Source organism: Crocuta crocuta, unplaced genomic scaffold (genome assembly GCF_008692635.1).
Source record: "Crocuta crocuta isolate KB4526 unplaced genomic scaffold, BGI_CrCroc_1.0 scaffold162, whole genome shotgun sequence".
NCBI classification, from domain to species: domain Eukaryota; kingdom Metazoa; phylum Chordata; class Mammalia; order Carnivora; family Hyaenidae; genus Crocuta; species Crocuta crocuta.
In genome coordinates this window covers 5,824,243-5,896,152 of record NW_027529433.1, presented here as the reverse complement: position 1 = coordinate 5,896,152, position 71,910 = coordinate 5,824,243, and the positions used below count along the sequence as shown (strand labels likewise).

The following is a 71,910-nucleotide window of genomic DNA, read 5'->3' as shown; positions in this document are numbered from 1 at the left end:
CTGAGTCTGTTTCTCAGGCAGAGAAAGAGTAGAGGCAGGAACCAGCATGGGTTTACTTCTATTTCGTGCCTGGAAGAGATGTAAAGTTTCCAGCATATTATCTCAATTGGTCCTCTCAACAACTCAACAACAGTGAAGTAGGTGGGATTATCACCCCTTTACAGATTTTCTCCTGGCACAGGAAGGTGAACAAATTGCCCTGAGTTGCACAGCTAGAAGGTGGCATCATTTTAGTCAGCTGAGGCTGCTATAACAAATACCATAGACTAGGGGGCTGAAACAACACACATTTATTTCTCAGCTTTCTGGAGTTTGGGAAGGCCACGATCAAGGTGACAACAGATTTGGTTCCTGGCGCAGGCCTAGTTCCTTGTTTACAGACCGCTATCTTCTAACTGTCTCCTCACAGGCCCAGGGGAGAGGAAGCACACTCTGGTCTCTCTTCCTCTTATAAGGACACTAATCTTTCCTACAGATGCCACCCTCATGACCTCATGTAGACCTCATGTAAACCTCATCACCACCCAAAGGTCCCACCCGTAAGTACCGTCACATTGGAGATTGGGGCTTCAACATGTTAATTTGGGGGGATAAAAACCTTTAATTCATAGCAGGTGTCCTCACTTCCAGCCCCCTCAGGTGGTTGAACCATGGCATGGATGAAGAAGTGCTGTAGAAAGGACTGGATGGGTAGGGAGTCTGAGAACACTGGTTTTGCGATGGAGAGGCCACGAGTTGTAGGAGCCTCGTGCCCAAGGACGAGGTGCAGTCTTGAGGACAAAGAAAGTTTCTTTTCTTTTTTTTTTTTTTTTTTTTTTGGTACACCTAAGTCACTGTGTAAATTTGACACCAGAACATACACACACTCACATTCACACATACACACACGAACAGAGATATCAAGAAATCAAATTAGAGGCTACTGAGAGCCTAGATGGGGAAATTATGAGTTATGTTCTCTTTTTTCATTCAGTTGTAGTATTTATATAATTTATACCAAAAGTCCTCCCAATATATCTTTTCACAAGATGTCGGTTGTTTTTCAAAGGTCACTTGTATTGTGTTTGCACATCACACAGTGAGTTGTAAAGTCAGGCATTTAATGTTAACTCTTTTTGTTGTTCTTCTCAAATCGATAGAAGATTTGTTGTTCTTGCTTATTTGTTCTTTGTCCAGAACTGACTCATTCTTTTGATATCCTGTAGGTACAACCTAAGTAATATAATTCAGTTAAGTTGGAAAATAAGTGTTTTTCTGACAATTTCCCCTAGCCTTTCAACAACATGAGATTTATTGCCTTTATAGTGACCAGACAGAACTGAAGGTTTTTTTATTGAAACTCTCATTAGAAAAATAAAGTCCCACTGAGGCTTCCCACTCTCCCCATTCCATAGATGGGTGCTTCATCATTACCGTTTCCAAAGAAAAGCCATTTATTTATTCATCAAAGTTTTAAAATAAAAAGGAAATGAAGCTAGATTTCTTTTTGTTGGAGGTAGGATTTGGGAAGAAAGACTTTAAAAGCCAGGAAAACAAAAGCCTTTAATGAGTCTTTGTAATATTTAAGACTTATATAAAGCAACTCAGGACCAGTGGGAGCCGAAGCTAATTAGAAATCAAAATTATATTCACTTCATCAATATTAAATCTGAGAGAAAACAAAGAGCTTTTGTAATTAAATTTAATTTAGTGTAGTAATCTTCGTTCCTGCCATTTGCCACCATGGGAGTTTTCTTTAAGAGAATGCTTAAAGATGTATTTTGTAAAGAGTCAATAGCTTGCTAAATTTTGTGTACAACTGAGTTGATTCAAAGGAGAGAGAATAGAGAGCATCAGAACAGAGAGGCGAGGTGAGATCCACGCTGTGGCTCAAGACCTGTGTCGTTGGTGGCATGACTCAGGGAAGCCAGGCAAGAAGCCGGACATCGGCTGGGTCCTTAGGGTCAGGCTTCCACTCTCCTCTTCTCAGCTGTGTTGCTGGGCAGACTTTAGTCTCCCTCAAGGGACCACAGGAGAAGAGAATGTGCTCCTAGTGGGGTGTTTCCCTGACAGGAGTAGTGAAGCAGGGAGAATCCTACCTACAGAGTGTCGGTCAGCCTCTTCCAGAAGTAGTGGAACAAGCTTGGGGGGTGGGGATCTTTCCCCGGACAACCCGAAGGCACCTCAGGGCACTGAATAGCTGCGGAGCTGATCCTATCTGGACAGCATGAGCCTTGGTATGTAACGACGCACCCTCTCGCACACCCCAGGCAATATCGCTGCGGACAGCAAGGAGCAGCTCCCTGTCAGGGAGGCGGTACTGCCACCTCCTGAACTTTTGCTGCACGCCAGACCCTGTGTTACACACTTCTCAAACAGCTCATTTGATATTCACAACCTTGGAGAAGAGGAATTGTTATCCCCATTTTTAAATAATACAGCTTGTCAATTCTCATTTCTTCATGGCCACATCTTTCTTTTTACTGTGGTAAAATATACATGAAATGAAATCTACCACTTTTAACCACTTTTAAGGATAGAATTCAGCAGTACTACAAACATTCCCATTGTTTTACGACCATCACCCCCATCCATTTCCTGAACTTTTTCATCATCCCAAGCAGAAACTCTATACCCATTAAACGAAAAACTTCCTTCCCTCTCCTCAGCCCCTGTTAACCACTATTCTACTTTCTGTCTCTATGAATTTGCCTATTCTAGGTACCTCATATAAGCAAAATCCTACAATGCTTGTCATTTTTATGTCTGGCTTATTTTCCTTAGCATAGTGTTTTCAAGGTTCATCTATGTTGTAGTATCCCTGTTTTGTTTTGCTATGTAATGTTATTTACTTATGTTGCCCACCCCACTAAATCATCATCTTTGCATTTTTATTTATTTATTTTTTAGTTTTTTTAAAAAAATGTCTGTTATTTTGAGAGAGAGAAAGAAGAACAGCAAGACTGAGGGAGGGGCAGAGAGAGAGACACACAGAACCCAAAGCAGCCTCCAGGCTCTGAGCTGTCAGCACACAGCCTGACACGGGGCTCAAACTCACAAACCTTGAGATCATGACCTGGGCCAAACTCAGATGCTTAATGGACTAAGCCACCCAGGTGCCTAATCTTTGTATTTTTAACAAGATCCTGAGTTGATTCTCATGTAAAACTAAACTTTGAGTATTACTTCATGTTTCTTTCATTTTTTTAATGTTTACTCATTTTTGAGAGAGAGAGAGAGAGAGAAAGAGAGAGACAGAGACAGAGCAGAGATAGAGAGGGAGACACAGAATCCGAAGCACACTCTGGGCTCTGAGCTGTCAGCACAGAGCCCAAAGCGGGGCTCAAACCCACAAACCGCAAGATCATGGCCTGAGCCAAACGCCCAACCGACTGAGCCACCCAGCCACCCCTACTTTATATTTCTTTATTGAAAGTTCAACTGAGAAATGACTGTAGCAGAAAAAACAAATGCCCAGTAACAAACTCAAGAGTAGGTGATCTCACTAAATGGAAGAAATGAATAAACAAGATTGCAGGCATTCTCAGAGCCTGTATATTCAGGTGGGCTCTCCTGGATGATTTCCAGTGTGTCCATCCTAATGAAGAGCCAAAAATTAAGTCCTCCGTTAAGAGAAACCTCGGGCTGCACGTAGCCCCAGTCCCAGTTCCAGGAAAAGCCTCAGACTGTTCAAGGCTAAAGCCATCCTCGGACCGCCCTCAGATCAGCTAATCAAAAAACATTCCTATGGTCTGAGTCAAGGCTGGGAACTGCAGATACAAACTAGCCAATTTCTCACCGCTCGCCTGAACCCCACGTGGGCCCTTTGAACCCACCTCATAACTGGTCATTTTCAAAGGATTCTCAAAAGCCATGATTGGGTCGCACCAAAAGTAATGAACACCTCACAGATACTGAATGGTCAAAGCTGTTACCATGGGTGCTGGACAATTGTAATTGGCGCTTATGTGATGATGCTACATGTACTGTAACACCCTCATCCCTTACTCCTTAAAAACCCTGTTCGCTATTGTTCTTTGCTTCATCTTGCTGCCATGACACTCGTAGGCAGATGCGCCCCTGCTCGAGCTTGTAATAAAGACCCTTTTGTATCTGCATCAGTGTCAGCTCCTTGGACGTCTCTGGGAACTCGCAAATCGGGCACAACACTGTAACACCTCTGCAGCCTCATGACTTATCCTCTTATCCTTTTTTTTTTTTTTTAAATATTTTATTTATTTGTAGGAGAGAGAGAGAGCGTGAGCAGGGGAGGGTCAGAGAGAGAGGGAGTCACAGACTGAAACAGGCTCCAGGCTCTGAGCTGGCAGTCAGCACAGGGCCCGATGCGGGGCTCGAACCCACGAACCGCGAGATCATGACCTAAGCGAAAGTCGGACGCCTAACCGACTAAGCCACCCAGGCGCCCCCCTCTTATCCTTTTTTTAAGTGAAAAGTAAAATCTTCCATAGTTATGCTGTTTTCGTTCTCATTTTTACAGATCTTGCCAACTTGCATTGCGTATGAAAAACAAACTAGCTTATTGTTCAGTGCTGTGAAAATGTAGCATCTGATGTGTGGCATAAAAAAGAAACATACCAATGGTGAGTTGAGATACTGGCAAACCCATGCACAATGTAGCCTGAAGACATGCCACATTTCGTATGGGACTGAACATTCACCTTCAGGAAGACTTTCACCTTGAAATTTGATGATATGTGGAACAGATGTTTTAATTTACCTATGATAATTTGCATAATCAATTTAGCATGTGGCTTATCAAACCTGCCAAAGAGCAGGTGACAATATGGAATTAATATGATCACTAATTTGACACATCATTGAGATTAATTTGACCTTTCCTGCTCTCAAAATACCCAGGGGTCTTCATAGACAGGCATGTTGTGCTATGAGATGCCATATGTAGTGATCTAGAATCCATCATTTCGTCTCACAAATAAAGCAACCCCTTTGTCAGTCTGCCTCATGTTTTTACTCTTTTCCTTTCAGGCTCTATTCTCAATTGAAAAGAATGCAAGGAGTGAATACTAGGGGAGGCATCCAACTCTGAGTGCTCATGACTTTATGAAAAGTAATTGATATATTTCTCCTCCAATACTATAAGTAGTATTAACTTCTCCATGCTCTGTTGGTTTATTCTTGATCCCAGACACAAAGAGCTGTCACCTTTAAGAGTGAGGATCTGTGTGAAACTTTAGCATTAAATCTAGAGAACCAAAATAAAGGATTTTAAATTAGGCATTCATTTAGTTACAGTAGTAAGTTATTAGAAACAGTAGAAATGTTCACCCATAGGGGCACCTGGGTGGCTCAGTTGGCTAAGCGTCTGTCTTCTGGTTTCAGCTCAAGTCATGATCTCATGGTTGTGAGATGGAGCCCTGTGACCCATGTTAGGCTCTACACTCAGTATGGAGCCTGCTTAAGATTCTCCTCTCCTCTCCTCTCCTCTCCTCTCCTCTCCCTCTCTCTCTCTCTCCCCCCTTTCTCCTCTCTCCCACTTGTACTCTCTCTCTCTCAAAAACACAAAAACTCAGGGGCATCTAGGTGGCTCAGTCAGTGAAGCGTCGGACTCTTGATTTTGGCTCAGGTCATGATCTCACAGTTTCCAGGATCAAGCCCTGCGTCAGGTGCTGTGCTAACGGGGCGGAGCCTGCTTGGGATTCTCTCTCTTCCTCGGCCACTCTTCCACATGTGCTTTTGCTCACTGTCTCTCTCTTTCAAAATAAATAAATAAAAACTTAGGGAAAAAAAATGTTCACAAATAGATGATTGCTTAAATAAAATGTCATGACAGTAGAAACCTATACCATTTAAGGGATGTGGGGAAAGCATATTAATAACATAAAAAACCTGGTTATAATATATGACATGAAGAAATCATACTGCAAAATAGTTTATGTACTCTAATCTCATTTTTGTAAGGAAAATTATGTATATATCTCTCTGGAAGTCCAAATATTAAAATGTTAACCATGGTTCTATCTACATGGTACGATTAAGGGTGATTTATGGCTCTTCCTTTTTTATTTGCCTATATTAATGTTTTTATTACGAATATGTTAAAGAAAAATGCATATTTTGGTCATTGTGAAGGATGGCAGATTGAACTCAGCATCCAATTTCACTCTCTCCCAAAACTCCATTAACTTTCCTGTAAATGGGTTCACACACACACATTGTGAGAATGGGAGGAGGAAGAGAGAGATAGGCTGAGCGTGGAGATGGGGAAGAAGAGGGGGAAGGAAAAAGGGAGCAAAAGGGAAGGGAGGGGATGGAGAACCAACTGTAAAGAAGACAAGAGCACCGACACTTTGGAAGCCAGAAAACAGATATGAGAAGAGTAACTGGTTTGAGACTGGAGAAAGCAGAGTCTCAGGGCAAGCAGTGGAGGGCACTAGAGACCAGCCTGCTGAAAGGGGTTGCTGGTGGGGGTGGGGGTGGGGAGGAGGCAAAGACACCAAAATAAAAAGCACTGCTGAAAGCCTTGGATAAGCTGCTAGATCTGAAGATACAGTTTCTCATAATTTCTCAGCCCTTGAGACTATTATCTATTCCCCCTCCCACAGAAGTCTGGAGGTTCATTCTCTGCCGAGGGTCTCAGTACTATGGACACCAGGCAGTTGAAGGCCTAGCACCATACCAGAAACAGAACAAATGAGTGCTCTTTGGCACACTGACTCCTGAAATACAGAGCCCGCCCAGATCTTTCCACTTGGCTCCAACACACCATCACCCACAATCTAATCTGGCCCAGTCTCAACTCCATAACACTGCAAGCGTGCATCATGTACACTTTTCGTTTGGCTAGTCCCTCCTCTCAACATAACTTTTTTGAATTCATTCATGTTGACACACAGGTCAATAGTTCTTTCTTTTTATTGCTGGTTACTTTTCCTTTACATAAATACACTACAGTTCGTTTGCCTTTACATTTGTTTTAATGTTATTGTCAGTTTTTTAAGGTTAATGTTTCATTTTTAATTTAGAAATTACTGGATTTTTGGGGCACCTGGGTGGCNTCCCCTGTTCACGCTGTCTCTCTCTCCTAGAAATAAATAAAAAATAAAAAAAATTTAAAAAAATTAAAAAAAAAAAGAAATTACTGGATTTTTATGTCATCCTTGTATTTACCCAACTGTGGGATTTGAATAATACCTGGAAAATGTAGCATAATCCAGGTCTCCTTTTTTCATTTTTCTTACATTGGTGCGGCTACTGTTTTTCACATGGCTGGGTATATGGCGCAGTGATGGGGCAGGTGCACGCTGCGCTGGCTCTACTCTAGGCCACAATAGTTAATAGCCTGGCTAGAGCCCAGAGGCACTGGATCTAAGACTTTTGCATTAGTTTCTTTGCATATGAGCTTAGATATCTTCACAGTGCATTTCATGAATGGTGAATTTTAGATTACTGATTTATTATGAGAGGATACAACTCAGAAAGAACCAAGTGGAAGGGATACAGAGAGCAAGCTGTGAGGAAAGGAAAGGGCATGGAATTTCCATGACTGCTCCAGCGACTCCACTTTCCTCAAATCTCCACCTGTCATCAGGGTTTTTTGGGTTTCTTTTGTTTTTGTTGGTGGTGGTGGTGGTTTTTTGTTTGTTTTTGTTTTTAGTTTTAATTCAGCTCTTTAGTGCATATGAAGTGGTATTTCATTGTGGTTTTGTTTTTCTTTTCCTGTTGGCTGGTGATGCTGAGCACCTTCACACACACTTACTGGCAATTTATATATCTTTCTTTGTGAGGTAACTTTTCAAGGCATTTATTTGCCCATTTTATTTTACTTTATTTAATTTATATTTTGCCCATTTTGTTTTTATTTTTTTATGTTTATTATTGAGACAGAAACAGAACATGAGCAGGGGAGGAGCAGAGAGAGTGGGAGACACAGAATCTGAAGAAGGCTCCAGGCGCCGAGCTGTCAGCACAGAGCCAGACGCAGAGCTCGAACCCACAAACTGTGAGATCATGACCTGAGCAGAAGCCGTACACTCAACAGACTGAGCCACCCAGGTGCCCCTATTTTGCCCATTTTAAAAATAGAATTGTTTTCTTTATATTACTGGTTTGTCAGATATATGAATTTATAGTATTCTCTCCCATTCTGAATTCAAAAAAGTTATGTTGAGAGGGGAAACAAGCCGAACGAAAAGTGTACATGATGCATGCTTACAGCATTACAGAGTTGAGGCTGGGCCAGATTAGTTTGTGGTGAGAGAAATAAGAACAGTATTTGCCTCTGGGGTTGGAGGGTTGATTGGACACAAGGAAACTTTTTGGGAGGTAGGAAATGCCTTTTCATTTTCTTAATGGTATCTTGTGAAGAGGAGAAGTATTTAATTTTAATGAAGTTTAATTTATCAGTTTTTTTTTTTTTTTTTTTTTATGGTCTGTGCTTTCTGTAACCCAAGAAATATTTGCCTATCCCGGGATTGCAACAATATTCTCTTAAGTTTTCTTCTTTATGTTTTAGAGTTTTAGCTTTTATGTCTATGTCTGTGATCCATCTCAAATTGATTTTTGTAGATGGTATAAGATAGGGATCACATTGTACGTGCGTGTGTGTGTGTGTGTGTTTTCCATAGAAATATCCAGTTGTGGCAGCACCTCATGCCTTTAAGCTGACTCAATGTACCTCCATCCCTTTGCCCATCACACAGAAAAGTCTTCTAAACCTAAACCTGCAATCTTGGGATTTCCATCTGTGTCTCTTACATCCTGTTGCTTCCCTAAATCATAGCCAATACCTTTAAGTGCAAATGATTGTATCCTCCAGACCATTACCAATAATTTGCTTCTTTAGAATCATATATTTCAAATTTAGAGAGAAAAAAAGGTTTTGTAGGGAAAAACGTTTTCAGCTTTTCTTTGACTCTGCCCTTCCAGTGTTAAAGATGCAGACAAAATCAGATGTTGAGTTTGGTGCTGCAATACATAGTGAAATAATATGAAATAAAATCGGCATTTAAATCATTTGGTGTTTTCAAAGTTAGCATATATCTGACTCTTTTAGAATATCAAGTGTACCTAAAATCAGAGGAATAGGAATTCCAAAAGAAGAAAATAGGAAAGAGACCAAAAAATTGCAGAGAAGTCGTGGAAAAAGCAGAAGTGATCAACAGATGCAAAAATGACGAATGACCTCAGTGAGGAAAGTTTCTGCTGCATGGTGGAGGCGGAAAACAGAGCAATGAGGCTGAGCAAAAAACAAGGCATAACTAGGTATGAATAGAATTAAGAGCCAATTTTTCAAAAGATAAAAGGCCTGAGAAACTTTGGAGATAAAACTTCTATGGTCTTAACCCGGCAAACATCAAATGTACTATGATTCTAGAAAGCCCATATATGGATGCCCACTTTTTAAAATACAGTATTTTATTATTATGTACTATTTTTTTAAGAATACTTTTGGACAGGGGCACCTGGGTAGCTCATTTGGTTGAGTGTCTGATTTGGCTCAGGTGATGATCTCGGGGCACATGGGTTTGAGCTCCATGTTGGACTCTGCGCTGGTAGCTCAGAGCCTGGAGCCTGCTTCAGATTCTGTGTCTCCCTCTCTCTCTGCCCCTCCCCTGCTTGTGCTGTCTCTCTCGCTCTCTCTCTCTCTCTCAAAAATAAATGACAACACTAAAAAAGGATACTTTTGGATTTAAAGAAAAATTGAGCAGATACTATAGACTTCCTATATACTTTGCATACAATATCTCCTATTATTAACATCATACATTTATATGGTATACTTGCTACATTTAATGAACTGATATTGATACATTATTCTTAATTAAAGTCTATGCTCACATTTCTTTAGTTTTTACCTAACGTCTTTTTCCATTTCGAGATCCCATCCGAGATACCACATTACATTTAGTTGTCATCTCTCCTTAAAGCCCTACTGGCTGTGACAGTTTCTCAGACTTTCTTTGTTTTTGATGACCTTGTCAGTTATGAGGAGTACAGATTAGGTATATTGTGTGATGCACCTCTATTGTAATTTGTCTGATGTTTTACTCATGATTAGATTGGGCTATGGGTTTATGAAAGGAAGCTCACAGAGGTAAAGTGCCTTTTTTTTGTAATTATTTTTTTTAATTTAAATTCATACTGTGTGGTCTTGGTAGAGCCCAGTGATTCATCTCTTACATATGACACCTGGTGCTCACCCCAAGTGCCCTCCTTAATGCCCATCACCCAGTTAGCCCATCCCCCCACTAGCCTCTTCTCCAGCAACCCTGTTTGTTCCCTGTATTTAAGAGTCTCTTATGGGGGTGCCTGGGTGGCTCAGTTGGTTAAGCGTCTGCCTTTGGCTCATGTCATGATCTCATGGTTCATGGGTTTGAGCCCCGCCTCAGGCTCTGTGCTGACAGCTAGCTCAGAGCCTGGAGCCTATTTCAGATTCTGTGTCTCCCTCTTTCTCTGACCCTCCCCTGCTCATGGTGTCTCTCTTTCTCAGAAATAAATTAAAAAAAAAAAAAAAAAGAGTCTCTTATGGTTTGCCTCCCTCACAATTTTAATCTTATTTTTCCTTCCCTTCCCCTATGTTTTCCTGTTCTGTTTCTCAAATTCCACATATGAGTGAAATTATATGCAATCTGTCTTACTCAGGCTTATTTTGCTTAGCATAATACACTCTAATTCCCTCTACGTTGTTGCAGATGGCAAGATTTCATTCTTTTTCATATATCCCATTGTATATATACACCGCATCTTCTTTATCCATTCATCACTTGATGAATGTTTGGGCTATTTCCATGGTTTGGTTACTTTTGATAGTGCTGCTATAAACATTGGGGTACGGGAGCGCCTGGGTGGCTTAGTCGGTTAAGCGTCTGGCTTTCGCTTAGGTCATGATCTCATGGTTTGTGGGTTCGAGCCCCGCGTCGGGCTCTGTGCTGACTGCCAGCTCAGAGCCTGGAGCCTCTTTCGGTCTGTGACTCCCTCTCTCTCTGACCCTCCCCTGCTCACGCTGTCTCTCTCTCTCTCCTAGAAATAAAAACAAAACAAAACAAAACAAAACAAAAAAACATTGGGGTACGTGTGTCCCTTCAAATCAGCATTTTTGTGTCTTTTGAATAAATACCTAGTAGCACAATTGCTTGGCCATAGGGTAGTTCTATTTTTAATTTTTTTGAGAACCTCCATACTGTTTTCCAGAGTGGCTGCACCAGTTTGCATTCCCACCAGCAGTGCAAAGGCGTTTTTCTTTCTCCACATCCTCACCAACATCTCTTGTTGCCTGAGTTGTTTATTTTAGCCACTCTGACAGGATCTAGAGACCTACTAACCTCAGAGGCTAGACATCTTCCCCTGGTCCCTTCTCTCCTCTCTCACCCTCCTGTGGCCTAGGAGACTGGGTGACAGCTCCTCTCTGCTCTTAGTCCTAAAATACTGCACCCTCCCTTGTTGGTGCCCTGTATTCTGCCCACACCTTTGTTTAGTCCTTTTATTGAACTCTCCCAAAATTACCCTTTTGAGAGTGACATCTATTTCTTGCTATAATCGTCACAATCACACCTCCCTCCTCATCTTAGAGATGAAGTATAACTCTTCCAAACTCCCAGTCAGTGCTCTGGGACTTGGGACACTTAATCTAGAGCCCTTTGTTTCTACTCTATTGCCAACACACATGGAAATAAGAATGAAACCCTTACAGTTTTTTTCTTTTTTAATTTGAGAGGGAGAAAGAGAAAGTGGGAGAGCAGGCAGAGGGAGAGTGAGAGAATCTTAAGCAGATTCCACGCTCAGTGAGGAACCCTGTGCAGGACTCAATCCCATGACCCTGGGATCATGACCTGAGCTGAAATCAAGAGTTGGATGCTCAACTGACTAGCCACTCAGGTGGCCCTTAACCCCTATAGTTCTTGAGTGAGTACTCCTTTGGAGTGTTGCCCCCACAGTGCTGTGCTGGGCCAGAATGGAGCCTGAGGCAAAAGAAGTATCCCTAACATTAAGGGCATATTTATCTAAGCCCTTGTTATTTTGTTCATCATGGGGTGGGGAATGTTTGCATTAACTTTCATTTTATTATGTATTGTATTATAACCTTATTTATCATGATGGGTGAGCCTTTGTGTCCCACTTGAATCCCAGCCCGGTCCCTTGAGCTTCCCCCTACCTGTCTCACTACCACATCACACAGCTGGCTATGGTCCTGGAGGGTCAGCTCTGGGAATTGGTTCAGCACACCTCTCTTCCCTTTCCTCCTGCTTTACCATTTGACTCTCATTACCTGGCTGTGGCCACATCTTTGGATGTGGTCAGCCAATATTGTAGTGGCGACAATTCTTTAATTTGTTTTTAGGAGTTCCAGATGTGGGTATGCTGATGTCAGAGAGGGATAAGCCACAGGGCCAAGCTTCCAGGAGTTTACACTTAGAGTTGAAGACAGGTATATTAAAAGTTATAATAAAATATGATAAAGGCTACTCAGAGTATGTATAAAATACTATGAGTGTAGAGCAGCTAAATCTGTTGCTCACAATTTGTGGAGGGAGGGAGGGAAGGAAGAAAAGGAAGGGAGCAAGAAAGGAAAAGAAGGAAGGAGGAAGGAAAGGAGGGAGGGAGGAAGGAAGGAAGGAAGGAAGGATAGATAAAAGAAAGGGTTGACAGAGAGAAGCAAGCTGGCCACTGGCAGGAGTCTCACACAAGTGCACTAAGAACCACCCCAGAGAGCTCACCACTGCCTAGCTTGCAGTTACCATACCGATTTCCTTATTTAGAACCTCTCATGTCACTCCATATAATTGGCAGAATTTTCTCCTTTAGATTTATTTTAAGGCACTAAGAAATGAGACTCTTTACACTTCATTTCTCTTCCGTCAGAGAAGCGCCTGATGTTATGTGCTGATGCACGTCACCACTACCTAATGACAAACACACCAACTGATCTGGACACGGCTGTACTTTTCCCTTTGATGCAGGCAGTGAGGGATTATTAAATTGCATTTCATGATGATCTATTGGCTAGATGTTAGTCATGGCATATTTTGGAGTAAGCCCGAGGGAAGTTGAGATAACGATGTCAGTCCAAAGTCAAGGAAGACAGCGCACAGACATGAACAATCCCCAGTCTCCTTTGCACTTATCGATCTGCCAGTATCTTGCTTCAGGCTGTGACATCTCACTTTTTGCTGGTAGGCTAGTAATTCTTAAAACCAAAAATGTAATTTTTGGGTCAGTTTCCAGGGCTGTTGTCTTCAAAACAGGATCAATTACCTGGCTGGATATAGAGAGATCTTTTTTGTCTAGACTTTGTTTCTGACTCATGGTGATAATCTGGGAAGATCATTTAATCTCTCTTATTTTCTCCTATCATCACTGTTTGGAAGCTTTCCTTTGCATGGGACGTAGAGTGTTTAATTCCTAAAATAATCCTCTGCATAGATCATCATTTTACAGGTGAGAAAACCTATGATCATAGAGGGCATTAAACCAGGGCTTTTGTTTTGTGTTTTCAGTCTCTTGAAGATACCTATTATTCTGTGAATCTAGCATCCCTCCTGGAAACCTCTTCTTCCTTCTCTGTCCATATGTCCATACCTTCTCTGTCCATATCTCCCTTCTCTGTCATGAGAACAGTCATGTTACAACAAGATCCCATCCCCTGAACTCTGAACTTTTTCCCACAAAGTTATGTGGACTGGGGGTTATGAGAACATTGATTCGGGGGCGGGGGGGACGGTTATGGTTTTTAAGTTGTGCTGAAACTATAGTGGCTCGCCTGGATAATCTCTAAGTATGCCAATGGAATTTTGTAGTCACCCACATGATCTATGATGTGACTGTGACAGACAAGTGTAAATTTATGGACGCTGCAACATCTTATATACAAATATAAGTACATAATATACTGAGGTATCAGGAGAAGCAAGGGACTACATCATCCCAAATATGTCTATTCTAGGGTCAATCCCAATGCTTCTTAAGTACTCCCTGCTTGTAGTAGTAAACTTTTTGTTTTGTTAATCACTTCAACAGAGAACACTTGCAACCCCGCCAAAGTCCTAATCTTTCCTGACTGCTGGTCATCTGAAGGAGAGCAAAAGAAGATCATGAATCTGTGTTGAAAATCAGTGACATATGAGGCTTTCATTCAAAGGCTGGTTTATATTAGTTCCCAAGTCCAGTTGCCTAGTTTCTTTCTTCCTGATCTCAAACACATCTGAAAAATAAGTCTTATCTATTAAAAGGATTGCATTAAAAATAGCCATATTTAATCAAAGAGGAAATCATCCTGAAAGCAACTGAAAATTAGTTTTTTGTTGTTATTGGCTAACAATAAATTTTATTCAGTTTATTTTCTGTATTTTATAGTTCTGATTCTGCTTTTGTTTGTTGGATTTATTATTTTTTGCTTTAGAGTCCTTTTGTTGGTAGAACCATATGGTATTTGTCTTTCTCAGTCTGACTTATTTTACCTAGCATAATACCCTCTAGTTTCCATTCATGTGGTCTCATATTGGAAACCATTTCATCCTTTTATATGGCTATGCAATATTCCACTCTGTATATATACCACATTTCTTTATTTATCTGTTGATAGACAGTTAGGTTGCTTCCATGTCTTGGCTATTATAAATAATACTTCAATAAACAAGGGTGAATATCTTTTTTGAGTTAATATTTTCACTTTCTTTGGGCAAATACCCAATAGTGGAATTATTAGATCATATGGTATTTCTATTTTTTGTTTGTTTGTTTGTTTGTTTTTTGAAGAACTTCAATACTGTTTTCCACAGTGGCTATACCAATTTACATTTCCACTAACAGTGAATGAGAGTTCCTTTTTTTCCACATCCTTACCAACACTTGTTTCTTGTGATCTTGATTTCATCAATTCCAACATCTGGGAGGTAATGTTTCATTGTGGTTTTGATTTGCATTTCCCTGATGACAAGTGATGTTGAGCATCTTTTCATGTATCTATTGATCATCTATATGTCTTTGGGAAAATATCTACTCATCTCCTCTGCCCATTTTATTTTATTTTACTTTATTAAGATTCTAGTTTTAAGTAATCTTTACACCCAGTGTGGTGCTCCAACTTACAACCCCAAGATCAAGAGTAGCATGCTCCACCAACTGAGCCAGGCAGGCGTCCTCTGCCCAGTTTTAAATCAGATTGTTTGTTTGTTTGCTTGTCTTGGAATGTTTGAGGGGTTTTTTGGTGTTGATTTGTATGAGTTCTTTATATTTTTTGGATATTAATCCCTTATCAGATAGATCATTTGTAAATATTTTCTCCTGTGGTTACTCTTAATTTAAAAAAACAAAAACAAGAAACAATTTCTATTGACTTAGTAGATATTTGCCAACTTCGAGAAAATAACACGTTTGGTAGGAATAAAGTTCATCCATATGTGATAATTTGTGGGATGCTATGTAAAATGGAATCTTATCTATCTGTGGTTATATTTGTCCTCATTTATCCGAGCTCTTCCAGTGTGTACTTCCTGAGGGGGGAACATCATGAATGCATGTAAGGAACATCAGTGTTCTCTCTCTCTCTCTCTCTCTCTCTCTCTCTCTGTGTGTGTATACATGAAGATTGGAAAAGAATGTCTCCACAGTGATGCTACAAAAGCCAGACCCTCAAAGTGGGATAAACAAGAATCTCCAAGCTGAGTGCCGGGCTGAATCCTGGGGGCAGGCCAAGGCTATGGCGAGGTTGATGGTAAAGGAAAACTGGCCCATGGCATGTGGCATGGTGTGCCTGAGCTTCCTCAGGCACAAATAGGGAGGGAGCCAGGCCTGAAGATGGCCTGGTGTGTTTCAGACCAAGCAAGCCAGTGTTAAACCATTTATTTTTGTATTGTTTTATTCCTCTCTTTATGCCCCCTCTGAAATTCAGACATCTAAACAGTCCCAGGAAGGAGAGAAGAACATGGTGGCCAGTGTTCATGACCTTTGGGTACCCTTCCCCTTCACACTGTGTGGTTTGAGGATTGTTTCCAAAAATGGAGTATGGTAGGAAGGCTCCCACTTAAACAAGTAAGATGAAAACATCAAGTTCTAACACCACTAAGTAAATTGCTGCTTAATTTTGAGTATTTATAAACAAAATATAACCATTTCCTTGGCTGAAAATTTGTATTAATGTCTCATTATTTGCACTAATTTTAGTAACAGAGAACGCTAAGAGTAGTACCATGTTTTCCATCGGGCAGAGGTAAAACAACACAATGTTTTTAGAATTTGTAGTTTCCTTGCTTAGCACATAAATTGGAAAGCCAGAAGTTAAGAATCCCCATATTTCTCACAATTTTTGACATGAAGGAGAAGAAACTATATCTAATCAGCGAAGATACTTCTTTCTGGATCTCGAAGTCATTTGTTTAGCCCTGTGCAAGCCCTTTACTTGCTCCTAAGTAGTTATAATAAAGCTTCTGCGCCGTTCTTTCTACCAGAATATTAAAATAATGCAAGCATTTGAACGTGTGAAATGGAATGACTTCAATTCTCACTGGTTCAGATGGATGCCAAGGTCATGGTTGCAGTTAGCTGGCCCAGGATGTGTCCTACGGTGTATACATTTGGCTAAATGACAAAGCTCGGCTAAAATCCAGAAGTTCACAGATGCCAGACTTAGCTTTCTATTAGGGAAATGCTTACAAGAAACTGGACCAGGATAAAGCAAAGACCAAAGGACAGAAAAAAAGTTTGAGTTGCATTGTTGCCACATTCTGCAAAATCAGACTTTGGCTTCTGTTTACCTCTCTCTGCAGCTAAAAATGTTTCAAGTTTCTTCCTGAGAGACATGAGCAATTGCATGAATACTATTTTCTCTGACAATTTCTAGCAAGATTCCATCAAGGTTCTGTGACAAGCCTGCATGATAAGATTATATGTGTTTGGCTATTTTATGCATGTGTGTAACCTTGTCACTTGGCTTTGCAACACCGAAAATCCCCTAAATATCCACAGGAAAAGACAATTCAGCATTTGGCAGGTCAAGTAAAATGCCCTCCCTTATTTTCTATCCTTACCTTGTTCTTTCTCCTACAGTTTAGTTCAATAAGTTTTAAGTGCCTAAAATCATTCTTGGTGAATAACACCAGACCACTCTGAAAATTTGTGGCTGAGAGCTGGACCCTCGTCATCAGCACGCACTTTCTCACTGAGACAGGGTAACCCATGGTTACTGAGCTCAGATCAGTTAAGGGGCAGAGAGCCTCCCCTCTTCACTGCTCTATAAAAGAGACCCAGCAAAGGGACCCTACCAGCTTCTAGCTCTCAGCCTGGGAGAAGGCGTGGGAGGCAAAGCCTGAGACCTCCAGAGCCCAGCCTACTAGCTGCAGAGGCAAGGCCAGCATGTCTCCTTCCTTCAAACTTCAGTGTCACTTCGTCCTCATCTTCTTGATGGCTCTAAGAGGGGAGAGCCGGTACCTAGAGGTGAGCGATCTCCGGACTGACCCGTCACATCTTCCGTGTGTGAGTGTCCAGCCTTGGTGGGTGGATCTGCTGCCTCAAGCTCTTAACCTGTGTTGGGGTTAGCTCTTTCTTCCCTATCTTTTGTCCCTTCTGTCTCCTGGTTTCCCCTAGACTGGTGTTCCTCCTGGCCACTACATCTTTCCCTTGGCCCCTGGGGAACCCTGGTCTCCTGCAAAGGGTCTGAGACGTCTACTCCGGACGCGGGAGACCTGGATCCGGTCACTTTATTCTTTTTGCTGCGGGGCAGGGAGAGTGCCCCTCTGCGGATCCCCTTTCCCCGCAGTCTTGAACTCATCCTGGACTAACTGGTTTTCGTCTCCAGCTGCGGGAAGCCGTGGACCACGATCCTCTCCTGCTCCTGGGCGCGAACCTGAAGCGGGAGCTGGCGGGGGAGCCGCTGTACCGCCGCGCGCTGCGTGAGTCGGGGTGCCGGCGCGCGTCCGCGGGCAGCGGGGAGGGGACGAGGCCGGGCTCTGCGCCTTCGCCGGGAAGGGGCTGGGAAGGGGCTGGCCTGGCCGGCCGGGGGCNGGGCCTCCTGGCCGCAGCCCCGGCCCCCTGGCCCCACTGCCCCTCCCCCAGGGTGCCTGGACATGCTGAGCCTCCCGGGCCAATTCACCTTCACCGCCGACCGGCCGCAGCTGCACTGCGCCGCCTTCCTCATCGGCGAGCCCGAAGAGTTCGTCACCATCCACCTCGACCTGGTCTCCATCGACTGCCAGGGCGGCGACTTCCTGAAGGTGAGGCTTCCTCGCGGCACACGCTCCCGCCGGGGGGCGCCGTGCCCCGCGCGGGTGTGCGGAGCGTGGAGCCGGCTGGTGGCCGAGCAGGAGAGGCGCCGACCGCGCCCGGAGCCTCCGCCGCTGCGGTGTGAGTTCCCCTCCGCGCGCTCCACTCCCGGCCCCCGGGCACCTGCAGAGACTTGGCTCAACTTGCGGCGAGAAGCGCTGTGTTCAGATGGAAACTGATCCAGACGAACTGGCGCTGCCGTCTCGGGGCCACGAGGAGGGCCGGCCCCTGTCTCTGGGGAGCTGTCGCCGCTCGCAGGGGCGGTCTTCACTTCTCCGGGGGACCCGGTTTGGAAGCGCTAGGGCACCGGCCGCTGGGCGGGATGCTGAGAGCCGGTCTAGTCTGAGGCAGGTGGGAGGCGAGGACCAGTCCCGCAGCCCTAGCTCATGCCTCCTCCTAGTCCGTCTCCCGAAGTCTACCCGGTCCGCCTGGGACGGTTGATGGAGTTACACAGCCCCGTTAAAAGGATCATGATTAAAACCTCCCAAGTGGAATGATTTTGGAATCTGTCAAACTCCTTTTAGTAGGGGACCAGTCCGGCGAAGCAATTTGTAGCTGGTGCACTAGGCTCGACCCGTTACGTTCCAGACCTGTGGTGATTTTGACAGTAACGTCAACAGACTCTGACCTTTTGTCCAACAAATAAACATTAACAGGTGAAGTGGCATAGCAGCCATTGCTGTCTGAGTGTTGGAGCAGTTCTTGATATTTTAATAGAAAAGTTACAAAGTGAGGAAAATGGGCACCTATAACCATGGGCAAGTAGGTGAATTTGCAGCTCCAGTCTCTTTCTTTTGTCAGTTTTGAGATACTTTGTTTATATGTCAATGGGAGAAGGAAGAGACAAACTGAAACCCGAATGATGCTTATGTGGAATTCTTCTGATGATGGGATGTGTGGAAAATATGATCAAGATAAAAATGTATATTGTCCGTAGTTTCATGCACCATGGAGGCTGACATTATAAAATAGAGTATAATAAAGTTTACTTTGGATACTTTAAGGTTTATGAAGAAAAAACCCAGTCATTAAATAATAATACTACTTGTAAACAACCTTCATGGTCAAAAAATATATAGCTGAAAAGCAAGTGGGTGGGGAAGTGCAGGTTGTCACTTGATCATGGATGGACAGAGGACAGAAGGGGCATTGCTAGGTAACATTTCAATACACCCATGACTTCAGGAGTTGGTGGAAATGATCATCTCTATCTGTGTTTTTTTGTTGGAAGGTATTTGACGGTTGGATTCTCAAGGGGGAGAAGTTCCCCAGTTCCCAGGATCATCCTCTCCCCATAGCTGAGCGGTACATAGATTTCTGTGATGGTGGTCTTAGCCGAAGGAGCATCAGATCCTCCCAGAATGTGGCCATGATCTTCTTCCGAGTTCATGAACCAGGAAACGGATTCACAGTAACCATAAAGACAGATCCCAACCTCTTTCGTAAGTGGCCTCCCTCTCTTCTCAGTCGGAAGGAAGGACTTGAAGCGAGTGCTTTTCATAGGTAGTGTGATTGCACCAGACTTAAGAAGTTTGAAGTGAGGAATGATGTGAATGGAAATGTTTTGTCATTAGAAATGACCTAAAGGATATTTCCTATTTGTTGCTCTGAAAATCAATTCACAGTTTTTAATTATTTCCCAGGCTAGGTAGGATATTAAGTTTTGGTGGGTAGAATTTTACTTTTTCTTTAGTCTTATTCTTATCTTCTGAGGCATGACAATGGATTTAGTGACAAACTAATCCCTCCATGTCATTCCATTAATCTTGGATAAGCTTGAGGGATCAGATCTGAAATTGCAGTCTTAAAGATATTTAGGCAAAGGCTGAAAGACTGTGTATCTGGGATGTGGTAGACACATTTCATGTCCTGAGCAAAGAGTTGGACCAGAGGACCCCTCAACATTGTCCTCTACTTGTGAGTCCCCCGCCGAATTTATTCCATTTCTGATGGATACAAACATAGATGCTGTATAAAGCTGAACAGCCCAGGCCTAAAACATGCTATTCTAATCAAAAGAAGTTCATTCATCTGCTTACTATTTTTCCCCATTAAGAGAAATAGATAGATATATTTACAGAGTTAAATGAAGAAAAATATTTTTTTAATCAGGAAAAGAAAACATCACTCATTTTTGGTTGCATACAATAGTATTAATGTTGACACTTCATATGGTGGAAGAACGGGGCCTAATCTGCCAAAGAATAATGCATTATATTCTAGTTTTTTTTTTTTTTTAAAAGAATGTTTGAAAGACTCTCTCCTCTCCACAAAGGCCATTTTTGAGAGCTAGAATAATCCTAGAAAGCAACATGAAATGTTTCTCCTGTGTTTTGTGTGGTTAGAAATCAGAAATCTTTGGGGTGCCTGGGTGGCTTGGTCAGTTAAGCCTCCAAATCTTGATTTCAGCTCAGGTCATGATCTCATGGCTTGTGGATTCAAACCCTGCATTGGGCTCTGCGCTGACAGTGTGGAGCCTGCTTTGGATTCTTTCTCAGCCTTTCTTTCTACCATTCCCTCCCCATCTACCCCCAAAGAAAATAAATAAGTACACTTAAAAATATAAATCAGAAATCTTCAGTTCTTTCTGAAATTAAGTGTAAACACAGGAAGAAGGGAGAGGCAGTTCTGACCTTTTCTGATCAATCAGAAACTTTTGTTCCATAATCAGCAAAAGTCTGATGCTTCTAGTTTCATAATTAGGGGAATAAATTTATTATAAGTCTAGATTTGAAATACAAAATAAATATTTCAGAAAGTCTTTTGATTAAGTTAAACATTAATATTTTACCTTTTAGTCAATTTACCATTTAATACCCAGCAAATATTTATTCAGATATAAACCTGCTTTCTATTTTTCTCAGTCCATTTTGATAACTATTTTATTATTTATTTACTTCATTATTTAAAGAATATCATTGTGGTTCCAAGTTCAATGAATGAAGGTTTCAGACAGGCAAGTTTTGAGTTCTAGCCTCAACTTTGAGCTTTTATTCTTCTAGACTTCCAGGTGGAACTTGGATCCTAGTTAATGAAGTGTTTCTAGAACTTCTACTAGCTAGTGTTGTTTGCTTGATTATTAATTTAAGTCTTGTTATTGTTGCAAACAGGGTAACTCCCTGAGATTGAGATTAGAAGCACTCTTGCTCCTAGAACCTTCTAACTATATCCACACATCACCAGTGATTTTTATCCCCCCACTACATCGCACACCCCTTCCCCACCCCTGCCCACCACTCCTTCCCCATCCAGATTGCCCTTGTGATACATATTCTCTTCCAGGCCACATGGCCCTAGACCATGAATAGGCCTAGAATAAGGATAAGATAAATTTCTTTTTTATTACATTTTAAAGATATCTATTTTGAGAGAGAGAGAGAGTGGAGGAGGAGCAGAGAGAGTGATAAAGAGAGAATCCCAAGCAGGCTCCACACTGTCAGCATGAAGCCCGACACGGGGCTTGATTGCCTGAACCCGTGAGATCATGACCGGATCCGAAATCAAGAGTTGGACCTTTAACTGACTGAGCCACCCCATTGCCCTGGATAGGATAAATTTCTCTAAGAACGCAGCGTACCCCATAGTGACAGTGTGATTTTGTTTTTCCACAAAGCCTGCAATGTCATTTCCCAGACCCCAAATGGAAGGTTTACCCTGGTAGTTCCGCGTCTGCATCGAAACTGCAGCTTCTCCATAATTTATCCTGTGGTCATCAAAATATCTGATCTCACCCTGGGACGCTTAAATGGTTTGCAGTCAAAGGTGAGTTGCTTTCTTACTTCCCATCATTTATGAAGGCCATAGCTTTGTCAGAGGAGGGAGAATCGTACAGGGCAAACGTGGACATTAGTCAACTATGGGACTATGCTCTTCTGTTGACTTAGTCCCACATCCGCTTGCCCTGACTGCTTTGATGAAAGCCCCCTTCTATTTCCCTCACGCTGCACAGTGCACACTCAGGTGCCCTTCTGATTACTTGACTACTTTTCTTGTGATGTAAGAAACGTTTTCAATTGGGAAAGTTGTGGCATATAATTACAATTGAACTCTCTTATACTTGCCTCTTTTACAGAAATTCTCTCCTAGCGGAACGTAGTGTGAGTCATCTACACAGCTGTTTTTCTGATTATCGGATTTTTTTTATGACATGAAGGAAGTGTCTCATTGACAGAACTGTGTTATGAAGGAATGCTAAGTGTAGCATAAAATACAAAATTGGATTTTTAAGTTGCAAAATACAGTAGAGTTTTGAAGATTTTGTTGCATCATGTTTAATTCAATTCATTTTGCATGAAAATATTAGCTGAGAATCTCCATCAACCTATATTGCCATGAATTTCTGTATGGACTTTACAATTACTATTGAACTTGACCTTTATTTGGTTTTGTTTGGTTTTGGTTTTTTGCACCGTTAGCTTCTTCCCTCTGGGTCATTCTCATTTCTTTTTACTTTCTTATATTCCTAGGTTAAAATAGCTGACATCAAAGGCAGTCATTGTTCCTAATTAGGTAGATTTCAGTGAAAACCAAATAAATAGGACCAGGACTGAAAATAGGTGTATATTTAATTTCCTTTAAGCCCTGAATTCATGAGCTTGTGCCTGTTTTTTGTTGTTGCTGTTGTTTTGTTTCGTTTTTGTTTGTTTTTTAGTTGGACCTTAGTGGAAGAATGATCCTTTGATAAAGACCAGAATAAGCAGATATCTTTGGCATAGCCCTCTTGTCCTGAGATCACTTATACGTTATTCCTGATGTATACTGTAGAAGATGGCAAGCCCGATTGCAGGTTGGGGGATCTACACTTTGGTTATTCTAGGCTGTGAGGAGTAATTTTGGTATTTCCCCTCGAAAAATGTTAAAGTCTTCAGTGTTCTAGGCATCTATCTATTCCTATATGAAATATTTTTTGGGCACTTTCCATGTGGAAGTCACTATCTTAGATGCTGGAAATGAGCGACGAGCAACACAGCTCCTACTCGCAGGGAACCTGCATTCTAGGGGCTTGAGCTCAGCAACAATGCAGTGCATTTGCAATAGCGGTGAGTGCCCTACTCTGTAGGCAGAGTGGTGTGATAGACAAGGCAGTAGAGGAAGAGGCGGGAACTCCTTGAGATAAGGTGGTCAGGAAAGGAAACTTCTGAGAAGGAGACATTTAAAGTAAAAAGTGAGTGACAGATAAGAAGGAGCCAGCAGCCGGAGAACCAGGAACAGAGGGGATGGTAGTGCAGAGGCTCAGAGGGAGGAGTGGACTCCCAGAAATAAAAAGAAAGAAAAGTACGAGGAAGGGGGGGATATGAGACGACATCAGGGAGATGGGCAGAGCCAGGGTGTGGAGAGCCCAGCAGGTCATATTAAGGATTTGGAGTTTATTCTAAGTGCAGCGGAAACCACTGAAAGGGCCCAGACGGGAAAGCGACATAATCCATTGGATGATGCTCAAATGGAATGAGGGTGGCTGGGAATTGCTGACTTCATGACCAAATTAATTAACAAGGTCCAAGGCAGGAGGGAGGGGATTGACTACCTCAAGGCCATTCTGGCTTTGCTGGGCTGTGGGGGCCACAGTGGTGCAAGGAGTGCCCCTAAGGGCCATTGTCACAGTCTAGGCAAGAGATGACTGTGACTTAGTCTAAGGGGGCAGAACCTCGACAGAGAAACCTAGGGGGTCCCTCCTGGGGAGCTGCACACAAAAGGGTGGTGTAGTACTTCTCATGCCTAAGAATAGCTGCAAGGTTTGGGAAGAAGAGAGAAAAGTCGTTGAATGTCAAGGAACAGTCATGTCTAACTTCTTTGTTTATTTGTTTGGTTTCCCTCATTTAGTGCTTACTTCGTTCCCCTTGCCCCCCACTTCCCATTTCTCTCTCAGGGGCTTGCCTTTTCCCCTTCACCACCTCCTGCTGAAATTTAGAACTTAAAGAACCAAATGGTAAGTTTAGTCTTAACAGAAGTTCCCCCTGGACATCCTCTCCTCAAGGGAAAGGCAGTTAAGGTTTTTTTCTTCACCTCTTATTCAGCTATTCATACAAGAACATAAGCCCTGTCCACAGCGGGGGGCTAGTTAAGCCTCTCTTTCATTATTGGATAAAATGATGTGTACAGCATCAAAGCAGAGGACGCAGTAGGCACTTAAAAAATGTGTGTCCTCACCTGCTTCCTTGTATTGGCCAAGCAGTTGGTATTCTATTATTTTCTACTTGATTGATTAGTTCTAGTTGCATCTCAATGTCTTCCGCACGTTTGAATGTGTGTGTTTGTGTGTGTGGGGGGGTGTTTAACATTGTCTTAGATGTTGGGGCGCCTGGGTGGCTTAGTCGGTTAAGCGTCCGACTTTCGCTTAGGTCATGATCTCGCGGTTCGTGGGTTCGAGCCCCGCGTCGGGCTCTGTGCTGACTGCCAGCTCAGAGCCTGGAGCCTGTTTCAGTCTGTGACTCCCTCTCTCTCTGACCCTCCCCTGCTCACGCTGTCTCTCTCTCTCTCCTAGAAACAAATAAAACATTTAAAAAAAAAAAAAACAACAACATTGTCTTAGATGTTGTTCTGTATGTGGCAGTGTCTGTCTCACTCACTTCTGAGTACCTTGCCCCTCTGCACTGGATCTCTCAATGAGTATGCCTCAGTAAAGAAGAGGATCACAGACAAAACTGGATGTGTAATTGTGGGGGACAGTGCAAAATGAAAATGTGGGGGGTTCCTTATTTTAGAAGTATTAAGAATTTCAAGATGATGATAGCAGAGCATTAAGCCAAGCAACAGGCCCTTGTATGGCTCTGTGGGCACAAGTTGCATGCCCACAAAGGCCAGCAGCCCTGGCCTCATGAGATAGGTAGGCCAAAGTACAACATTTGTGACTGAGAGTGGCTGTTTTATTTGTGTGGGAAAAGTAAAGTGCAGGAAGTGCTGTGGACATGGCAGTGTGGACAGGCAGTGTGGACAAGGCAGTGTGGATAGGCAGTGAAGACAGGCAGTGTGGACAGGCAGTGTAGACAAGGCAATGTGGACAAAACAGTGTGGATAGGCAGTGTAGACAAGGCAGTGTGGACAAAGCAGTGTGATTAGGCAGTGTGGACAGGCATTGTAGACAAAGCAGTGTGGACAAGGCAGTGTGAATAGGCAGTGTGGACAGGCAGTGTAGACAAGGCATTGTGGACAAAACAGTGTGAATAGGCACTGTAGACAAGGCAGTATGGACAAAGCAGTGTGAATAGGCAGTATGGACAAGGCAGGTGTGGATAAGCAGTGTGGATAGGCGGTGTGGACAAAGTAGTGTGGAAAGGAAGAAGGGAAGCAGAAAGCAGTTGTTACAGTGCATTGTACAAAACGTCTAAGAATACGTTCTGGTTTTGAGTAGCTCAAAATAAATTAGTTTTAGTTGGGAAGAGAAAGACAATGGTGGCTCAAGCTAGCTCAACCCAAATTAGGGTTCTCCTCTTTCTTTGGCATTCTTATAACGAATCTAAATGCTTGTCAATAGAAATGATAAGGATCATCCCAATAGCAGGAAAAGTCCTTTATAAAGAAGAGGGAAAAAGGTGAGTTGAAGGAAAAACTGATGTGAAAGACCTATCTATTAATAGAAATTCTGACTGCATGTGTTAGCAAATTTAAATAATCCCGTATGTATGTCCAAATGATTTACAGAGCAAAGCATTTTCAGATTCGATTTTCATTCATTTTATGTGGAGTTTACAGATTCCCATTGCATCATCCCAGCCCTTGAACTGATAAATTTTTTTTAATGCACACATTTTTAAAGAAATGATTACTCAACTGATTTAGAAGAGCAGTTCTTAGGATTTTTTTTTCTTTTAAATGTCTTTTAATTTCCGGAGTCCTGGATGTTAAATCAAATGGCCCTGCCAGGATGTCCAAGGCAGAAGGAGTAAATTCACCAACATGCAATTGGTCAGATGGTTTGACTTCCATAACTGGTTGAAATACACCTTTCTCTGCTGCTTGATTCTTTTAGAACCCCTCAGCCGGCTGTGGGGGAATAGGAGACTTTGTAGAGCTGCTGGGAGGAACTGGACTGGACCCTTCCAAGATGGTGCCTTTGACTGACCTCTGCTATTCCTTTCACGGCCCTGGTGAGATGTGTCTTTGATTACTATTTATGCGCCTGTCAAAATTCCTTAAATAAAACTGACACTTCCTTCAACCAAACATCTCAAGTTTTTTATACTTGGGAAGGAAAGTTTCACCCAGAAAGCTTCCATTTTGTACATTGAGCCAATGTAAGGATTTTACATTCGAGCATACATATGGTGAATGGATTATCCAAATAGCTGACACTGGGAAAGAAACCTCTGAAGGAACACAGGTGCATGTTTAAGGTTGGCCCCGAGGAAGACCATGTAAAAGACAAAGCTTTTTTGTTCTGTGCTCTTTCCACCTTCTCGAAGGTCCCTGCTTTTGTCCTCTGAGACGAAAGAGTAACCAAAGAGGTTACTAACTAAAAACTATAGTTCAAATAGATATACCATTGATTAGTAATAATGTGATAATAAAGTCATATCTAAATAACTTTCCTATATATGTGTGTATGTGTGTATTACTCACAGTACATAAATTAGAAAGTAATATGCTTATTAGAAATTCTCAGAACTGGTGAAATTCTCAGAACTGCCCCAACTTCTAGGAGCAAAACCAGCCTCTGAAAGACCACTGCAAAAACAGAAATACATTCTAAAACCTAAAAGTGGTCACTGCAGGTCAGTGCACAGCAGGCCACACAGAACTAGATATTCTTTGTTAGGGATCAGTGGAGATTTTTCATTCGATTATGCTCAGGTATGGTGAGGGTGGCTAGAAATTGCTGGTTCAAACCATCAGTATATGTGGCTTTTCTCACCTCTTACTATGTTCTCTGTGGCACTGGATTCTTCCCTGCAGGAGAGCACCTGTGAGGAGATGCATTTGTACTAAGTAAGAAGAGTAGATTAAGGTCTAAAGAATAGTCTTGCCTTAAAATGTAGGTAATTAAAGCCAGAGTAATTTTGGTGCAGTTATGTCTAATAAGAAATTTGATGCACATTAACAAAGGAAAAAGAGCATGTTACATATATTAAAGTTTAGAGTAAGATCAGAAAAAGAAGGACCTTTCAAATCATTTAAAACAAATCAAATTTGGACTCCTCATAGAAGCTTAACCTAGACTCCCTGGTGCTTATGTAAAAATAAGTATAGGTTTTATATTTATTATGTCTCTAAATTGGCTTTTACCTCAATAAGTCTGTAGCTGTTTTACTTCATTTGAACCTAGGCACAGGTTTCTGAACTACCTGTTATGCAGTGGTAATATTCATATTTCTCAGAATGATGTAGGCCTTATAGAGAGACAAAGTAGGGGGGAAAGATGAACAAAATTAAACAGCAGAAAAAATTATCACAGGGCAGATAAATCTTGCCTCGGGGACCAGCTTGACAGTGGAGAAATGAAAGAAAATTTAGATAAAAATAGTATGACTTTCAATATATAATTGTTGGTCACATCTGCACTAGAAGATAGACATAAATGTTGCCAGATACTTATACAAATAATGAATAAAATTGGATTTAAGAGAAGTAAGGATATCAAAAGCCATTCCATGTAAGAAGCACAGAAAAAATGAGACTGAAAAGGTGTAGGTGAATAAGAGAACAAACACATGTATATTCATGTATAGCTAAACTATGCAGATTATTTTTGTTTATATAAAAAAGAGTGTTGGGTAGGCTCAGAAAATAATAAACAGGTGATTTTTGTTTAGTCTACGTAAAGTTCACCGGTACCCTCTGTCCTCTAGCCCTGTCCACTAACTGCCACTTGCATCCTCAGATGCTATGACAACAAAAAACTACCCCTGCAAATTTCCAACCTGTCCCTAGAGGACGGTACTGCCTCTGCTGAGAACACTGAGCTAGAGTAGAGGTGCGGGGTAGACAGATTGCCTTCACTGCCTTTACCACGGAAGTCTCGAAGGTAGGAGAATGTGAAAAGTGCAAAGAGACATCTTATTGCCTCTGCTAAATAACAAAAATTCAAACTGAGTAAATTTTCAAGATTTCATTGGCTTTACAAACTAATTCATGAATCAGGGCAGCCATCCATCTGGCAAGTAGAAGGGTCTCCAAGGCGTTGTACAAAATGGAAAGTTTTTATAGGAAGGAAGGACAAGAAATCTGGCAAAAGGATTGTCCAGGCAGGTCGCTTTCCCTGAGGAGGAAAAACAAGGTGTCTTATCCTGCAGATTATCTCGTCTTCCTTCTGGGGGATGGAGAGGGCCCCCATGGTAGACTCTTTGACACTGAAGGAAAAACTCCTGACTGACTGGTTAAGGCTGTCTTTCTGGGGGAGGTTGAAATTACAATTAAAGTAGGTATTAAGCCCCAGTTTGGGACCTTGGTCTAAGGGACACCATTTTGGGCCTGCGATTTTCTTTTTAACTCCTCTTTCCAGCCAGTTTTATTTGGCTAACAGTGTTTTTGCACATGAGGAGAATTGAGTTCAATCGCAGCATTCTACAATTAATTATACATTGTAATAAAAATGAAAACAAAATGTTTCACCTGTTGGCAGCTGCATGGTTTGAGTATGTGGGAGGAAGATACAGCCCCTTGCTTTCTTTGTGTTTAAATGATCTTATCCCCAGGAATGGTTTCTAACCTGCAGGGAAACTTTTACTTTTTCCATGAATTATAGCCCAAATGAAAATTGGCTGTGACAACACGGTGGTGCGCATGGTCTCCAGCGGAAAGCACATAAATCGTGTGACTTTTGAGTACCGCCAGCTGGAACCGTATGAACTGGAAAACCCAAATGGAAACAGTATCCAAGAAATCTGTTTGTCTACTCTTTGAGTAAACAACCCAATGATTTACATGCTGCTAGCTAAGTGAGTTTTTAATGGCTATTATATTTGATTTTGATGACCAGCTAGGTAAGAGCCTTTCATATCAGTCAGTATTCCCAAGCTTGAACACGCATTACACATACACACACACACATACGTAGACACGTACATGTGCGTGTAAGCATGCATTTATTTTTGTACCTTGTTCCTTTTTCATTTGTAATGGATAGAGGACCATGTTAAGCCCTCCTTTGCCTTGGTAGTAAAACAGTTTTCTGTGATTCTTTGGTATGCTACAAACCTGCACTGGTAAGACAAGTGCAACGCAATGATGGGCACTAAAAAATTGTATCTCAAGGGAAAATACAACAAAGATATAAAAATGGCAGTGTTCAGATCAGTCTTAGATCAGAAAACAATTAAATGTATGTATACCAAAGTAGTTGTATTTGTTTATTTTCTGTATATTATTCTGTTTACAATAGATAATAGTGGTAGCTATTGTTTATTGACTTGTAACATCTTGTTTCTAACAAAACTCTGGAGCATGGAAAAAAATTTTCCATCCACAAATAGAAACATGAATAAATACATCAGAATGTTGGCGCCTTGACATTGTGCTTTGTTTTCCTGAGTAGCCCCCTCCCTTATTACCATCAGAAAATAATGTTCTCATGTGATGGAGAACCTAGTGCTGAGCTACATCATGTCAGGTGTACTTGCGGTAGTAGAACTCTGGGCCTCTAGAGCAGAATGACTTAGAGCAGAAGGCAGAACTGCACTCTTTGCTCACACAACGCTGACTGGTCCTGACAGGGAAGCAAGATGCAGGAGTCCCTTTTCCACTGTCCAAGAAAACTGGGAATTCATGTTTTTGTCACAGTGGGGTGGAGTTCTTAACAAGGACAACTTTCATAAATGCTTGGAGAAATCTGAGGACTTCTTTGGGACTAAGGGCAATTTACTGTTGACTTAAGACTTGTCCATGCTTGGCGGGGGACTAAGCATGTGGTCTGTAAAAGACAGGCTGGGGCCAGAACTGAAGTCCTGAGCAAAAGAGGAAATATTCCTAAGTGAACTCTTTATTTTGGATTAATGGATGGAAGCTGCAAATGATACTGTACTTAATGGCTTGATTATGATTCCCAAAACATATTTTTTAATTTTCTTAATGTTTATTTATTTTTGAGAGAGAGAGCGCTACTAGGGGAGGGTCAGAGAGAGAGGGAGACACAGGATCTGAAGCAGGCTCCAGGCTCTGAGCTGTCAGCACAGAGCCGCCCATAGCCAGGCTCAAACCCACTAACCGTGAGATCATGACCTGAGCTGAAGTCGGACACTTAACCAACTGAGCCACTCGGCGCGCCTTGAAATATATTTAATATAAAGGCCATTTTCTAATGAAATGTGCTGGAATCTCATACACTGGGCTTGTTAACAAAATTTGAAAACCAGGCAGAAAGAAAACTACTGAATGAAGGTGCTAAAAATACCCAGGATTTGGCACAGATTTTGGCTCAGTAGATATTTTGGAATGAGTAAATACTTGAGCAAATGAATGAATGAATGCCTGAATGGATAAATGATTGGATGGATGAATAAATGGTAGTATAAAGGCGGGGATGAATGAATAAATGCCTGAATGGATAGAATTCCTGGTTAGTTACATAAGACATTGGATTCCTTATTTCATAGAAAATGAATTCTCTGAAGTTAAACCCTTTTCTTTTTCACAGTCCCTTTAGCAACATAAGAATGAGTGCAGTCACATCACTACTTACAGTTTCTGGCTTTTAATCCCTATATCCCCTTATGCTGAATACAGAAAATGGTCTGAGGTAAGGAGGCAAGTATTTTACCATGGAGCTTTGGACCACCGGCTTTTATTCCTCAGGGACAACTTGCAAGCTAGTCAACCTCCTGCATTAAAATGGGTGGACTCTGTTGGCCCTTCTAACCCTGATAATCTGCAGTCATTCATTTGTGGCATATTTTACTTCAGAGCTTATCACTGCAACCGAGCACACATATTTTGAGAGGACAGCCCCTCCAGTGACCTGCCCAAAATATTCTTTGGATATCATGACTTAGTCTGCATTCCAAAAGGATGGGGCCGTTTTTCTGGAAACAATGGGGGATGGGATCTCAGGGAGAGAGTTACATGGTGTGTCCCCACTGGCACCTTCACTAAGTGAGTAAATGCTATCTGAAATTCTGGCCAATTTTGTTGTTGTAAGAAAGGCAGTATGCACAGTGCTTAAGGTCATTGACTCTGGAGCCAGACTTCTTAGAATCCCGGCTCTGCCACTCACTTGAGCAAGTTACACATAAGTCACGCTGCTCAGTTTTTAATCTGTAAAATTGGGGTAATAAAGGTACCTCTTTCAAATAAACATTTCTGTCAAGATTAAGTGGCTAAATATGTGTAAAGCCCAAGAGCAACATCTTACACATGTCAGCTGCTACTTTTATTATTTATTACTTATAAGCAAATATGCCACCCCGGGTCCTCTATACTCTAAGAGAAGCATTGGCTCTGTTCTCTGAAGGGTTTGTGCTGATCCATTGCCCTTTACATCCCAGGACATTTGTGAGGAAACGAGGGTTAATTTGGGTTATTGTCTGTGCCTGGGAAGCAAGAGTATAAAGTTACTGGTAGCATGTGAGGGTGGACCATGTCAGGTCTTAACAGGTTCGACTATCTCCTTAGAGTTGATCCCAGTCTGGACGTTCTGCTCAAGGAGTCACCTCACAAGTAATCTGTCTTGACTCTCCCTTTGTGTACAGCCCTCATCTCTGTGGTGTAGTCAGCCTGCTCTTGGCTGTCTCACTTCAGGTCTCCCCAGAACCTCCTCTTACCCTCCACTCCTACCCCTGCTTCTTCCTGAGTACTAGTTAGGTGACTCAGGCTCTCCTGCTGATCCCTGAATTCCCAAATCCCGCCTCCCTCCATGCCTGACATTCTGAGCATTTGCCCTCCTAAGTTTTACGTCGCTGTGCCTGTCCTATCCTCTGGACACTTTTCTGCTTCCTGCCTCTTTTGCCCACTATTGTTGAGAGATGTTGGTCACCAATAACAATGGACTTTCAACTAGTATAAAGCAACATGTCTTCTTCACCTCCAACCTCTTCCAGGTACTGTTGCTTCATAGAAGAGGAGAGGGCAGAAATGCTATGTTTTCACCAAAAGTCATTTCTTCTACCCCCTAAATATACAGCTACTATAGTTAGGTTTGGTCATGGGGCTGAATTTTGCTTGAAGGAATGTGGGTAAAAATGATGTCCAATGCCCTCTCTTTCCTCCCCTACTTACTGGCAAGATATCAAGGTTCTAACGGAGGAATCCAAGACCATACAAGAAGACAGAGCCATAGGTTGCAAGGATCATGGATCTCTGAATGACTACATGGAAGGCTGCCCATTGATCAGAAATTGGACTTTGTGTGAAAGAGAAGTACATTTTTATTATGTTAAGTTACTGAGGTGGTGATGATGACGATGATGATGATTTGGGCATAGCCCTGAGTGTTACCATAGTTCACACAAGGGGCTCGCCTCAACCCACTCAGCTATTCTCTAATCTGCCTGTCACATTTTGTTGCAACTATCCAGACAGGCCTGATCTCATTGTCTTCCAGAGAAAAATACCTCAAATGCACCTCATTGATCTCATCAGCACCAATGTTTAACTAAAATCATTGTATCTAACTTTTCCATATTCCTTAAAGAATCTTCTAAAACACTGATTCTTAGATTTGAAAATTTGACAGACACTATGGAACATTTCCTAGGGACAAAAGCATAATGTACCATCAGAACAAGCCTAAATTTCTGAGCATTCATGGGACCCTGAAGCCCATCCAAAGTTTCAGGATAAAAATCCTTGCTTCAAGAGTAAATAATGGAGAAAAGTAAATTTTAAACTAGTCTTCTCAAACTGGGCTGCCCTCTCTTGAGTTTATAAGTTAAAAACATTCATTGGTTAATTCAGCTGCAGAATAAGTCCATAAGAGCACCTTAATGTTTCTGCTTTTCTATTTAACTTCCCAATTTTTAAAAATTGTTTGTTCATTTTCAAGAGGGAGAGAGAGAGAGAGCACGAGAGAGAGCAGGGGAGCAGTGGAGAGAGAGGGAGACACCAAATCCAAAGTTGTGTCTGTCAGCACAGAGCCTGATGTGGGGCTCAAACCCACAGACCATGAGATCATGACCTGAGCCAAAGTCAGATGCTTAACCAAAACCAACTGAGCCACCTAGGCGCCCCTTATATTTGACTTTCTAAATTTGCCTTTCACTGCATGTGTGTTTATGGTCTGCTATGTACTTTTTCCTCAGGGAGGAAGTATGACACAGAACAATTTTTTGTAACAAAGATTCTTCCAGCCTCTTCTCTCTCAACTTCAGCTTTTCTTTCCTTGCTATTTTAATAGGTGGGCAATGTTGCCAGAGTTTGCCTGCAAAGTAGAATCTTTGTGAAAGAAAAATAAAGATTTGATGGACATGATTGGTAAGCAGTTTGTGTGCTTAACAACACCTGATAGAGAATCGTGGCTAGGAGCGCCTATTATAAGATAATCACATGAAATTATATCTGAATACACTCTTATCTGTTCAGTATAGTGTTTCAGAAGAGAGATACGCCTTTGTATGTTCAAATAAGCAGATTAAATGGCTTCACTTCTAATGGGTCATTTGTAATGATTACCATCCATTTATCTTTTTGCATTTAAATGTTTTCTCTTTGTGAGGTAAGATAAACTATGCAGAAGCAGGGAGGCAAAAGAGGAAATACCGGTAAGGAAAGAAGGCTTGATTTGAGCGTTTGAAAACATCATGAAAATCAAGGTCTCCAATTTGGACTCTGGGCTTTGTTCTTGGTAGCAACAGTGTACTCAATCCCTCTGCAGCTGAAAAATTGAAAATGAGAAGTGTTTTGTGCTTACAGAGGAAGATGTAAGATCACAACTAGGACATAACAGCTGCATGGGCTAGAGAGCTGCCATCTTTGTGACTAGATGGGTTATTAGATACAGGGTTTTTGTAATAAGAAGATGGACCCCTCTCTGCTGACTTCCCTCCCCTCTCCACGTTTGTGAAGTATAAGAAAGTGTGTCCTATGTTATAAATGGTTCGGATGTAGTCAAGCGACCCAAAGCACAAGCCCATCTGATGACTGACTCTGTGGTATGATTTGAGGGACAGCAAAAGACACACCAAATATCACCAAAATTTGCACCCTTAAAATCCTTCTCCTTCTGTTCTTTAGGATGTGTTTTTAATTAAGCAAGTAATTCATGAGTTCTTTATTCCTCTAAAAGATTCAAACCAGGTAGAGGTAATTAATGACATAACTTAAAATTAATAATGAATTTGACCATATAAGATATTGCTAAGCATTATAACATGACATAGAATTGGCAGGTAAGCTTTGAATAAAGGAAAGTGTGGTGTGTGGGGGAGTAAGACTGTAAGATGCTGAGAGAAGGAGAAGGGCTCAGATGAACGCCATGCTAAGGCTCTTGGGGAAAGCCAGCAAGGAACTGATGACACCATTAGTTGGCTAAGAGTCTGTAGAGGGAAACAAAAGAGAGCTTGCTGTGGAGTAGGGGGTGTTGTCAAAGACAAACTTAGTACACTTCCTCAGTTTTGTCTAGGACCAGCTCGGAGTGTGATCTTGCCTATGTAGAATGAGAGTGCTGAATCCTAACCACTAGACCACCAGGAACACCTTGCCTATGTAGAATGGATGGACCAGAGATGCGGCTTTAGAAACAAGATCTATGTCTTGAGTTCTATGAGTGCAGGCGTCAGAATGGGGAGTGGGGGTAGGAAGCCAGATTTAGGAATCAGACCTGAGGCTGAGTTGTAATTCAACCACTAATCACCCATGGACCGTGGAGCAAGTCATTTTCCCTCTGCTAGCATCAGCTTCCTCATATGCAAAGTACAAACAGGAACATCTACCTCTTTAATTAGATAGCTTCCATAAGTGTCAAAGCTCATGCTAGGCCCATGGCAGACACTATGAGTGTATTTTTCCCCAGAAAAGTTGTTTATAAGTCAAGGCTTTGGTAATAGAACTTCATCGTAGATGCTGTAAGGAAGTGTACTAAAGGAAATAAGAGGCGGGTCTTTTAAATGATAAGAATTTATATGGTAAAAAGGAAATAGCTGATTGTTTTTGTAACATCAAATTGTTATATACATTTTTTTCTGCCCATGGCCTTCCTAGCGTGTCTGGGTGGCTAAGTCAGTAAAGCATCTGACCCGTGTTTTCAGCTCAGGTCATGATCTCATGGTTGTGAAATCAAGCCCCTACATCAGGCTCCACGCTGGGTGTGGAGCCTGCCAAGATTCTCTTTCCCTCTCCCTCTGTTCCTCCCCTGCTTGTGGGCTCACTCTTCGTCTCTCCCTCTCTCTCTCTCTGAATAAAAGGGGGGTACCTGGGTGGCCAGGTCAGTTAAGCGACCCACTCTTGTTATCAGCTTAGATCATGATCTCTCGGTTAGTGAGATGGACCCCTGCACGGGGTTCTCTGCTTGGGATTCTCCCTCTCCCTCTCCCTGCCTCTCACCTACTCATGTGCATGTTTGCTCGCATGTGTGCACATTCACTCTGTCTCTCAAAATAAATCACATTAAAAAAAAAAAAGAATGGCCTTCCTGCTACAGTATTTACTCATCAATTTATTTATTTAAATGGGGTGGTTCATTTGCAGGGTTGAAAGGTTGCCATGTATGTGCTCAGTGAAAGCCGATCTTCCACCTATCCTGTCCTTGCTTATTCATAGGAGCCTCTCCAGTTCTTCCTTCTCTTGACCTTCCTTCCTATTGAAAAACAACTTGCTTACATTGAGTGCCCCTTAAGGGACACTGAAATGTCAACCCCAGGGTAAAGGTAGGAAGGGGTGAGGCAGGTATAACTTTCTATAAGGCTTATAGGCTTAGAAACAAAACAAAGAAACAAAAAAACCTCTCTAAGATGGACAAGCATTAAGGAATGTTTGGCTTTGTTATTAATTTTAGGTAATAATAAAAGCTAATATTTATTGAATACTTAATATGTACTTTGTACCCTTCCACAAACTTCCAATGAGTTAGAACATTTAAGCCTGTCTCCATTTTTAGATGGAGAAACTGAAGCAGAGAGAAATAAAAGTAAGTTGCCTCGAATCACATAGAAAGCAATAAAGTCAGGATTCAGACTCAGTGATCTGACGCCAAAGCGCGACTGCCATATTACTGCACCACTCTGCTCGAGACTGTTATTAGAACAAAATGTGGGGGCACCTGGGTGGCTCAGTCAGTTACGCATGTGACTTCAGCTCAGGTCATGATCTCACAGTTTGTGAGTTCGAGCCCCGTGCGGAACTCTGTCAGCACAGAGCCCACTTAGGATCTTCTGTCCCCCTTTTCCTGTCCCTCCCCCACAGGCTCACATGCTCTCACTCCAAAATAAATTAAAAAAAAAAAAAACATTAAAGAAAAAAGAACAAAGTCTGAGACACTGCTTTCACAGAGGGTTTCTGCCCACATAGCAGTGACTTGGAAAACTTTCTGGTCATTATTGCTTTATCAAAACACAGCATTCAAAGTGATTTGAGGGCATTTGCCTGAGGATATTATAACAAATCAGTCCCAACTCCAATTCTCAGGGTGGCCAAATGTGACAGCTAATATTTTGTGTCCACTTGGAAAGGTCATGGTACCCTGGTAATCTGGTCAAATACTTGTCAGGATGTAGCTATGAAGGTATTTATTATATGAGATGAAGTTTAAATCAGTAGACTTTGGGTAAATCAGATTACCCTCCATAGTGTGGTGGGCCTCATCAAATCAGTTGAAGGTCCTAAGAGAAAAAAGACGGAGGTCCCCTGAGGAAGAGGGAACGTGTTGGTTCTGTTTTTCTGAACCCCAACACACTAAATACTACTAACTTTTTTCTCTTAAAATTTTTCTCTTATATCCAAGCCATAATATGCTGTAAGCAAAGCTGTTGCCAAATCACGGAATACGAATGAAGGGTCTGAAGTGATTATGCCTTTTCTTTCTCCTCATAGTCCCATATGACTTTCTGGTCACAATCAAACTGACTTTCATATACAGGAGCACAAAAGGGCCCTTCCCATATCACCCCTGTCTCCTGACTTGAGAGGCAGCTGTTGAAGATGGCAAAGGCCAAAGTTCTCACCCAAATAAGCTATCTCTGAAAAAGAAATCCAAAATAAAAATGGTTGTGAGATGCCTTATCCCATTTTTAGGAGGAGGCATAGAAAGAGCAGCCAGCAGTCACACAGACACTTAAGATTACGCCTACATAAATTCCAGGCAATATTCTAATTATAACTCATGCTAATTATGTTATCACTTCACATTCATGATTAACAAAAGTTTTCTGGCTGTTGTCAAATCTTAAGTGAAAAGCTTTTAACTTCCTTCATTTCTTATCAGTGAAACCAATTTGGAAGACTCGTTCAAAGTAATGTATTTAATTGGCAAGGACTCCCTCGTGCATGAATGAACAATGTGTCTCCTCAGGTCACTAATGAAATGTGCTCTATTTAGGATTGCAGAAACATCTGGAATGTATGTAATAAGACAAGAGGGGAACATCATTATGGGGGGGGGACTCGGAAGATTCATTTGTTTTAATGTAAGAAATGAAGAAAAGAGACAGTAAAATGTAAAACTCATTGAAAGGGTTTCATAGCAGCTGGGACAAGCTGAGTAAAATCAGTTCTGGAAGAAGTTAGGAGACATGGACGTAGAAGGAGATGCACTGAGTGTTAGGCATTTTGTTCCTCCTTGTTATTAAAGACTAATACTCTCAGTACTCTGCAGATTTTTAAAAATGGTTCTCTTGAAAATTACTCTCTCAGAAAGGGAGTTCTCTAAAGAGGCTGTGCATAACTGATTACTTCTATTAATTAAGTGAATGAGGGTGAACCAAACTAATAATTCCGGGTAACCCTTCTGTTATGAGGAGTTTGTGTCCTTCCTCCCCCCATTCATTTGTTGAATCCTCGGCCTCAGTGTAATGGTACTTTGAGGTGGGGCTTTTGGGAAGTGATGGGGATTAGTGACCTTATAAAAGATGCTTGAGGTGGCTTCCCTGCCCCTTCAGCCATGTGAGGTTACAGTGAGAAGACGGCTCTCATCAGACACTGAGTATACGGCACCCTGGTCTTGGATTTCCCAGCCTCGGCACTATGAGATATAAATGTTTATTGTTTAGAAGCCACCCAATTTATGGTATTTTTGTTGTAGCAGCCTGAACAGGCCAACTCACCCAAGCCTGATCCATCTGCTAATTCCCCTAGTCATTTCGTTAAAGTACCTCGATTCCTCATTTCATTTCTTTATGTAGCTTTTAATCTAAATGATACTCACATTTTTGCTCTAGGACATTCTTTTAGTCTCAGAATTTACTTCATTTCTATGTAACAATAAATCTCACATTTATTCGGTGTTCATTATATGCTAACCCCTGTGAGATGGTGTACATTCACATATTATCTCATTTAATCTTACAGCAGTCCAAAGAGGAGGTAGTACTATTATCTCATTTTACCAGTTAAGAAATTGAGGAAGAGGCTCAGTCATTTGCCCAAGGTTATGCAGCTACCCATCCGTAATGGGAAACAATTTACATTCTTTTGTCAAGGTTAATCCATGGCCAATGGGAAACAATTTGCATTCTTTTGTCAAGGTTAATCCATGGCCACAGTGACTCATCCTGTCCTAATAGCCAATCATTCTTTAATAGTCAATCATTCTTTTATACTACCGGTTCGCCCTATCTCTCCTCTTCTATTACAATCCATCCTGTTCCATCATTCCTTCCCCCAAATAAAAAAGTACAAACTCTGGTAAACAAATACCTAGATAATTCAATGGGTTTGCTTTTATTATTTGATTTTTAGTGGAAAGATCTGGGAATGAAGGAGAGTCCTTGAAACTGGGTGTTCTGCCTATCAAAACATTTTTATAATGATCCTTAAGCTAGGGTTAGACAAGAAGTTCAGTGCTGTGATGAATAGGAAGCAAGAGTAGGACACTCCGTCCTGGCTAAAAGACATAAAACTTGCTTTTGAGTTTTTCTTTGGTAAGGTTCCCAGACAGTATTTCTAGAACAAAAGCCTCCTCCTTTTGGTGCTACAGGGCCATGGTGCCTGATTCGCTGATGGGAGTGTCTGAGGTGGCTGGGTGAACCCAGAGTCCAAGGGACATGTCTCCTAAACCTAGACAGGGCACAAGAAAATCCTGGGGACCAAATACCTGGCACAGCTTGGGAACTTGTTTTTATGATAACTTAGCCTAAATTGCCAAGATTTCCTCTTACTGCAGAAAACAGTGACGATTTTCCACCTAAAAAAAAAAATCTTATCAGGCCACCAAAGCTACTGAAAAAAAGTGGTGCGTCCGAAGAGAAACCCTTTGTAGGCAGCTGCTGGTGATGTTATTATTTAAAGGAAAATTCATATTTGGCAATGCTTCTTAAACTTTAATGTGAATGCGAATCTCCTATGAATCTTATTAAAGATCAGATTCTGCTTCTGGGGTGGGGTCAGAGATTTTGCATTTCTAACAGCTCCCCCAGGATGCTGATGCTACTGGTCCACAAACCACAAGGTATACAGACCCACCTGAAGAAAGGAGATTACCTTTCAGTGAAGCTGGCCCACTGTTAGTTTATTCGTTTTTCATTTTCTTGAAGGCTTGTGCTAAATAATAAAATCTACTTCGCTTTCTTTCCACCTTGTCACTTGTGTTTGGAGCAACACAATGGAAGGGCAAGCTGGCGCTTGTGAACAACAGACACATTAATAAAAGAAAGCTCCAGAGGGAGAAACTCACGACCAGCCTGTTGCCATGACGCCAGGTTAATGACACTGAGCTGGAAGAGTGATTCTCCCTGGACTAGGTATCAAGTGACACCATCTTAATTGCTCATGGAAAAGACTGCCCCTCTTCCAGCAAACAATTATTTCCTGATCGATACCCCTGTCTTGTTAAATACATTTCCTGACCATTTATAACTAAACACCAGATACACTTTCCCTGAGAAGGAGAACACCTTCTCGGCTATCGCTGCTCATCAGCAGCCCCAACCCAGAGCACACACAAAAGCTTCTACGTGTAGCTGGTCTCGATTGTTTGAAATGCCTCATTATTTGTTATGCTTCAGTGACTTTTGACTATAGATGGAGAACTAAGAAGGGCACACAACTTCCCTTCTAGCAGCTTGTTTTATGCTGGCAGATAAAGCCTCAGCTTGGGGGAAGGAAAGAGGATTGTCTCAAGACCTCTCCGAGGCATCGCCTAACCTTGGCCGCTGCCATGCAGCAGTCCTCACCACGCTGCTCACTTCGTGTCTGGTTGTGGCCCAGAGGACTCATGGACTGCTGTTACACCTGACACCAGAGGAGATGTGGGTTAGTAGGGCAGCGCATCTCTCACTTCCCCTCGTGGTTCTCTGTTTTACTTCCCTCCATAACATCATCACACTGCAGTGAAAATTCTATTAATGAGTGTCCTGGGTCGAATAGTGTCCCCCTAAAGTAATAGCTACCAGTTACCTGACAATGGAATCTTGCTTGGAAACAGTCTTTGTAGAAGTAAGTAGTTAAGATGATGTCACAGTCAGTTAGGATGAGCCCCAAATCCAATTGTTGTTTCCTTATAAGAGGAAAGGATACCCACATACTCACAGAGGGCCATATGACAGTGGAGGGGGAGACTGAATGCCATCCAAGGAATTCCAAAGATTGCCGGCAACTACCAGAAGTGAGGAAAGGACAAGGAAGGATCTCTCCCAGAACCTTTAGAGCGGTTGGCATGGCTACTACCTTGACTTCAGAGTCCTAGCCTCCAGAATGATGAGAGAATAAATGTCTATTGTTTGAAGCCCCCTATAGTGTATGGTACTTCATCACAGCACCCATAGTAAAGTACAGAGTGAGGGAAATCAAAGGAATTAAAAAGTATGCTGGAAAGAATTTAAAACTGCGGGGAAATTTGACTTAGAAAGAAAAACTCTGAGAATTAAGCCCTTCATAGGGTTCCATTTCCTTGCTTTGCTGATGGGCTTTTCCAGTCTAGGCTTTCCATGGGAACATTTTCTTCAAACCTTTATAGTTCAAGTCTCCATTCACCTTGGGAAATCTCACACACAACCATTAGGGATTGGCTTGCCAATTTCAGTCCCAATACCGGAAGCAGAAGCAGGTGCTGCAGCCTTAACCAGCTCCCACAAGTGTGTAGCGTCTGATCCCTACATATAACTCATGGCGGTTCTGTTTCTCTTATTGAATAGTGATCAATCCAGAATTTCATACCAGTTGTAGGGTGTCCTGGTTACCTAGTGCTGTATAACAAAACATCCCAACACTTTTTTTAAGGGAGAATTATTACTTTTTAAAGATGATTTTTAGAGATTAATAAAATAATCATTTTATTAAATCAAATAATTACTGTGGAATGGGTATTTGGAGAGTACTTAGTGTGGAAGTTCTGTCTTGGTCCTTGCTTTTAGACTTCTGCTAATGGTCTACTCAATGCCCTTCCAGTTCCACCCACCAATGCCAATGGCAAATGCCACTTGTTTTAGGATTTTGTTGTGGCAGCATTCAGCTTCCAGGTACCAAATCTTCTTCTTCTGGTATCTATCACTGGCTTAAAAATCACCCCAGAACAGCAATAATCATTTCATTATCTCTCACAGTTTCTGTGTGTGAGGGATTTGGGAAAAACTCAACTGCCAGGCTCTGGTTGGGGGTCTTCATGTGGCTGCAGTCAGACGATGGCTGGAACTGGAAGAGCAGGGGAATGGGGCAGCTGGGGGCTGGCCAGGCCTCGCTCTTTCCACCTGTAGTCCCAGGGCCTCTCTACATGGTCTCTCTGCATGGACCAGCTGAGAGCGTTGTGGCTTTTGGCAGTGAGCCATTCATATGTTGGGTGAAGGCTTTGACAGCAAGGGGCCCAGTGAACAGGCAGCACATTTAGCTTATTTTTGTTCCAAGAATATGTCTTCTCTTCCTTCTCCAAAGATATTAATAATACTTTTCTTCCTTCCATAGTTTGTTTCCTCCAAAATTTTTTGTTTGCTCTCTTTCGTAAGTCTCATTATTGTTTTGTTTTGTTTTTAACTTTGAGAGAGAGAGAGAGAGAGAACGGGCACAAGCAGGAGAGAAGAGCAGAGGGGGAGAGAGAGAGAGAGAGAGAGAGAGAACCTTAAGCAGGCTCCATGCTCAGCACCGAGCCTGACACAGGGCTCGATCCCACAATCCTGGTATGACCTGAGCTGAAATCAAGAGTCAGATACTCAACTGCCTGAGCCACCCAGATACCTCTCTATATTTTTTTTTATCATAAGTGTCATTATTTTAATTTGTATCTATTTCATTAATGATGAGGTTAAACATTTAAAAACTGCTTGAGGGTCCTGGGTGGCTCAACTGGTTACATTTCCAACTTTGGCCTCAGATCATGATCTCATGGTTCATGGGTTTGAGCCCCATGTCAGGCTCTGTGCTGACATCTAGCTCAGAGCCTAGAGCCTGCTTCAGATTCTGTGTCTCCCTCTCTCTCTGCCTGTCCCCTGCTCACACTCTGTCTCTGTCTCTGAAAAATAAATAAACATTGGGGGAAAAATATTAAAACCTGCTTATTGATCACATGCATTTTTATCCTTTTTGAATTACCTTCCTTCCTTCCTTCTCTCTTTCTCTCATTCTCTCTCTCTCTTTCTTTCCTTCTTTCTTTTTCTTTCTTTCTTCCTGTGTGAGAGAGAGGGAGAGAACACAAGCCTGGGAGAGGCAGTGAGAGAGAATGCCAAACAGAGTCCACACCAAGTACAGAGCCCGACTCAGAGCTCTCTGTCTCACAGCCATGATATCATGACCTGAAAATAAGAGTCGAACACTTAACAGCCAGGTGCCCCAACCTTTTCATTTCTTTTGCCCATTTACCTATTGTGGTGATGGTCTTTTTTTAAGGTTTTAAAGAAGTCTTTATATGCTAATGACACTTTTTGCCATTTGTATTGTACATATTATTCTCCCATTAGTTGTCTTATTTTCCAAGCTAAAAACTAGGATAAACGCTATGAAAAAGGATGTTTACCTGATTTATAAATGTACATATATTTAAAGATTTATAACAATCTATAAAAATAAATTACAGTTATAATTTAACAATTTGCCTTTAAATAATAAAAATTACTGAAAGAAGAACTGGTCCTGAAGACCCATTCCTATTAGATCACGGTTTTCATTTCTGCCTGCACATCAGAATAATTTGGGGAACTTACAAAAGTACTGATGCCTGGGTCCTAGCCATACTGAAGATTGGTCTCGAGATGGTAATGTGCAGCCGGCAGTGAAAAATCTTTGCTATAGGGGGGCGCCTGGGTGGCTCAGTCGGTTAAGCGTCCGACTTCGGCTCAGGTCATGATCTCGCGGTTCGTGAGTTTGAGCCTCACGTCGGGCTCTGTGCTGACAGCCAGCTCAGAGCCCGTAGCCTGTTTTAGATTCTGTATCTCCCTCTCTCTCTGACCCTCCCCTGCTCACGCTGTCTCTCTCTCTCCCTCTTAGAAATAAATAAAACATTAAAAAAAAAAAGAAAATCTTTGCTGTAGGTAATCAGTACTCTTGATCAGAGCTGGCTTCCTGTGGGTCAAGATTCCTTCCAGAGAACTTGGGGCTGAGCATGACTCTTGGGTCATATCCTTCCTGGGTTCTTCTGAGCAGCCCTTTTATTGATAGGTTACGAAAAGTCCATTTTCTCATAGGCATCTCTTGTCCTCTTCTGTCACGAGCTGCCTGAAATTCTCAATATCATGGTTAGTCTTTAAGGGTTCTTCGCTTAAGGTGTCCTGTTGGTTGGAAGTTTCACACACTGGTTACCTACATCCTTGCTATTCAGAGTGATATTCTGGGCCAGCAGGCCCCCAGCTCCAACCCCAGACCTAGTGAATGAGAGTCTGCATTTAAATCAAATTCCCAGATGATCGTATGCACATTAAAGCTTGAGAAAGACAAATCCACAGGGAATTGTCCACCAGGATGTAAACTACAGTAGGGCAGGGACCTTGTCTATCTTGTCCGCTGCTGTGCTACCGGACCCACAATTATATATGTTGAATGAATGGATTTGCTTATTAAAGGAAGTTAAACGTATTTCTCCTATTTTTGTATACTAATATGTTTGGGATTGAGTAACTAATTAAAGCCTACTGCAAAACCCCAAATTGAAGACTGACAATATAGGCCTGTAAGGATTTCATGAAGTAAATTTGAAATAAAATTGTATTGGGTATTCATCAGAAAACTAACATGCAATCACTTGCCTTTTATAGCTCTATATCCTTATGAACTGGGAAGAGAACACATTCTTTTTTGTGGAACTGTCACTTTATTTTTTGTCTCAGAAAATAAACCTTCATTCCTTTTTGATGACACCCAGAATAATCTCTGATCATCTAATTTACTTTTCGGTTCACCAGAGGATATTTGTAGCGAAGTGAACTTCAGAGATGGATGTTTAGGATAATGTTATGACGTTAGAGGCAAAGTAGATAAGAGGCATTTGGAAGGAATTCATGACAACGTGATAATCTTTTATAAATGATTCCTTCCTCGCCTATTTTTATATAGGAATGCCATTAGGTGCATTCAATTATCTTCAACAGACTGTGTTGTTTAAACCCAAGAGTGAGAACTGGTTTTCAGTTGTCTTCGTGTCCCTCAGAATTTTTTACATGACACTGCCTTGTATTTGACAGGAGTTCCTCAAATATTTGTTCAATTGAATTACTCAACTGTACTGTGAGAACTTTTTTTACATTCTTTAGACGTAGACCCCCAAAAACCTAAAGTAATCATGATAAACACTAAATTCAGTCCAGGTTCTTTATCCTCAAAGAGATTAAAATGGGATGTTCTTAAACTGTAAATTTAACTTCTACAAAGTCTGCTTTAGGGTGAACACCGTATATGGCATTCCAGCACCATTTTCTCTCTAGAGGTTTCTTCATCCCTCTACTCTTGGTCAAAGCAGAAAGCCAATTTTGGACATGCTGAGTGGGTCATGCACCACAGATTTGGGTGTGTTTTATTCTAGAAATGAGTAACAAATGTAAGCAAAGTTTTAGCTGAAGAGACCTGGAAAGAAAAAATAATGAAATAATGCCCTCCATATACTGAGAACTTGTAAGTATTGGGTGCTATACTGAATTTTTCTTTTCTTTTCGTTTTTTTTTTTTTTTTACTTTTTAAAAATTTAATTTGAGAGAGAGAAAGCACATTTGTGTGCATGGGAGCGGGGGGGGAGGGGGGGAGAGAGAGAGAGAGAGAGAGAGACAGAGAGAGAGAGAGAGAGAGAGAGAGAGAGAATCTTAAGCAAGCTCCATGCTCAGCTTAAGGAGCCTGCTGTGGGGATTGATCCCGTGACTCTGGTATCATGACCTGGGCCAAAATCAAGAACGGGATGCTCAACTGACTGAGCCACACAGGTGCCCCATACTGAATTCTTTATTAAAAACAAACTCCACTATTACTGCCTTCTACTTACAGATAAGGACAGATGGGGAAACTAAGGCAAAGAACTTGTGAGTAACTCTTCTGAGCTAGTGAGGGGCAAGGCTGGGATTTGAACTCAGACTGTCTGGCTCCAGACTCATCACTCTCTGTGGTACAGTGCCTCCCCAGAATGATTGTTAAAGTTTCTTTTTCTAGTATAATGAATTAAGACCTTTTCCACACCCATTTAGAACTAATTTGTCCTGCATCCCATTCCTCCTGCACTGGATAAACTTATTCATAAAACCTATCATTAGAAACCCACACCCTAAAATGAGAATGGGAGGCAAACAGTTTAAGGGATTCCAGTAGCAATTAACTTTCCCCAAATAGCACATTTTGTTTAGCAAGGACTCTGGAAAGCCGAAGAAGTCATGCTAAATCACCATGATATTAGGGGTCAAGATGTTTCTGAATAAATGGGATGCTCCATGGGTACTCAAGCAAATGGTTTCTCTCTTCTGGTCTGAGCATCCCTGTCTATATAATAGGGAATTTGGACTATATGATGGCTACTGTTCCTTCCCTGCCTATACTACCTACCTTGGCTTACCACTCTTTCTGGGGGGTATGGGGGAGGGCATGTGACTCCCCAGGACTCCCTGATATTCATCTACAATTCTGGGCAGCTCTTGAAGCTAGTGTGAAGGATGAAAAGGCCAATAAAGTAAAACATATATATGTAGTGACAAAGCAAGACAGAAATGATAGAAAATAATGCAAAGACATTTCATGAAACCCAAAGAAATAAACGGATAAATGATATGGGCATTTGATGGTCCTCGTTGGTGTGACAAATGAAACAGGCATTAACATGGAGGACAAAGCCTATTATAGCTCTTTGTCAATGACCCTGTAGAGTACTGGCTTCTACTCCTGATCAGAGATCACCCTTTTCTGTACAATAAATAGCTATAGAGCACCTACTATGTCCTGGACACTATTCTAGACATTGGAATTATGTCTTAGTTCATTTGGGCTGCTGTAAGAAAAATACCATAAGTCAAATAGTTTATAAGTCACAAAAATGTATTTCTTATGTTTCAGAGGTTAGAAAGGTTAAGAACAAGCACTGGCCAATTCCATAGCTGCTGAGGTCCACTTCCTGGTTCATTGATGACCTTCTTTTCATTATAACTTCACATGGTGGAAGGGGTGGGCTAGCTCCCAGTGGTCTCTTTTATAAGGGCACTAATGCCAAACATGAAGGCTCTGCCCTCATGACCTACTCACCTCCTGAAGGCCCCCAACTCCCAGTATAATCACCTTGAAGTTTGAGATTTCAACATATGAATGTAGGGGGACACAAACATTTAGTCCATAGTGGTATAAACAGAACTGACAAAGATCCTTGTCCTCATGGAGTTCATATTCTTTTTATTTTTTAATTTTTTTCGTATTCACTTAAAATGGAGCCACTGTTTGTTCTTTTTGTCCAGATACTTCTTTATATTTTTAGTCCTCATAGTGGGTAAAATGTGGCAAGTTGCATAAAATAGAGCAACAAAAGTATTACACTGCAAATGGTGAGGTTCCCTGACCATTAACGGCACAGGAGACATCTGAGATCAGATGAGCGTGAGGTGAGGCCCCAAGGCATCTCTTGGGCCAAATTCTGCCTTGGTACTGCTTCAGGTTCAGCTTTAGAGCTTTTTTTTTTCTTCTTGGGACAAAATGGCTGACGAATGTGGACTTTTAAACAATGTCCTAAGACGTTTTAAGTCCAGGTTGAAGAGCAAAACCCAAACTCACCTCAGCAGGTGGCGGCTGAGATTCCCCTTGATGCTCCTCCTGAAATAATTGCCCACTAGGCGCCTCCCCACTCCCATTCTTGCCCCATCCTGTCCTCCTCACCATGTCCTTCCTCTTTCTGCTGTTGAGCTCAGTGTAACAGAATGAGCAGACAATAAACAAGCCTCCAGACTCCCCAGCCACAGAAGTCAGCAGTGCAACAGGCAGGAAATACTCAGTGTCAATTGCTGTTCGGAAACAGTGGCTGAGTTTAGCAGTTGTGGATCCTCCTCTTGCTACGGTGATGCTCTTGTTTGTCAGACTACAATCTTGTCCTGGGAACCTGTGATCTCTCTGCTCACACAGGCTGGACCAGCAAAGCTGCGGCCTGACTTGTTAAGCATCGCTGAACTTGAAAGAAAACTGCTGGGGACACTGATTATTTCACAGTGCGTACAAGGAATAGGGCGTGAAGTCACTCTTTAGGTTACTGTTGTCCTCCATTTTCCTCAATGTACTGTCTTCAAGCCATCTCCGGCAGCCGCAGTCCCTTACGAGTGAGACCCCCTGTGGGCTTCATCATATCTCCCCTACTTTCCTAGCCAAGTTCTGGGGAGGAGCTTCTCCAGAGTGCTTGCAAACCATGGGGCTTACCCGTTCCTAAGACCTAGAAATTATGCACCCAGCAACTCTTCCACTTGCCTGTCCCAAACCCTAGGGCAGGGGAAGAGGGTGTCTGGAATGGAGGGTTGGGCATGGGAAAAGTCTCTTGCTTTTAGAATTAAAGAGTGATGCAGCCGGTCCACCGCCTACAGGATATGACTCAGTGGAGGAAAGTGCAACACTTCCCTCTCTTGCTGCTCCCCTTGGTGCTGTTTGCCATCACTCAGGGCAGTAAGCAGCACCGGCCCCCAAATTCCTCCTTTACCTCTGCTTACATCTATCACCTCACGTCTCATTCCTTAGGATCCCCTTCCTTGTGACAGCAGTGGGGAGTGGGTTTTAGATGGATCGCCTTTGAATTTATTATGGGAGTGGTTGTCAGCAGAACAGCCAGAGGGATCTGTACTTCCTTATTTGGACGACTGTCAGAAATTAGGATTCCAAGACGTAGACTACAACACAGCTGTGGGTCGGAAATGACAAACACAGCCCTGAAGAGGCTGTTACGCATTAGGTAGTCTGAAAGAATCTTGTTTGAGCTGGAAGGCCAGCCTGGATGTTCACTTGGAGAAAAAGAAACATCTGATACATTCAGGGAGTAATAAGGCAAGTTTGTTTTTCCAACAGGGTCCATCTGTTACTCAGAGTCATTTAAGCCAGTTTCTGAGGTTCCTGTACAAACTGTTTTGATTCAGCAAGTCTGAGTAAGGACCCAGGAGTATGCGTTTCTCACAAACTGCCCACCTCCTCTTTCCCTCTTCCAGGTGATTGTTATCATTACAGAAGTGGAGAAAATATTGATTTAAACCAGGGATTCTTAAACTGTAGCCCTCTCTCAGAAAAACCAAAAGGACCTGTGAAAATACCCCTTTCCCCTAGAGTTCCTGATTTTGTAGATTTGGGCAGAGCCCGAGTATTTGTTTCTGACAGGTTCTCAGGTGATGCTGATGTTACACTGCCAGGGACCACACCCTTTGAGAAGCACTGTTTCAACCAACAGTTTCCCTATGCGAATCCTTTGCATCGGAAACCCTTTTACTACTCAGGTAGGTCCGAGCGGTGGGCAGTTCAGGAGTTGTACTACATTCTGGAAATGTGCTCAGCAGAAACTTCTGGAGTTCATGGCCCTCTCACTACTGCTGCCTCCGGTACGGAGTCTGAACCAAGCAAAGCCTGGCTGTAGCTTCCCAGAGCCGGGGAAGAAGCAGGAGTCTAGCTGTTCTCTGAGCATTTTCTGCCTGTGTATTTTCTTTATTCCACTGATCTCTGGACGGATCTCTCTTTGCCTGACTGTTACCGACATCACCATTTTTGTTTGTCTGCACTTGTCAAGAGTTCTCAAGGGTAGGGGGTGATGGGCATGGAGGAGGGCACTTGTGGGGATGAGCACTGGGTGTTATATGGAAACCAACTTGACAATAACTATTCAAAAAAATAAAAAGAGCTCTCAACAGCATGTTATTTGCAATACAAGAAAAGGTGGTTTGGGAGCGCCTGGGTGCCTCAGTTGGTTATGCCTCTGACTCTTCCTTTCGGCTCAGGTCATGATTTCATGTTTGGTGAGATCAAGTCTCACATTAGGCTCTGTGCTGACAGTATGGAGCCTGCTTGCGATTCTATCCCTCACCCCTTTATCCCTGCCCCTCCCCCACTCAGTTCTCCCTCTCCCTCTCAAAAATAAACACTCTTTAAAAAATTTTTTTTAAATGTTTTATTTATTTTTGAGAGAGAGAGAGAGAGACAGCATGAGCAGGAGAGGGTCAGAGAAAGAGGGAGACACAGAATCCAAAGACAGTCTCCAGGCTCTGAGCTAGCTGTCAGCACAGAGCTTGACATGGGGCTCGAACCTACGAACCGTGAGATCATGACCTGAGCCAAAGTCGGACGCTCAACCGACTGAGCCATGCAGTTGCCCCAACACTCTTTTAAAAAGAGAGAAAAAAAGAAAAGATGACTTAATAAAACAGTTCGCTTTTAATAGGAAAGTCCTGACTTGCCAAAACTACCATGGCATAATCCCCCCTGAAAGTACAGCAGCAAATACATTTTATTTTTTTTTTAAAGTTTTTTAAATATTTATTCATTTTTGAGAGACAGAGGGAGACAGAGCATGAGCAGGGGAGGGGCAGAGAGAGAGGGAGAGACAGAATCAGAAGCAAGCTCCAGGCTCTGAGTTGTCAGCACGGAGCCCAACGTGGGACTTGAACTCACAGACTATGAGATCATGACCTGAGCGGAGGTCAGATGCTTAACCTATTGAGGCACCCAGGTGCTCCTTACCATTTGAGTTTTGAATTTGAATGAACTTTTAAGAAATTAAACTCACCTTGGGGTGTCTGGCTGGCTCAGTCAGTAAAGCATACATCTCTTAATTTCAGGGTCGTGAGTTCAAGCCTCATGTTGGCTATGGAGCTCACTTAAAAATAAGTAAGTAAAAGAAAGAAAGAAAATAAATTCATCATCAAAACATGACAAAAACAAAACCTTTACATTGCACCATAGCACTCACTGGTGTAAACATGAATCCAGCCCCTGTTTTTCTTTAAATATTTTATTTTTGAATACGGAATACATTCATATCATTCAGAAAGTTTGAATATGTAAAAACATAAATGATATGGGTTTTTATTTACAATACGTTTCTGATTCTCATCCCTCTTTTGACTGAATTCTTACCCTCCATCCCTATGTCTAACCACTTGTATTAGTTTCTAGTATATCCTTATAGAACGTTTTATGCCTTCCCCACCACCACCCACCCAACCTCCTGGCCGCATTTCACTTCTCAGCCCATTATTTACAGTTTCTTGGGTGTGCAATCAGAAGTGTTTTATGTGTATCCAGAATATATATGCATGGCTGCAAAAGAGTTTTGGCTCTCCCAGAATTGGAACCTTAAACCAGTTTATCAGGAATTACTTGATCAGTACTAGTTAGTTAATCTGCCTGATAGACTCCCTGCTGTTCCCTAAAGCAAAGTAACTTTGCAATAACCAACCTACTTTCTTGTTTGTTCCCTCTTCCTTCTGCCTATAAAATTCTTTCACTTTGTATGTCTCCTTGGAGCTCATTTCTATCCGCTAGATTGGGTGCTGCCCGATTCATGAATCACTCAATAAAGCCAATAAGATCTTTAAAATTTACTCAGATGAATTTCTTTTTTAGTAGTGCTTTAAGATGATTTGTATAAACGGATGCAAAGGATGAATTGAAATGGAGTAGCAGGTATTGCTATAATCCCTAGTGAGGGTGTAAGAACCTGATTCAAACCATGGGAATGAGAATGGAAAGAAAGGGGTTGGAGAAAACTGGGTGCCTTACATGGCAAAAGAAACTTCGCAGATGTGGTTATAAGGTTAAGGACCTTGAATGAGAGAGGATCCTTGTTGTCCAGGTGAGCCCAGTGCAATCAGTGAGTCCTTAAAAATGGAGATGCTTTCCTGGTTGTGGAGAGAGGGAGATGTGACTATGGAAGAATACAATCTTGCAGTGTTGCTGGCTTTGAAGACAGAGGAAGACGGCCACAAAGCCAAGGGGTGGAGAAGGCTTTTAGAAAGAAGCTGGAAGAAGCAAGGAAATGGATTGTTCCCTTGAGTCTCCAGAAAGAACTACAGCCCCGTTGACACCTTTAGTCTGGTGAGACGTATGTTGGACTTCTAACCTACAGAACTATAAGATCCTACATTTTAAAAAAATGAAGTATAATTGACATACAACATCATATTAGTTTCAAGTATACAACATAATGATTTTATGTGTATATATTGTGAAATGAGCACTACAGTAAGTCTAGTTAACATCTGTCACCATACATAGTTACAGAATTTTAATTTTGTGACCAGAACTTTTAAGATTTACTCTCTTAGCAACTTTCACATATGAAATATGCCAGGCTATACATGGCATCCCTGTAACTTATTCTATAACTGCAAGTTTGTATCCTTTGACCTCTTTACCGATTTCACCCTCCCCAACCCCCACCTCTGGCAACCACCCATCTGTTCTCTGTATCTATGAGTTTAGGTTGTTGCTGTTTTTGGATTCCACATGTAAGTGAGAACATACCATTTGTGTTGCTTTTGACCATTGAGTTTGTGGGAATTTGTTACAGCTCCAATAAAAAATCAATATATGGGGCTAATGACTGTGTACATTACGAGGTATTTCTCTTTGCCAAAAGCCCTCCCACTTTTGTATAAATCAGGTTCAGTAGTGTGGTAGGAACCCCTCCCTAAGGAGAAAGAAAAAATTGAAGAAGAGAGGAGAGAAGACTTCAAGGTCACCTAGATATGAGTCCAGCTGCCTACATCCCCCATGTTCTTGTAAACTGAAACAACTTAATCAGACTGCATGTTTATGTGTATTACCATATATGGGAGACAAAGAAATAGAAAATGCATAAAAAAACCTATGCCATATGATGTGGGCTGCTCATTTCTTTTGGGTACGAACCCAACTGAGCGGTGCCGGCAAAATAAAGTTGCTTCCTGGAAAGAAAAGTCTCGGTGTCACGACTCTCTGAGCGAGAATCCTGCAACAGTAGTGACTCAGATATGTTCCCCAGTGCTCTCTCCATTCCCGTTTATTTATTTATCTCTTTGCTTATTTATATTTATTTATTTATACTTTTTAAAATTTATTTACGTTTAAATATTTATTTACTCTTGAGAGGGAGAGAGCACACAGGGGAGGAGCAGAGAGGGACAGAGACAGAGATTCTGAAGTGGGTTCTGAGCTGACAGCAGAGAGCCCAGTGTGGGGCTCAAACTCAAAACCTGTGAGATTGTGACTTAAGCTGAAGTCAGATGCTCAACCAATTGAGCAACCCAGGCACCGCAACTTATTATTTTTTTTAAAGATTTTTTTATTTTTAAGTAATCTCTACACCCAACATTGGGCTCAAACTCACAACCCTGAGATCAAGGATCGCATGCTTTACCAACTGAGCCAGTTAGGCACCCCTCTATTCCCTTTAAATATTATCTGTCAGTCATGTTCAGCTGGAGACTTATTTCTTCTCTCCTCTCTCTCCCTCTGTGCCTCCCTCCCTCCTCTCTCTCTCTGTCAAAATAATTAAACTTTTAAAAAGAAATAATTTAAAGTTAAAAAAATCTAAAGGCAAAGTGTTACCAATTGAAGAATAATCCTCAAACTCTATTAGGTGCCCAGGTGGCTCAGTCAGTTGGGCGTGCAACATCAGCTCGGGTCATCATCTCACAGTTCAAGCCCCACATCAGACTCTGTGCTAACAGCTCAGAACTTGGAGACTGCTTCAGATTCTGTGTCTCCCTCTCTCTCTACCTCTCCCTAGCTCCTGCTCTGTCTCTTTCTCTCTTCCAAAAGAAAATAATAATAAACATTAACAAATTTTTAAAAAAGAAAAATAATCTTTGAACACTAAATTATAATGCAATTCAGCGAGGAAACAATCCAACTGTTAAGTTTTTGCCAGTAATGTACCCACTGCATTAAAGAAAGGCGTATCTTACCATGTTTTACAGCTTAGTGGCAAGTTAAGCTATAATTGAAATAAATGAGCCATCTGCAGTTGCAAACGAGTTATGCATACTTTACAGATGAGTAACAATATAATACTTTCTCACCAGCTTGGGAAAGAGATCAGCCTGCCTTGTTGAGCAGAAGGGACAGGTTTATGGTTGTGATTGAAAAGCACTTGGCCCTGGAGGATAAGCTCCAGATGTGCTGCATTCACAGCTCTTCGCCAACTCCTTTGTTCACAGCTTCATTCAATTTAATTTCATTTCTTGGAAGAGGAAAATTCAACCTTTAATAAATTGCTACACTTGACCTCCTACTCAGTATTAGGCCTATGAGGAAATGATCCGAAACCTGATGTTTTGCCATAAAATATATGTACATTTAGCATTGGCCAGATGATCAGGAGGGTTCTTGAACCTTTTAATTGAGGAGAGCAGGATGAACAATAAAGCAAGCCTGAGGTGAGACAAGGATGAGATTATCTAATGTTTTTATAATATTGTTGATATTCTGATAACACTTATCTGCCTATCTCTGTTCCAGTTTATTCTTATGAGAACAGTTATTATCATAATCCTTTGGATTCTGATGATTTGAGTAATTACCAGTTCCATTTGCATGTTCTTTTTAGTTATGTGAGTGAGCTCCAAGGACAGAGCAATATTTGCAACAGGGTCTGAAATTGAGCAGAAGTTTACCGCCATATGAAACACTTGGATAAGTGGGGAGAGAATGCAGAGTTTGTGTTACTAAGTAATAATGAGTCCCCTGGTGGAATGTCAGTGGTTGTGATTTGGCGATGACATCCATACCTTGTCAACAGCCATGGCTCTCTCATCCCGCTGCCTTTTTCTCTTAGTCTAGTGGGCATCAAAACAGTTCAACCCAGATGGAGTCCCCAGAAAGAAATAATAATCTTCCTGCTTCCCCCAAACCGGTAGTCAGGCTACTTATTTAAGCAAATCTATATAAGTCTTCTATGCTTTTCCGCAGCTTGTCGGCTAGCCATCACTTTACTATTTATGATCCATTGAGCACATTGGTTCAAGTGATGAAAAATACATTTTACCCATTGAAGGAAAACACATAGTTCCCCATGAAAACCTAATACCAGGCTTTAGCAAGAGCTCTTGCTTGTTTTGATAAGTTTATAGCTAAAACAGTTCAGGAGCCTGAGCATGAAATTGGTGTTTTATTTAAGTAGAAGACAGGACTTACCTCTGCCATCAGAGACCTTCAGCTTGATTTGGTTGCAGTGCCGAAGCCTCACCCCGAAGCATGTCCGNTTATTTAAGTAGAAGACAGGACTTACCTCTGCCATCAGAGACCTTCAGCTTGATTTGGTTCGAAGCATGTCCAAACAGGTGAATGGGTCACCTTCTTTGGCTGCTCCTGTGTTTGTTGTTTGTCAGTGTTTTCTCAGCAGTCGTTGACTCCTTCCTCTAACTTCCCACAATCTCTTGTCTGTTCTTTTCCTGTGTCTTTCATTCTGCCTCAGGATTCATTTTCATTGTTTATATGGGTGACTTTACCTCTACTAAGATTAAGTCCTTGACAGTAGAGAATTTGTTAACTCACATTTAAATCTCCCTCAGGACCTAGCAAAGTTCTGTGCATATAGTAGATAGATAATAAACATTGGCTGAGTATTTTTTGAGGGGAATAATGCTAATTGAATTAAGTGTTAACTTTCAAATTCCTTTTTTTAATTTTTTTTTAATATTTATTCATTTTTGAGAGACAGAGTACAAGCTGAGGTGGAGCAGAGAGAGAAGGAGACACAGAATCGGAAGCAGGCTCCAGGCTATGAGCACAGAGCCTGATGTGGGGCTCGAACTCACAAACTGTGAGATCATGACCTGAGCCGAAGTTGGCCACTCAACCAACGAAACCACCCAGGTGCCCAACTTTCAGATTCCTATAGGTTCTGCTACTAAAGGTTCTCCCATTTCTTTCATTTTATTATTTAAAGTTTCATTAACATAAACTAATTTTAAAACCTGGGAACTTAAAAAAACAAAAAACAAAAAACAAAGCTTGGAGCTTTACCTAAATAAAAGGGGGTGTGGTGGGGGGGAAATTACCTATTATCTCTCAACCATATATATGACCCATATATATTATGGTGTTTACCCAGGCTATCTTCTATGCATATGTACACATATATAGAAATGAAATACAGTGTTTTGCAATTTGATTTTTCACACTAAAAATATGTAATCTACATGCATTTAAATATAATCAATATATCCACATATTACTATCTTGACAGCTACAGAGCATTTCATTGTATGGATATACTTTATAGTTCTGCACTTATATTACTTTTCAATTTTTGACTTTTCAAAGCCAGCTAAGATCTTGTTTTTTGGCCTCAGCTATCTTGTTAGCTTGAGACCCACTTGTCAAAGAGACTCACTATGTCCTGTGTGGTAATAGCAACCTTTAAATCCATCATCACCTAGATGGATTTACCTGGTGGTTGATTGCATGAGATCTTTTTTGTACCCTTAACCAAACTGTGTGGTTAACAAATAAAGAAAACTGTGCTTATTCATTAAATCTACCTCATTTTTTAAAAAAAGATTTTAATTTTTTAATGTTTATTTACTTGAGAGAGAGAGAAAAAGAGCAAGCGGCAGAAGGATAGAGAGAGGGAGACAGAGAATCTGAAGAAGACTCTACACTGTCAGCACAGACCCTGATGTGGGGCTTGAACCCACAAACCATGAGATCATGACCTGAGCCAAAGTTGAACACTTAACTGACTAAGCCACCCAGGCGTCCCTACTTCATTCTTTTGATAAGGAAAATGTATCTGAGAATATATTAGACTTGAAAATGACCATGTCTTATGACACTTTGTATCTGAGTGAGATTCATTGTCTATAAAAATCTCTTGGGAATTTCAGACTCTGGGTCACTTATAAAGAAACACTGATGAAATTGAAATCAGTCACAATGAATCAGACAAAAAAAAATGAAGGTGAGAATTCATTCAAATACTCAAAAATGTTAATGATTTCACACTGGTTTCCCTTTTTTCTCCCTCTTTGAAAATGATCATCAGTTAATCTGTGTAGTCTTTTGCATAGATAAACTTAATCCCCACTCTAAATACTTTATTTTTAGTCATTGGCTGATTAAATCAAATCTGCTGGGGGTGCCTGGCTGGCTTAGTCTTGATTTGGGGATCATGAGTTTGAGCCCCATGTTTGGTGTACCGGTTACTTAAATAAATAAAGCTTAAAAAAAGCACCCAACTCTGCTTGTTTTCTTCACTACGGGTAATTAGGCAGGCCAGGGTGGAGTTGGTGATGGTTATCAGCTAGCCTTCCCTGCACTGGGTCACCCCCTCCCTGTTACTGAAAAGCCTGCTCTACAGAGACAGTTTAGGGTGAGGAAATGGAGACTATGGCAATAACCAGCTGAAGAAGATGCATCACCATCTCTTCCTGTCCATTAACCTAGTCAGAGTATAGCCCAAGTCACAGTAAACCATGGCCTGCCCCAAGCCTCCTAGGATACCCAATTACCAAGAATCCAAAAGACCATATCGTAGTAAACTAAATAAAAGAAATAACCAAAGGCAAAATAGTGGAGAATATTTGGGAAATGGCACAAAGTGATTAATAAACCTGTAGAGATCATTGATTCATACCTTATGAATTAAATTCTATAGGCGCACAAGGGATACAGGAGTGCTGATGCATAGGGGCACATGTACCCCACTGTTCATAGCAGCACTTTCAACAATAGCCAAACCATAGAAAGAGCCTAAATGTCCATCAATTGACAAATGGATCAAGAAGATGTGGTTTATATATGCAATAGAATACTACATAGCAATGAGAAAGTATGAAATCTGGCCATGTGTAGCAACATGGATGGAACTTGAGGGTGTTATGCTGAGCGAAATAAGTCAGGCAGAGAAGGACAGATACCATATATTTTCACTCATGTGTGGAACAGGAGAAACTTAACAGAAGGCCATGGGGGAGGGGAAAGGGGAAAAATAGTTAAGGAGAGGGAGAAAGGCAAACCATAAGAGACTCTTAAATACTGAGAACAAACTGAGGATTGATGGGGGTAGGGGAGAGTGGAAAAGGGGTGATGGGCATGGAGGAGGGCACTTATTGGGGTGAGCACTGGGTGTTATATGGAAACGAATTTGACAATAAACTATAAAAGAAAAAACTTCTATAGGTGCATAATGTATTAAAGAAAAGTTATTGGGTCTCTGAATACCATGTGTTTCTGACATTTTCTAGACCTTGAGATCAGATATGAGTACTCAGTCCATCCAGCACTATACACTGACGCTGTAATTAAGACTAAGTGAAGTGAAAAGGCTTGTCACAGATGTGTCATAGAAAATGTTATGATTCATCTACCTACAATGCAATTTAGAATCTGGAAATATGTTGCCAATTTCTTTGCCATTAGAGAGGACCGAATTGTACATAATACATTGTCTGTTATTTATGACTCACGTCTAAAATTTTTCTTGGTTAATGAATTGATTCTTTGTGTAACTATTAATCTGATAACTGGTGTTTTACAGTAGTAAAAAAAAGAAGGTATTGATATTCTACAATTGTTGCTCAAGGAAGCCCATAAAATGGAATGCTGTCATTTCATTGTTTCTTGGTAAAGACCTGTTCCATTTCCTATACCAAGTGTGCTATAGATTAACTTTCAAGCAGTGTAGGGTAATTGAATTTATTTCTGTATTTTTCAAAAACTTATTGGAACCTAGAAACATTCTATGAGTAGCAGGAATCATTATTTTATCTGAAGTTTCTCTCTGTTGGAGGGAGATTGATAGTACATCCGCTCTGGATTGGAACCACACACATTCTGTCCCTTACTTGCTGAGTGACCTTAGGTGGGTTACTTCACCTCTCCAACCCGTTTCCTCCAGTGTAAAATGGGGATGATAATAGTTTTGGCTTTGAAGGACTTTTAATTTTTTATTTTGAAATAATTGGAGATTCACAAGAATAGTATAGTGAGATCCCATGTATCCATTACCTAGCATACGCCACCAGGGGCATCTTATTTAACTATAGTCCATGATCAAAACCAAGAAATTAATTTATACAATACAATTAATTAGACCATAGTTCTGACTCAGATTTCACCAGTTTTTGCCTACACTCATGTTTTTTAAATTTTGTTTTTGTTTTCTTTTTTTAAGTAAGCTCTAGGCCTAATATGGGGCTCACACTCACAACTCACAACTCCAGGATTATGAGTAGTATGCTCTAATGACTAAGCCAGTCAGATACCACTTAGATCCTCCTTTTTTTCTCTTTAGAGCTTTGTCTAGAATTCTGTAGCACTTTATCACATATAAGCATCGCTACAATCAAGACACAAATATGTGGATTAAATACAGTTAATCATTTAAAGTGTGTAGCACATGAGGTAGCATATGGAAAGAACTAAGTAAATGTTACCTATCAAGATTATTAGGTGAAATGAGATGATCTTACTTATTCATTGCTTCCTAATTTCATGAGGTGCTTGGTTGGTTGACAGAAATAGTGTTTTAGAAGCTAGAAGCAAAGCACTTGTATAACCCATGTTTCAAAATTGTTTCTTTTTTTATGGTGTGTTCATATCCCCAAGACTTGGAAGACATAGGGACATAACCTTCCTCCCAAGGTTAACTAATTCCTAGAGATAGCAAATAACTTGATTGTGGAATTGCCTTTGTTATGCAGACCACACCCCCACAGGTCTCCTTTCTTGAGTCTCCTGAAATTATTCACCCCACCCTCCTCATCAGCTCCTTGACTATAAATCTCCACTTCTCCTTGTATATGGAGTTGAGTCCAATCTCTTTGTTCTGTTGTAAGAGTCTTGGCATCTACACCTAGGGCAGCAGTCCTGAATAAATTCTTCCTTACAAGTGTCAGAGTAACCTTTTTCTTTTAAGAACTCCAAGCCCAGTCAATACTAGAGATCACCAATGTGCATTTCCCAGCATTAACGGAGTCTTGAGGAGGCTTCCTGATTGCTTGGGGTAAATGGTAAGAGGGCCAAATTAAAACATATACCATTCCTCCCAGTATTTCATCATTCCTTATATGAAGAACAAAGAGAAATCACATTTTAAGATGCAGTAAAATTGGTACATGGAAAAACATTATCAAAGACTTAAAATAAGATGATCACAATATCCCAGTTATCATCCCATTTATGTAGTAAAGTTAACTTAAATGAGGATTCTAAGATGGGGATATACTTTTCTGATAAATGACTTTGCTCCCAGAGCCCTATGTGTTTCTGATGCCAGCATTTATCACAGTATGTCCCCATAATCTCTTGTCTGAGAATCTTCCAGGCCAGAGATGAGACAGGTGTGGGAGGTGCCCACAGGCTCTGGATGATCAGAACCTCCAGGCAATATTTGGTCTCCTATGATATATGACACCTACCAGAAGTTAATTCTCTGGCAGGGGCAACTTTGGGAAATACTAATGCTTCACTGCCACCTTCTGGTCAAAATGTGTTTTGTAATCTATCTTCATGTTTTTTGGGTTTCCATAAAAAGGATTTTAGAGAAGTTAAATCCCTGTCAGATTAGCGATCCTATGTTGCCCATGGCAACCAACATGGATAGAATAGTATATATTTCTTGAAAATTTTTCCAAAGATGTGCATGCATATGTATGTCTATTTATATCACTGAATACTGTTCTGAATCTGTAAGGGTATAAAAACCAGAACATTGTAACCTGTATTTCTAGAGGTTTTAAAAAAATAATTTATAAAATGCTTTCACATTTGACCACTCTATTAATTTGAGAGACCAGTAGGCATGATTAATAAAATGATTTTACAGCAATCCCTTAAAAAGATGGGCTTATTAACGAGCCCTTAACTTCATTACAGATATTTTGTCTTATTAATCTTTTTAACTTTTCTAGAACAATTCCATATATGCTTTTTTCATTAGTAAGCCTATTTTTGCACTCAAAATATAATTTTGTTTACAAAAATGACATATACATTTTATGAAAACATCTATTATGCAGAAGAAACTTTAATAATCATATTAATAATCATATGCTCCAGGCATAGGAGCGCCTGGATGGCTCAGTTGGATAAGTGTCCGACTTCGGCTCAGGTCATGATCTCACGGTTCATGGGTCCGAGACCCGCTTTGGGCTCTGTGCTGACAGCTAGCACAGAGCCTGGAGCCTGTTTCAGATTCTGTGTCTCCCTCTCTCTCTGACCCTTCCCTGCTCACGTTGTCTGTCTGTCTGTCTGTCTGTCTGTCTCTCTCACTTTCTCTCTCTCTCAGAAATAAATAAAAACATTAAAAAAATAATCAACACACATATATATTAATGCCTTATGCATCATATTCAGTTTATGGTTCAAGGCAATGGTGGTGGTGGTGGTGGTGACAATGATGATGATGATAACGTGCAGAGAACTGATGGCATATGGCTAAGAGCACTGTTCCTGAAAGCAAATTGTCTGAATTTGAGTGTCAGCTCTGACTCTCGCTGGCTGTGTTATTTTAATGAGGTTACGTAATCTGTGGGCTGTAATTTCTTCATCTGTAAAATGGAGGTGATCATGATAATAATAGTACCTATCCCACGGGATTGTGATGAGAAACAGGTTAATATGTGCACAGTGCTCAGAATACTACCTAGCATGCAATAGTACATAAGTGAATTATTTTTGTAAAGTAATTAGACAATGGCTGGTACTTAGCAAGTATTATGTAAACATTAAGGAAAGCAATAATCATAATAATTAATATTACCACGTGCCAAGTGCTAAATCTGGCACCTTACATGCATTATTGCTTTTCATCTACCCACCATCCTATGTGAAGGGTATTATTTAATCTCCATTTTGGGAATTAGGAAACAAGCACAGTATGCTTAAGTAACTTGCCCAATGTCACGTAGTTAGCATATAGCACAGCCAAAATTTAGTTGACCTGTCTCTTTCTAATTTTTTTCAATGTTTGTTTATTTTAAAGAGCAAGGGTGCAAGCTGAGAAGGAGCAGAGAGAGAGGTAGAGAGGATCTGAAGAAGGCTCCACACTGTCAGCACAGAGCCCAACGTGGGGTTCAAACTCACATTCCATGAGATCATGACCGGAGCCAGAGTCAGATGCTTAACTGACTGAGCCACACAGGTGTCCCTAACCTGTATCTATCTAAAAGTTACTTTACTCACCCATACACGTCCCTGTATATTTATACCACTTCAGTAATTTATCATGTTAATCGTACACTATTTGAGGTCCTCTCTAATCCTAATGTGCTACCTAAACGCCAAATTTTGTCTTTCTCTTTTAGGGTTTTGGCATATATTCAAATGAGCCTTAGTTTATCAATAACTATGTTACATCAGGATACATTTAATGCCAAACTAAATACCATGACTGTTTAATCAACATATGATGATAATAAAGAAGTGGTTAGGCACACAATCTCTCCTTTTTCTTCAAGGGACCATTTCAACAAAATAATGCCATGACTTTTGTGATTAAAGAATCCGTCATTGTTATCTTCCATTTAATTCTCATGAACTAGAGCAAGGGAAGAGGTGCATGTATTATAATCAATGATAGGATCATGTCCAGGCCCTGCCTGAAAATATCAAGAAAGTAAATATATATTCTTGACACTCTAATACTTCCTTTGCTTAATTTTAATTTTCTGTCTTATATTCTTAAAAACTTTTAATTATTACAAGAGAATTGTCAATAGCTACTTCTCTATCTTGGGGAGAGAAGGGCAGGGAGGGAGGAAGGCTCTTCCAGCATCACAATACATCCAGCTGGCAACCTGCATCTCAAGGACAAGTGTGCGATGCTTCTACACAGCCACTCTGCTTGGGTGTCCAATATAAGACCCCATCAGTCCTCTCGCTGTTAAGATAGGTTTCTGGTTGTCTTGGGAATATTGTATGCACTTGGTAGCAAAGTGAGGAGAAGGGGTGGTCTGCAAGGCCTCCTAGGTAGTCAGTGGTGGGGAGAATACAGTAGGAATGAAATTCTTATAGATTCCAAGGAAAGGAAGTGACCAGAGTCCTCTGGTGCAGGAGGTGGAGACATTCTCTTGAATCAAAGCAGGGCAAATGACAGGTGATGATGGCTCAGTTTCCAGTCATTTCTTGGGCCCTGCATCCTTCGCCTTCATGGTGGTCCTTCCTCTGATCTACCTGCCCAGCTCTTCCAGGGAAAAGTGCACTCTCTCTTCTAGAGCGATGTTTCCTTGCTTCCAACCCAGCACCTAAACCTATCCTTTAGTTTAACTCCTTAACTTCTCTAAGGATGTTTCCCTTACTATATTTTCTATGATAACTTTTAGCATTTTTATCCTTTAAGCATAACTTCCATTGCATTTTTAGACTTGTAGTTCTATGGAATAAATTGCATTCAACGAATGATATGGCTCTAGGGATATAGTAATCTTGTTTTATCATTAAAATTTTGTATGATTTCTTAAGTAATGTCTCTCTCTCTCCCACTAGACTGTAAATGACAGTGAACTGACTCTATTTTCATTCGCCATTGTACCCCCAGAGCCCAGTAGTATGCCTGGAATGTGCCTGGTATCCCATAAATATTGGTTGAACAAATAGATGTTACCTAATTTTGCCTTTAAAGCCAACCTTGAAGAATTTTTAAATGTTTATTTATTTGAGAGAGAGAAAGAGAGAGAAAGTGAGTTAGGGAGGGGCAGAGAGAGAGAGGGAGATAGCGAATCTCAAATAGGCTCTGCACTGACAGTGCAGAGCCCCATGGGGGGCTTGAACTCATTAACCATGAGATCATGACTTGAGCTGAAATTAAGAGTTAGGTGTTCAATTGACTGAGCCACCCAGGTGACCCCAACTTGAAGATTTTATTAATATTTTAGAAATAAAGATGAAGAAGAATATTGGCAGACCCATACTAAAGACCTATGTCTTGTTCTGTGTCCAAGTCTCCAGTTCTTACCCAGATGAGTTAAAGCTTTATTACACATGATTGTTTCATTGACGGGTTATGGTGACCTGGAGTAGCTGTGTTGAGAATAATTAAGGGTAGGGAGAAGAGGAAGAAAGAGAAGAGTTGAAGATTTTGAAGTCAAGCCTGGCCTCAACAGGATCCTTCTATCCTTCTGGTTTGCTTTCCTTAGGGTATGGTCTTCATGTTCATGGTTGCTTCATGGTCACAATGAGGCTGCTCTGCCTCCAGCATAATATCCCCTGTCCCGGTAGGAAAAAGAAAAAGAAGGGCAAAGATAGAAGGCTGAATCTGTCATTTTTTATTGGAAAGCAATAGCTTTGCCAGAAACCTTGCCTCTAGACTTCTAATGACACATCATTGGTCATAACTATGTCACATAGTCACCCAGCTGCAAGGAAGGGTGAGAAATATAGATATTAGGTATGTTGCTACCCTGAACAAAATTTGCGTTCTCTTGTAAGAAGAAAGGAGGATGTCTATTGGGTTGATGACTAGCCGTGTCTGCCACAAAAAAACACATTTTAAAATTAAATCCGGGAAGGATTTAAGTCTCAGGATCTTTGAAGGCAACATTTTGAATGAAGTCAACGTTTTGAATAGAAGTTTTTTACAGGCTCAGTCTCAGGACAAAGATATCTACATCCCCAGCATTGGACAATTAGACATAGTTCAGAATAGGCTGGCTTAAGTGATTTTTAAAGAACTAGCCAGCCATCTTCTCACATATACTATAGGATGTCTGAATGTCACCACCAAGCACTGAATAGCCTCAAAAGAATTTAGCAGGATGCATGGTTGCTAGTTTTTGCATTTTTAAATTTTTTTAAATGTTTATTCTTGAGAAGGAGAGAGACAGAGTGTGAGCAGGGGAGGGGCAGAGACAGAGGGAGGCACAGAATTTGGTGTAGGCTCCAGGCTCTGAGCTGTCCACACAGAGCCTGACGTGGGGCTTGAACTCACAGACTGTGAGATCATGACCTGAGCCAAAGTTGGACACTTAACTGACTGAGCCACCCAGGTGCCCCAAGTTTTTTTCAGTTTTTATCCAATTTTAACACTAATAATTCCTCACTTGATGACCAGGTGCATTCAAGGAAGCACTGCTCAAACAGCCTAGTAATAAAATCCCCAATTTTCAACTTGCGTACCTTGAAAACTATTTAAGGGGAATCATTTCACAATACCCAGCAACAGCTCTTGCATCCTTTATTCTCTCTTATTCGCCCACAGATTTTGTTGTATTTGCAGAAGTATCAATCCCCATGGATTGGAACTTTTTAAAAATGGACCTTCAAAGTAGAGTTTGAGAAAGTATTGTTCTAGTCTAAAGCATTGATTTTGCATCTTGAAAACCTAGAATTGGTCCAGTGGAGATTCTCCTTAGAGTCAGCATTCTGAGTATCAGTGATGTGTGTGGGGAGCATGAGTGTGGAGGGGGGCACACGGGAAAATTTACAATATGGTAGTTTTTTTAAATGTTTATTTATTTTGAAAGAGAGAGAGAGAGCAAGAAGGGGAGGGGCAGAAAGAGAGAAAGAGAGAAAGAGAGAGTCCCAAGCAGGCTCTGCACTGTCAGCACAGAGCCTGATGTGGGGCTCAAACTCACAAACTGCGAGATTATGACTAAGGTGAAATCAAGAGTCAGATGCTTAACCAACTGAACCACCCAGGCACCCCTACAATATGATAATTTTTAAATTCAGTATACAATCATAAAATGAAGGTGCAAAATGTATGTATTTCAGTTGGGGATGGAGAAGAGGGGCTTGCCTCATTTCCTTTGGCTTCCTTCCTTTACCATTACTCCATTGTTGTAATGTTACACTCACCCATTCTTTCCTTGGGTCTCAGGGGGTGGAAACAGGTAATGGTCAATTGACCAAAAGTAATATGGAGCAATAAATTAGAACTACTGAAATGCTATGGCTCCCCAGATATTCTTGTGTGACATCAAACAGTGGGATCACATAAGAGAGTTGGCTAACCATTGGGTCCAAGATAAATTATGACAGGTGAATGTTCATTAAGTATAGAATTGATGACATTCTAAATGAAATTGAATATAAATCAAGTTTTAAGTACTTGACAATATTCATCTGTTGCAGAATACAGGAATATCTCTGGTACTTGGACTCTAGCCTGCTGAAACTCACAGGCTCCTGGAGTGGCTCTAGATCAGGTTCAGTATCAGTTAGTTATTACCACATACAAAATACCCCCAAACTCGGTGCTTCCAGTGAACATAATTTGCTATTTCTCATAAGCGTGGGGTGAGGGGGGCTCTGGCTGATCTCTGCTGGGATTCCCAACTGTCTAAGGGTTTCCTGGGATCTCTTATAGCCTAGCTATAGGCTAGCTTAGCTGGAACAGATCTGTTCCGGGTGTCCTTTATCCCCCACCTGAGACCAGCAGATATACCTGGGCATGTTCATCTCATGGCAATGGAAGAAATCCAAGAAAGCAAGCAGAAATACTAAGGCTTCTTGAGATGTAGGCTCAGAGCTGGTCCACTGATCTGGAAATCACCTCACTCAACTAGCCAACTAGCTAAAGCAAATCACATGGCCAAATACAGATTCAAAGGTGGCGGGGAGATTCTGCCTCTTTAGTGAAGGGAACATCCAGCCATTCTGGAAAGCAATCTTGTGGAAAATAATGAAATTAAATGTCTGCCCAAGGAACCAGAGGTCTCATGCCTTGCTACATATTCCAAAGAAATGAATGCACAGGCCAACAAAGTGGAATGAACAAGGGTTTTCATTGTGGTATCAATGGAGAATAATTGATATCTCAGTAGTGGATAATTTAGATGTTGACAAGAAAATGGATAAATTAAATGTGGTATATTTATACATTTATACTTTGGAATACTACACAGCATATATATATATATATATACACACATATATATATATGAACTTTAAAAACATCTCTTAATGTGGAAAAATAAGAAACAGTATAAGACTTAAACCAAATATGACTTATGTAAAATGAACACACACAAAAAACATGTAAGGATAGATTTATATGTAAAGATATATAGGAGCACCTGGCTGGCTTAGTTGGAAGAGCATGTGACTCTTGATCTCAGGGTTATGAGTTTGAGCCCCATGTTGGGTATAGAGATGATTAAAAAAAAAAGTAAGTAAACTTAAAGACATACAACGGACACATGAGAGTGGGTACCCATTGGCAGAAAGGAGGTAATGGGATTGAGGACTTGGGATATAGAGTGACACTAAAACAAGAACAAAAAGAAAGAGGAGCCATTCATGGCCCAATGTTGATAATTTGTTGTGAACTAAGAACTATGACTACAATCTGAGGTATAAAATAATGACTAAGAAAAAAAAATTACAAAACTAAAATGGAATTGTGAAGAGCATCAAATAGTATGCTTCTCTAGGGCACTGGCCATTACAGTAAGTAACTTTTGATCTGAAAACTACCTGTGGCAACAACTGATGACCAACTACTCACCCTATATTTTCTCTCCCCTTCTTACAGAACCCTTTATTATCGGGAATAATGTGTCCAGCCATTATTATCCAGGAATATATGCAATTCCTAGCCACATTTGTAGCAAAGGTGGGTATTGAGATATAAACAGAAGTAATTGAGTGGAGCTTTGGGAAAGTTCTCTTGCACCTTGGTATCTTGTACAATGAATTGACTGGAAGGGTGGAAATAATGCTCTGAAACTACAGACCACAGAGTTAGATAGAGCCTGGGTCCTGAAGACCTGGTGAAGCCACTATACCAGTTCTGGAAGCCTATCTCCAGATTTCTTTAACATAATAGAATAAACTCCTAGTTTGTTTAATAAGCCACTGTAGACTAACCGCTGTTACTAACCTTAATGCAATTCCTGATACACAAGACTTTCTCTTTTTTCTTTAAAAATAAAATTGACACTCTTTTCTTCCAGACTAATGGTCAGAAGTGATAGACTAGCAGCATGATGAAGCCAGAATTTAGGCTGAAATGGATTACCTGAAGACAAACCAAAGAAACACTTTCTCAAGTTGTAGCTAATAAATATTTATTCATTCAATAGCTAAGAGTTAAAACTTGGAATTTCCCATCTGTGAAATGGGGACCTAGGAAGTGTGCTCTATCTCAAAGCTACCTTATACGTGATATTCATGAGATTTCTTACCCCGCAAAGGTGGAGACAGTGGAAAATACAGCTTTTATTTTGAAAGGTTTTGATAAATCCTTAACTAGAGTCATAATGCATTAGGTAAGTCTGAATTTTTTTTGCAGGATATCTCTATTTGCATGTGGGAGGACATACTGTGTCTTCCCACCAAATATCCTTTGATGGCTAGAGTATCACTGTTCCCTTGACATAGGGTGCCTTGCAGAAGGGCTTTTAGGGACTAAAGTATAATGTATGCAGGACTGAGAAAGGGGAGATAGCTGCTGCAGAACTCACTGGCTGTGACTGAAGTTGTGGGCAGTGCAAGTGACTAAAAGCACACTCAACTAGGACATCACACCGGATTTTTTTTGTTTCGCTGGGTTCAGCAAATACCTAAAAACCTGCTCTATGACAGGCATTGTGCTGGACCACAGGAAAGGACTAGCAAGACATAGTCGTTGACCTCTGTAAGTCTCAGGCACATCCTTCTGAGATCAGGCTATAATTCTAACTGACCTTGGTGAAGGGAAGATATTTCAAGAGGCCTTCATCACTTTAAAGGGTGGTGAACAAATGCCAGTTCTACACAGGTGAAAGGCAAATAAATCTGCTGAACCAGAGCATTTTTCTCTCCTGCTTTCACAGAATCTAGCTGCTTATTTTCTCACCAGAGATGTTCCTCTCTGCAACTCAGAGCTAATGAATTTGCTTTCATCTCCTGGGGGCCTCAAATCACAAAATCAGCAGAAATGGTAAGTAAGCAGAGCATCAGAAAAGTATATTCTAGTCCTTGTCTGGCATTATCTCTATAAACCATGACAAATTATTTTTGGAGTTTCAGTATTCTCACCTGTAAAATGAAGAGCTAGAAAAGGGACTGTGCAAAAAGGGTGAAAACTTTTTGCTAGTAAGTGAAGGGGTTTAGGACAGATACTGCCCCCCTCCCAATGTGCCACTTTGACGTGTATTATCTTGAGCTGAAGTCACTAGAGACCGAGAGCTCGAAGAAATTGTTGTCCTTCCTTAACCACAGAAGAATCTAAATTGGGTCTTTTTCAGAACAAGGGTTATTAACAGAGATCTATTTTACTGTAGTGACCCATCTGCGTGGTAGGGCGCACATCTAATTACCAAACATCCGCTTATTTTATCATTCTGTGAAAGTGCAAGTGCATTCCTTCCCTCTTAAGTCCCAAACTCTCTACAATCTTTTTAGTTCAGAATGACATAAAAACCTCATTTTGCTTATTTTTGAAATTTCCTCGTCTACGTGGATTTCCGTATACTCACACCTACTAAATTTGATTTTTCTCCTACTAATATGTCTCATATGAATTTGATTCCCAGTGCAGCTATAAGGACCTTTGAGGAGACAGGAGTTCTTGCTCCTTTACTGGAGAAAGCGACCTTCAACCTAGCTACAGGGCCATGCACGCGTACACTTTCATTCAGACTCTCCGCAGTCGCACAGATAGCCGGCTTGGTAAGGTAGAGAGAATGCGCATGTGTGGTAAGGCCCTTCCCAGGACCCGTAGCTTCCTTTAGATTTTGGCCCCGCCCACCACCAGCATTCTCGTTTCCGGCTCGCCCCGGGAAGCTTCCGAGTTTCTGGCCAGTGGTTTTCTGGCCGACCATTTCTCCGGCGTTTTTCCGGTTTTTTTCGGTTGCTGGGGGAGGTAGTTGCCAATAAAGTTTCCCCGTTTCAAAGTCTGGCGGATTGGGCCGGGCTCATCCTCAGTCCCCTTGCGTATTGCCCGCAGTCCTTCCGGCTACAGGCAAGGAGCTTTAAGGCGTCATGGCCAGGGGCCGATCAGGCCCGGTTGGTCGGAGGCCAACTTTCGTTGCCCGCGCGCTCTCATGGCTTTTGATCCCGCCGGCGACCACCTCAGCGTGAGCGCAGTCCCTCCACGCCCGCGGGCCGCCTTGCGCAAGACTCCATGGCCTCCGAGGCTCCGTCGCCTCCGTTGTCGCCTTCGTCACCTCCCTCCCCCGAGCCTGAGCTGGCCCAGCTGAGGCGGAAGGTGGAGAAGTTGGAACGCGAGTTGCGGAGCTGCAAGCGGCAGGTGCGGGAGATCGAGAAGCTGCTGCATCACACGGAGCGGCTGTACCAGAGCGCAGAGAGCAACAACCAGGAGCTCCGCACCCAGGTGCGCCGTCCGCTTCCAGTCTCGTGCCCTGTCCAATCCAAGGCGATGCCTCTGAAGCCTTTGATAGCCTCGGAGGGGCTCCCTGGCCGGGGCCCAGAACTGTTTATAGAGTTATCTGAAGTAAAAGTTCAGTGCTGTTACAAATCCAAGTACTTAATGGACTAGTGTAAGAGTTCGGGTTCCTCGATTTAGAGAAGTGCGTGACCTGATAGTGGGAAGTGAACTTCATTACCTTAGTTTTCTTTTCTCACTAACGTTCCCTTGGCATTAGGAACGTTTATATTACTTTTTCTATATCGCTTTCGAATTTGTTAAAGCTCTGGACTTGAAGTAGAATCCCATTTATCACTCACTTGGTGTGAAACTGATGTTGAGCCTCGGTTGGCCGTAGAATGAGAATGTTAGTACCACGCAAGTAAATTAAGCGTGAACAAGTGGTTTTAGAGTTTTACAAACTGTTGAACCCTATATATTTGGCAGGCTGTTATTCTGGGCATTTACCATCTTGAGTTTTCTGGTGAAGGTAGGGAGGCTCAAACGGTCTTTGTTAGAGACTTTAACCAGCTCACTCAATTTCCCTAAAATGGAGTAAGGATAAATATTTAAGCAGTCACATTTCTCTACCCCCCTCCCCCTTTAAAACCGAGCATAATATTTTTCCCCCAGCTTGATTTGTTGGGCAGTTAAACTCTCCCAACAAGTTATTTTCCCTTAATTATTAATGTAAGTTGAATTGTTGTCTAGTTCTCTGTGGTATACTGGTTACATTTCCTAAAACTACACATAAAGGCTATACATGAAATGTCAGCAAACTTTGTTATGCTTTGTTATCAAATGATCTGTGAAGATAACTGCCAAGATGAAGTGACTTTCCGTTGTGTAGGTTGTTAATATGACGTTATAGAAAATGTTTGTTTACTCAGTAATTAGTTCTTGAACTCTTAAAATGAATGCGTAAAGACTGCTAGGAGATTACACAAATGGTTAAAATGAGGGAATGGGAAGCAAAATATGACAGCCTTAAAAAAAAGTTTTATAATTATAAATTATTAAAGTAGCGCTTGCTACTAAATCTAAAAGAGAACATTTTCTATCCTTTGAAGAGCCAGCATTTTGTTATTAATATTAATTTATATGATGGTCTTAACATGAAAATTGAAATGCAAAAAAGCCTTGAATCTACTGTTGATACTAGGTCCTCTTTACCCTCTTCCTAGTGAGCCGCCCTTGGTGGTGGGTGTGGTTTGAATGTTAACTGTCATCCCAAATCTCTAAATAGTATTTTATCTGGAGTGGCTTGAGAATTGACGGTGAACTGACAAACGTAATACAGGTTTGGGAGTCAAAAGAACTTTGTGCAAATTACTTTGTTCAGATTCCTCATGTAAAATGGTGATGAGGGTCACTATTTTGTGAGGTTTTTTGAAAAATTAATGAGAGGTTATCCAGAGTACTAAGTTCAGTGCCTAGGATGTAGCAAGATACTAAAGAAATTATCTAGTTCATAGTAATAGTGATAGTAGCCAGAGCCAGGACTGGGACAAGGCTACCAAGTAACCCAGGGCAAAAAATTTAAGGAGTAGTCATTGTCTGGTACCGATCCTCTACTTCTTTGAAGCTGAGAATGAGCGCCTCCTTAAATTGTGTGGTCTAGGTGCCTTGCTTGCTTCACTTTAGTTCCAGTGAGTGATACTAATAGGATCCGATAACTAGCGAAGTGCTTAGATAATAATTGTGTAATCAGTCTGACCACCTTTCTCTTTGTAAGCTTTATTTATATATCATTAAATATTTAAGGTTTTGGGTTTTTATTTTTTAAAAAATTTTTTTAATAGTTTATTTTTGAGACAGAGAGAGACAGAGCATGAGTGGGGGAGGGGCAGAGAGAGAGGAAGACCCAGAATCTGAAGCAGGCTCCAGGCTCAGATCTGTCAGCACAGAGCTTAATGTGGGAGCTCAAACCCACGAACCATGAGATCTGACCTGGGCCGAAATCGGATGCTCAACCAACTGAGCCACCCAGGCGCCCCGTTTTTTTATTTTTTTAGTTTTATGCCTATAATAGACATTGTCTCACGCTGAGATCCTTTCCAAATGAGATGTGTTTACGG

General features: G+C 41.3%; 2 protein-coding genes and 1 long non-coding RNA gene across 4 annotated transcripts in view; 2 read left to right on the top strand and 1 right to left on the bottom strand.

Annotated features, from left to right (window-relative positions):
- The first annotated feature begins 16,199 nt into the window (after positions 1 to 16,199).
- Positions 16,200 to 29,655, top strand: CRHBP (corticotropin releasing hormone binding protein). Of its 2 annotated transcripts, none has more exons than XM_077759830.1 (7): positions 16,200 to 17,388; positions 17,750 to 17,843; positions 18,007 to 18,164; positions 19,445 to 19,655; positions 21,827 to 21,975; positions 26,180 to 26,297; positions 28,892 to 29,655. In XM_077759830.1, the coding sequence occupies exons 1-7, from the start codon at positions 17,308 to 17,310 to the stop codon at positions 29,047 to 29,049; spliced, it is 969 nt and encodes a 322-aa protein (XP_077615956.1). In that variant the 5' UTR covers positions 16,200 to 17,307; the 3' UTR covers positions 29,050 to 29,655. The 2 variants fall into 2 exon arrangements, with proteins under 2 accessions (XP_077615956.1, XP_077615955.1); XM_077759829.1 differs by having other exon boundaries at positions 16,200 to 17,427.
- On the bottom strand, positions 25,880 to 40,845 carry LOC144228027 (uncharacterized). The gene is made up of 3 exons (XR_013334098.1): positions 40,753 to 40,845; positions 27,062 to 27,110; positions 25,880 to 26,294 (listed from the first exon to the last, which is right to left on the bottom strand). It is a non-coding gene; the product is annotated as an uncharacterized LOC144228027 (long non-coding RNA).
- Positions 40,846 to 69,222: 28,377 nt separating this feature from the next.
- AGGF1 (angiogenic factor with G-patch and FHA domains 1) overlaps positions 69,223 to 71,910 on the top strand; it is a 30,875-nt gene continuing 28,187 nt past the window's right edge. Inside the window, exon 1 of the mRNA XM_077759906.1 lies at positions 69,223 to 69,799. Within this exon, the coding sequence (XP_077616032.1) occupies positions 69,590 to 69,799 (210 nt within the window). The 5' untranslated portion in view covers positions 69,223 to 69,589. The remainder of the gene's footprint in view (positions 69,800 to 71,910) is intronic.

What these genes read in the sequence shown, in the direction of transcription:
- CRHBP (XM_077759829.1), top strand. Translation starts at nt 17,308, where the DNA reads ATGTCTCCTTCCTTCAAACTTCAGTGTCACTTCGTCCTCATCTTCTTG. An exon ending in ACCCGTCACATCTTCCGTGT is followed by an intron (nt 17,428 to 17,749) that starts GTGAGTGTCCAG and finishes TTTCGTCTCCAG; the next exon opens with CTGCGGGAAGCCGTGGACCA. An exon ending in AGGGCGGCGACTTCCTGAAG is followed by an intron (nt 18,165 to 19,444) that starts GTGAGGCTTCCT and finishes TTTTGTTGGAAG; the next exon opens with GTATTTGACGGTTGGATTCT.